At 37.5% G+C, this 72,089-nt stretch overlaps 4 protein-coding genes across 6 annotated transcripts; 2 read left to right on the top strand and 2 right to left on the bottom strand.

The window, feature by feature from the left end:
• Positions 1–14,420: 14,420 nt before the first annotated feature.
• LOC116258690 (SNF1-related protein kinase regulatory subunit beta-2) lies at positions 14,421–22,417 on the top strand. The gene is made up of 5 exons (XM_031636005.2): positions 14,421–14,576; positions 14,697–15,164; positions 16,288–16,463; positions 17,058–17,220; positions 21,943–22,417. The coding sequence occupies exons 2-5, from the start codon at positions 14,976–14,978 to the stop codon at positions 22,267–22,269; spliced, it is 855 nt and encodes a 284-aa protein (XP_031491865.1). The 5' UTR covers positions 14,421–14,576; positions 14,697–14,975; the 3' UTR covers positions 22,270–22,417.
• Positions 22,418–32,652: 10,235 nt separating this feature from the next.
• LOC116259280 (glucose-6-phosphate 1-dehydrogenase, chloroplastic-like) lies at positions 32,653–38,050 on the bottom strand. 3 transcript variants are annotated; one of them, XM_050079213.1, is made up of 11 exons: positions 37,714–38,050; positions 37,149–37,375; positions 36,948–37,042; positions 36,124–36,238; positions 35,144–35,233; positions 35,028–35,086; positions 34,712–34,861; positions 34,501–34,621; positions 34,019–34,248; positions 33,703–33,903; positions 32,653–33,092 (listed from the first exon to the last, which is right to left on the bottom strand). In XM_050079213.1, the coding sequence occupies exons 1-11, from the start codon at positions 37,919–37,921 to the stop codon at positions 32,846–32,848; spliced, it is 1,743 nt and encodes a 580-aa protein (XP_049935170.1). In that variant the 5' UTR covers positions 37,922–38,050; the 3' UTR covers positions 32,653–32,845. The 3 variants fall into 3 exon arrangements, with proteins under 3 accessions (XP_049935170.1, XP_031492871.1, XP_031492872.1); XM_031637011.2 differs by having other exon boundaries at positions 35,028–35,233; XM_031637012.2 differs by having other exon boundaries at positions 35,028–35,233; positions 37,149–37,372; positions 37,714–38,049.
• Positions 38,051–43,198: 5,148 nt separating this feature from the next.
• On the bottom strand, positions 43,199–58,894 carry LOC116258979 (dolichyl-diphosphooligosaccharide--protein glycosyltransferase subunit 4C-like). The gene is made up of 2 exons (XM_031636541.2): positions 58,734–58,894; positions 43,199–43,660 (listed from the first exon to the last, which is right to left on the bottom strand). Exon 2 carries the CDS (start codon positions 43,657–43,659, stop codon positions 43,546–43,548), a length of 114 nt encoding a protein of 37 aa, XP_031492401.1. The 5' UTR covers position 43,660; positions 58,734–58,894; the 3' UTR covers positions 43,199–43,545.
• Positions 53,301–57,364, top strand: LOC126410303 (uncharacterized). Its single transcript, XM_050079193.1, has 2 exons — positions 53,301–55,306; positions 55,393–57,364. Exons 1-2 carry the CDS (start codon positions 53,304–53,306, stop codon positions 55,565–55,567), a joined length of 2,178 nt encoding a protein of 725 aa, XP_049935150.1. The 5' UTR covers positions 53,301–53,303; the 3' UTR covers positions 55,568–57,364.
• Positions 58,895–72,089: the final 13,195 nt, after the last annotated feature.

Below are 72,089 nucleotides of genomic sequence, written 5' to 3'. Positions count from 1 at the left end.
GTAATTACTTGCATGAACTTAAAATTAAAGACTGATCAAGAAATAATTCATGTGTGACAGTTAAACAACAATATCATTGACGAACAATAAAGTTGTCAGCTCTAAAAAAAAAACATATAATGGCGAAATACCATTACATGCATAAAATGATCGAAAAAAATAAAATAGCAGTTGACTATATATATATATATAATGTGTGCGTGTGTGTGTGTGTGTGTATATATATATATATATATATATATATATATATATATATATATATATATATATATATATATATATATATATATATACACACACACACACACACATATACACACACACATATATATATATACATATGCACACACACACACACACACACACATATATATATATGCCAACCATCAATATGGTTGTTGACCCTTTAATTGAATAGTTCTCAGAAGACTTTTTCCCTAAACATTTTGTCCATAGCAAGCTAAGATATTTATAAGTCTAAGAAACCTATATGCCAAATTCTCTTAGTTGACCATGAACTAAAAGAATAAATGAATTATAATGGAAAAACCAAAGTATGGAAAACCTTGTAGTTGGACTATGAATTTATGAATGGGTTGTGAATGCAAAACCTAATTAAAATGGAAGACCATGCAAAATAGTAGTGGGAGCAAATTAGCAATGTCATTTCAAGTAGGGACATGTTGGAATATCATATTGATGAACCATAACCAAACTATCACATAATATATGAGATGGTCCAGTCACCCGTTATGAAAACAAAATTTGAAAATATTTAACAATGGTTTTTTAAAATAAATTTCCATATTAAACCTTTGTAACTCCTGCGTTGGCCCAAAAACTAGGGCAGTGGGGAAATCTAATTAAGGTGCCTACTTTATAATGCCAGGCCAGCACTTTCTATGTTTGAGAGGATATATAATAAAGTATATAAGATTCATTGAGTGGCCCTTCAAGCAAACCCTGCAAAACTTTTTACTTTTCCTTTTTTTTTTTGCCTACTTATTTTGTCTCCTTATCCATCTTGAGTTGCTGCAAACCCTGCAAACAAATTAAGCTTTTGTAAGTTTGGCGCCCTTGAAGCAAACCCAGCAAAACAAAGCTCGTTGTTTAGCATGGTGCCCACTTGTAAGTTGAAGATCATGAACCCTTTATAGTTTTTTTCTGAAAAAATACCGGTGAAGGCACATATGCCCTGGTGTGGGCAATTGCCCACACCAGCCCACATTGGTTTGACTATTTCCACATTCATAACTCATTGTCGTTTCATTATTTACATATGAATTTCCCCTTAAAAAATTCTTGGTACATTAGTAGCGCCCCTTAACCAGAAATTTGTAGCTGCATCACTGTTTGAAAGATCTTGTATTCTCTCGTTGCAGGAAAAATATGCTTAATTGGGAAAGATAACCTCAACGACTAATTGGGACCATTTATCAAAGAAAAAAGGGGGATGAAGTTTCCAATATATAATTAAGCAAAACGGATGTGTTAATTAAATAAGTCAGAATTAAGTGGACCCTTCAAAAGAAAACTAAAAGATAATTTCCAATCTACTGCTTGTTCCCTTTAATTTTATTGCAAATTAAGCTGGTCTTCAAGTCTATTGCGAATAAATAGTCAGTCTTACTTAGAATTCCAAAGTCTTACATGGACATTAATATCTCGTAAACTAAAACTAGCTCCCTCAGGTAATAGAAGAAGCTTGTGACTTGAACGGAAACGGTGGACTAGACATATAATATTTGCAATATTCTCTTCTTAAATCGATCTTACCGTGTTTACCACCCGTGTGGTGGTCGGTTCTACACAGACGGAAGTATTTGCTCTGTATAAAAAGCCAGCAGAGTGACTGCTTTGGAATCTAACTTTCTGGACATTACCATGTCGGTAGGTAGTGCCTGCTTGTCACCACCTGTTACATGTCTTTTCATGCGTTCATTCTTTTGTCATCATTAGATGATTGATCAGTAACCAACTATGTTAGGTCACAAGTCATGCGTTCAGTGCCAAACTTTCAGGCGGTTATAGCCTTTGGCGCACTTTTCGTTAGTGGGGGAAGACCCACCACTTGACAGCCGAAGTTTTTACCTTTTTTTCTTTTTTTTTCACCGTTAAGGTGCAAGACGTTTCTGTTTTTACTGTACTTCAACTTGCGCATCAGAAACAAAAAATTGACAATAACTGCCATTTGAAATAAAGGTTGGCTACCTAGCAATCTCATCCTAAATCGTTGCATCAACCCCTTGGAAAACTATAGCTTCACCACCCGGCACTGTAGCTTCAGAGCTACTACTGTTCACTTCACTAGTGCTTTTGACATGATGAAGCTGAACCAAATTGTGGTAGTGTGATCCGATGAATGAACTTTTGGAGAAAAAAATGTCAAATTGGCTTAATCAAGTGATTGTGTGTATTTATTATTAAAATTATTGAACTGAATATGCCACTTGATATAACTTAGAAGTGAAGAATTTCTGTTGTTTTAAATTAATTATTTTCTTTTTTATACTGGCTCTTTCATCTCATAAAATAACGGATTTAGTTGTCACGAGTAATTAACTCAATACATTCATGTGCTCCATGAAATAAATAAATAAATAATGATAAACGCATCCCGTATGGGAGACGGGAGATTCTTTCTGAAGCCAAACAACCCAGCTATTGATATGCTCCTATATGGTCTGCTCCCAGTAAACTCAATGAGAGAATGGAAACATTTCCCAACAAATTAATTAAATTAGGAGAGGGCAATGGTGGAGCTGGAAAATTTTTATGGAGAGAGAACCGTTTACACATTTTCATATAAAAAAAGGCGTTCAAATACATAACAGACTATATTAATTGCGAAAAAAAAAACAAAAACTTGTGCCGCTGGTGTAGGCCATCCCATATGTAGCTCCGCCTCTAGGAGTGAGTAGTATCATAGCTAGCCTGTATGGTCTTTGATCCTGTTTCTTGCTGTTTCTCTTTGTTCATTGTTTCTCCTTAAATTCTTAACTTTTTAATTAATAAAAGGACTAGATCTCCAGGGTTGCATCGGAAATGCATCTACCAATTAAAATTTAATATGTTACTCGATCTGTACTATAACTTCTTGATGAAGCGCCTATTGTAATTAATTAAAATGAAAAAACAATGATAATCTCTGCCTCTCTTTCTCGTGTCTCAAAGGGTTTAGCATAACTAATCAAAGGTAGACGTCTATCATTAGTTACAATCTATGGGTCTTAGGCAGGGCTGCACAAGAGCCGAGTCGAGCACAAGGTTGAACAGCTCAATGTCAAAAAAGTCGAATCGAGCTCCTTATAGCAAGCTCGACTCGACTACACAAAATCGAGCTCGAACTCGACTGGTTTATGCCATTTAACTTGTTTAGTCGTTAACTCGTTTAGTGTTAACTTGTTTAAGCATTAATTCGTTTGACTTGTGTAAACATTAACTTGTCTAACTCATGTACGCATTTAACTTGTGCAACTTGTGAAAACGGTTTTGACAATATTATATAGAGTACCAGTTTGTGAGTCGAGTCAAGTATAAATGAGTTGAGTTTCTAAAACTCGAATTCGACTCCTTTATCATTTCGAGTATCTTTATAAGCTCGAACTCACCTCGTTTATAAACGAATCGAGCACGAGCCGAGATTTTTCGAGCGAGTTTAAGTTGAGCCTCAGTTGGCTCGGCTCGTTGTGCAACCCTAGTCTTAGGCCTGTGCGAGCAAGTTTTCTCTCTCTCTCTCTCTCTCTCTCTCTCTCTCTCTATATATATATATATATATATATATATATATATATATATATATATATATATATAGAGAGAGAGAGAGAGAGAGAGAGAGAGATAGAAGAAAGGGAGGGTACTGTTTCAACAAAGAAATGGGTCTAAAATGTCCGTAATTAGTACAGTAGAGGTTAAAGATTATCATGACCTAATTAATGTTCCTAGATTGGATTTCATGAGCTAAGAAAAGCTAGGACCATTAACCTTAAAATTGCCATAAAGCCTTAGTTGCACGGTTTCCTATTACTTAATTTATTAGACATTTTGCATCTGTACTATTAAAAAGTGATCAATTAATAGATGCCGATCGCAGCATGCCCCATGTACGTTAAATACTAACTTGTGGATCCACCTCCTGCGCGCCCCCTGTTAAACATAACTCTCTTTCTCTTACTTTTCTTTCATATTATATATATATATATATATATATCCAGATTCTACTAAGTAGAACCTAAAATGAAGCATTTGATATAAAATGAATGTCACCATGAAATGACTAATTCCTTCTTCCTCTTGTTTGTTTCTTTTTAATTTATTATAGGGTCAGAAAGTCTACACACCAATGTGAATCCTCCTGTATTCGAATAGAGATTTTGTTAGTCAGGTCGGCAGCGACAGTTGTCTGATGAAGCCTATAGTATTAGAAATCTAGCTCATAAATTAATCTGATGTGACTTATTTTTAATTTGTTGATCTGTCAAAAGTTGTAAAAGGTCTACAGTACTCAAATGTTCTACAAGTCATAAGTTCACTAATCTCAAGTCTTGAAAAATCTAATCAAACACCCTCTATAGAAAAGCAGATTGTATAAATGGGCATTATGAAAATTCAATGTTTGAGCAGGATTTTTAGGAGTGGCAGAAGATAAGAATGTTGATTTTAAAACGCTCATAAAACATATTCTACGTGCAATGCTTTCCTCGCTTTTGTGACACTCCATATAGTTGGATTTGTGGATCACAAAAATGCTGAAACAACTTGTTAGCCTTTTGAAAGGAGGCACATTGCGTTTGATGGTTTGAAATTCTTATTCAGGAATGAAAATTTCAGAAGCATAATTCCTTCTCAACTGAAGTAGAATCAAAATTTCATGTTTTAGTTTTCTAATTCTGCCAATAAAATACCTCTCCTTTGTTTAAAAACTATAATTTCTTGAAAATATATCATTTTGATTATAAAATTTCATGATTTTAAAGAAAAAATACTTCATTAAAAGGAGAAACATCCAAGAGAATTGGATGCGAAAACAATAAAAAACAAGTAGTAAACTATAACAGAAAAAAAAAAAAGAGGTCATAAACTGAGGTTTACAACATGCTTTGGCCACACCCAAAACGTCTGACTGAATAGAATGAAACCCAATGTAAAAATCAAATGTCAGCGAAAGAAGACATCATTTAAAGTAGTCTAACTATTTTTTAGACATGCAAGCAATAGGGGGTCCAAATAGAAGGTTCTAGGCACTATCCTGGTTATATGTGTCATACTAGTACACCAATTTTTTGTGCATCAATATGATTAATGACTAAAATACCTTTAGTTCACACTTAAAAAAAAAACTTTTTGTGAATACAAAAATAAAAAATAAAAAAATTATGAACGACATTTTTTTACAAATTACCAAAATATCCTCTCATCCTTTAGAGCATAGCACCACACACGCAACTTTCTCTCTCTTAAGCAAAGGATGTGGAGGGGACAATGGGTGATGCCAAAGAGAAAGGTACAAATAATGTACTTATTTACAAGCCCAAAATGAAGAAAGAACCATGATGCATGTGAACTGTCATGCCGTTAATAACTAACCACGACCTGAGCTCTAGGCAACCATCTATCTCCAAAGCCATCGTAGCTAAGACATGAAACAAATACGACCAAGATAGTGAAATCAATGGCTTTGTGAATAGCAAACTTCAGTAAGAAAGCCGGTTGACGGCTAGAAGCCATGGAATGGAATGGATCATATAAGAGGCAATAGTGAACCTGAACTTGGAATGGTTGCTTGGGGGCCAAAATAATAAGCGAATGGTGGACACATGCAGGAAGATGAGCATTGCAGTGAGAAAGTTACCATGCATGCACAGTAAAAGAGGGAAGGGCATTGTGGTTATTTAATAAAAAGAAATGTCCTCCACCATCTTTTTACTCTTTTTTATTGTCAATTTTGTCTTTACCAAAAGTTGTCTTTTCTAGAAAAATGTGAACTAAGAGCATTTTAGTCATTAACCATACTAGCATACGAAAAATAGTAAACCAGTTTGGAACATATAACCAGGTTCCGTCTGAAGAAGGACGTGGAATCGGGAGATACCAATGGAAGGTGGAGTGAAAGAGTTCGGTGGAATACACAATTATTGGACATAAAAAGTTGCCGCATGCATAATCTCTTCCCCATGAAATGCCATGGCGTCAACAATCAAAGTCTTAAAGAAAATTGCACTGACAATTGTGAGAACCACTTTATAGTAGACTGTTGCTTCCAATATGCTTCATTCTACAGTCGGTGGGAAATTAATTATGCTGATACTAAGGCCTTGTTTGGTAGGAGGGAAAGGGTGGGAAAGGAAGGGAGGGAAAAGGAGGGAAAGGAAAGGAAAGGGAAGGGAAGAGAAAGGGAAGAGAAAGGAAAAGAAAGAGTTCATTTAAAAAACTTGTTTGGATAGAAAGGAAAGAAAAGGAAAGGAAAGATTAAAAATCATAAATTACGATAATACCCCTAATAGTTAAAATGTTTAAAAGAATGAGAGGTTTCAAAAAAGACACGATAATGCTCATCCTACCTTGCTCGTGTGTTTCCTAATGGAGGGCTGCAGCTTATGCAATGCGTCTCTCTCTCTCTCTCTCTCTCTCTCTCTCTCTCTCTCTCTCTCTCTCTCTCTCTCTCTAAATGTATGTATTTGTGAGAGAGTGAAAACAAGTTGATCGATGCATTCCTGACTCTCACATTGCAAAATCTTTGTTCGACTTCATTACCGTAGATTGACATGTGGTAGATCTCAATGGGAAAATTAAACTGAGTTTGTGTGAAGAATTTCATTTAGAATTTCTTGCACAAAGAAGCTACCAAATTTTTTTGTTTGAACTCCAACGTGGCCCCACCTGGGATGCTGCCTGGCAATCTGTAAGCAAACGCCCAGGCCCATTTTTACCTAATTACTGCAAACCCTAAGATATATAAAAGTTCCAAAAATGTATAGGATTCTTTCATATGTGCCAAATTTTCTCTAATCAACACAAATGATATTAATTGGATGCTGCGTTGTGATGACTACATTTTTCCAAGAAACATATAAGAAGGAAAAAATCAGGTTTCTTTGCAAAAAAGTATCCTATTCCTCATGCTAAACCATGTCAGACAAGCACCTCATAGATGGAAATTAACTATCAAGCCAAATGTACACATGAAAATCTTGGAACAAAAAGTAGTTAGCACATACACAAGAAGAAGAGGAAATGCAAAGAGAAGAGGAGTGGTGCCATATTCTCATACCAGTAGAGTTGGGACAGAGCCGAGCAAGGAGCTCAAAACGGATGTGTCTCTCTATAAATAGTCATAAAAAACTTACATAAAAAAGAGTGAAAATAGTTGTCTAAAGACAAAAAAAATGACATAGCAAAATAAAAAATAACATTCATGTCCTACATAATTCCAGCAATGCTAAGCAACTTAAGTAAAACATTCTTTCGCTTAGACAACGGATAAGCAAAAAATGTTTCCATCCTATCTTTATCACTAGTAAGATAAATATATGTATCAGTTTGTAACTCTTATTCAAGACCAATAACTTCAAATGCTGGAAATATGTCTTCTTTAGAATATTTACATCTCTGTCCCGGCTCTGGTACGACATCACTTTTTCCAATTGCATTAGCATCCATTATTTCAATCTCTTTTAAATCATCTTCATTTGCACTTCTTCTCCTTTTACGCTTTGACAAGCTGCAAAGCCAAAGACAACTTTTTTATAAAGATGATGATCATATGTGACAAACTGCAAGCTAAATATACAACTAGCGACATCAACAATCATGTCCAATCTGTCTCTTTATTCTTATTTTTTTATTAGCATTACTTGTTATTTCTAACTATAATGTCTGCATGTGATGGATAATAAAGTCTAATGTGTAAGATGCCGAATTGGGTTAACTAATCTGCTGAACTGCATCTAGGTTCAATTACTCAAATTGTGGTTGAACTCTTTTACGTCTCTGGAATTACTTAAAAATTGAGAGGAGAATGGTTGTTTTCCAATAATGTTCAAGATGAAGTGTTATGACTTGATTTGAGGAGCCTCTTCTTGGACTCTCCACATTTTTCATGTGATTAAAAAGCCTACCGCAAAGAGACATAAGTTGGTTCAAAACTGTGAATAAAGTACTGATTTTATTAAAAAATAATTTGAAGCATTAGTACAATCTCCCATAATTGAAAGTTGAAACAAAAACCCTGAACACTCATATATGCATATGCACACTAGTGCATATTTTGCATGCTAGCAATATATGGTTACATGATTTGTTAAAAGTTCATTTCAGAAGCTAGACACCAGTTAATGTGATCATCAAAAAAGCTGCTATGTGAATTCAAGACAGCTAAACTTACTGATTAGATTACAGAACCTAACCACACGTACGTCAAAATTGTTGAACAACATACTTTGAAGGGAGGGACCTACGTAGTTAAAAGTGCTAGGAGGCAAATACCCATTAAACCCCTACTTGGGGCCTAGGCAAGCCTACTCAAATGAGGAAAAAGGGTCTGCTTGCTGAAACTGCTCTGTGGCAAAATTGCCACACATCACCAAAGGTTAAAGCTGATGTACATGAAATGAGAGGCGTCGGATGTCAGGGGAGAGGGGAAGGGCGCACTCGTGGATGATGCCACCATAGGGAAGATTTGGGCGATGGATTTGGGGGAGGGAAAGGGCGTTTCTTCTTCAACAAGACGCACCTTCCTTGCAGCGGAGGCCTTCTTCTTCTTCTTCTTCCCTTTGCTCGTTAAACAGTCGCCCTGTTCCTTGCTTGCCTCTTCGGTTTCTTCTCAACGGTTTTGGGGGAGGGAAAGGGCGTTTTTTCTTTTCAACAAGACGTGGATCCTCATGAAGGGTATTATCGGTAAACTATAAATTTTCATCCTCATTCCTTTTCTTTTCTTCTCAATCCGTTCGATTTGGGAGGGAAAGGAATTACACTATACAATCCCTCCCCTTCCTTTCCTTTCCTTTCCCTCCCTCTCCTTGCCAAAAAGGTTTTGCCACTTTCCCTCCTTTTAGCTAACCAAACAAGGGAGGGATTGAACAATCCCTCCATTTCCCTCCTTTCTAATTAGCTAACCAAACAATGGAGTGAGGGATTGCTCAATCCCTCCCTTTCCCTCCCTTTCCATCCTACAAAACAAGGCCTAAGGTCAGATAAATGACGAGGTGCCACTTCCTGATGCAAGGGTGGAACTAGGAGCTTTTTTTTTTGTCACATTAACCAAACTATAGTTTCAAAATATTAAGGGGGGCAAAATAAAAAATTTTAAATTTATTATATATATATTAAACTATTTTTTTTAGATTTACATATAAATTTTTAAAGTTTTTAAAATATGACGGGGACGAAGACTCCTGCCAACCCCCCTTCCCCTCCGCCCCTATCCTAATACAAGTCGAGGAAGGAAGGAGGGCAATGACCCTATCCAAAATGCGAAGGCAAGGAGAGAGGGCAACGACCCTATCCAAAATGCGAAGGCAAGGAGAGAGTCGATTATTGGATCATGTGTAAGGTTGGTTAGTGAGAGTTAGAGAGAAGAGAGCTTCACAAAGAAAATTGCTAATTTTATGTTAAAAAACAGCTCAGTGTTTCCAAAATTACACCCAACTGCCTACACTTAACAGCTCCATGAGTGAAAAAATTAAGATAGTCCACATTTTCTTGTTCGGCTTCTTCATGATTTCTCTTTCTTTAGGTCTGACCGCAAACACAAAAGAGGACGAGAAAAGGATGTGTGAAACAAGTCTTATGAATGATTTTATAAGCTCAGTCGGTTATTCGTGATATACCAAGCATTAAGGCATCACGTATAAATGAATATCGACAACTTTCTGTAAATTTCTCAAAAGGCCCTTCATAAGAAGGCAGATATAACTGCAAATTGCAAACAAATAGGCAGAAAATAAAAAACAAAACGCAAACTAAGATTTTTCATACAAGCATTTGTTTTCTTCTCACCTTCTTTTTCGTTGCTTTCATGGACTGGTACTGGAAAACTACACACTTTCTAGCACGCTGTTTTTTCAAGACAACAGGCGGTGAAGCAAGTGGCCCTTGAATAATATTTAAAACTTAAGGCCATTAAGTGTTAAAGAGAATTGATCGACAGGAATGCAACCTCAACACATACACACACAAGCCAAGTCATATTTTTCATCCGAAAAATATAAGTGGTTGAATATGTTCAAGTTCCAAAACTGATCATGATTATCGGGATTTGGCCCCACTGGTTTGTAAGGGTTTGAATATGTTCTAAGATCCCAATGGTGTATAAAGTTAATCTGAACAAGAGTTGAAGTGAATTAATTTAAGAATATAAGAGTCACCACATACATATGATTAAAGTTCCAAAATGATATGTATACAATGTGTTTTTGGATGATATTCTTTTGGAGGTATAAAACTGGTATGACATCAAAATTGGGTTTGAGAAAAACTTGATTTCACAAAAAACTGTGTTTTGGGTATGTCGCCCAAACACAAAAGTAAGTTTTTAAAAATGATTAAAAAACAATTTTTTTCATAAAACCAGTTTTAACAAAACAACTCATTTTGAGAGTGTTATCCCGACACGCTCATAAAAAAATTACATTTTAATTGCACAAAAATTATGTGATTAAATTGCATATATGCCCAGTTCTCTGTCCCTACATTGCAATAAATCTGTAATTTAAACATATAAAAACCAGATCGCAACAAAGCTGACGATTCCCTTTAAATAAATAATGTATAAATGCAAGAATTTTTATATTCGCATGCCCACAGACATGTTCATATAAGATTTGGATTTGTTCTTCGAGACGTATAGAACGTCATGCCAACACAAGCAAACAATATTTTATCATTCCCTCACCATCGAGCGATTAATAAATTTGCCGATTGGAAAGAAGCCAAGTTCGCAGCGGCGAAAATTAAGCTGCATATTCTCATAACTCAGATTGACTCCTTGTTCTTTCGACAGCTCAATGATACCCGATGGACCACAAGGCGATGATGTGAACATGCTTCTCCATCGAGCTTATCTCTCTTTCTCATTGGAGCTTTCCTTCTTCTTTCCTCTTCTTCTTACATATTTCCCTTCCAATTTTATTTTCTTTGCAAGTTGAAGCACTACCAGACACAATGCCCAAGAAGAATCCACGGTTTTTCTTTTCCTTCTTTTCTTTCAAAGGAAGCCTGCTGGGAGACGGGTCTTTCTCTTTTTCTTGGTATGAAGCAAGTGCGGAGGGAAAAGTTGTGCCTGAATTCTCGTAGAACTAGCAGCTGGTTATGTTAAGTGCACTTCCTTGAGTTGTTTATTTGGGTGACTGGAGGAAATGTTAGAATCCTACCATTCGAGTAAGAGGCCAAAGTCTCATTTTCTTTTTTTATGTCTCTGGGATTCAGAGCTGTGTTGGCCTCTTGAGACATAAATAATCTTATGGTACATAGTGTATTTTCCACAATTTACAATGTAAAGGAGTAACACTAGGAGAAATCAAACTGATGACGTGTTATCAATACACCACTCAATCCAACCAGCTATGTTATGCCTCTTAGGTCCCTTTAATTGTTTATTCACAAATTCAGCTTTTACTAAGATTGATCATGATGCTCATTAGCAAGCCTTTTGATAGAGATTTAATGAGAGTTTTTTTTTTTTTTGGTCGATTCTTTTTTCCTTTTAATGGTAAGTTTGGAGTCACACCTTATCAATGTACTCGTATGAAAACCGTTGAAAATTTATCCAAAATTTTGAAAGGATGTCCTTGATATCTTATTAACGGTACAGTTGCAGAAAATGATATCAACGTAAACCCAGTGCGGATCTTATCATAAACATGATAGTGTTTTGTTTTCTTGTCAAATATGTTCTCAAGGCTGTAAAGTGCTCTAACATGTAAGAGAATTTGACGACAGTTGTGATTAAATGTGTTGAAGACCATGATACGTACAAATGACCATACATGATAGTATTAGATGCTTTGCATGAGAGGTCATATTTTGCCTCTTAGTCATGAAGCATGATTAAGGGAAGCCCAGTGCAGAAGCCTCTGATATACGTTCTAGCCATTGTAAGCTCTTATTTGGCTCCTTTCTTAATTCTTTTTTCTTTGTGAAAACAGAGAAAATCACTTTTGCAAAGGGAATCTACTTTTAGTGGTTTGATTTGACATAAACAAGCCACCTCTTGAATCACGTAAAAAAGTAAATTCTGAGACTAAAGGGCATTTGATTACTTCATATTTGAAATCAACAGATGTGACATCTATTTGATACAGAAAAAGATCCAAAGTAAAATTCATAGTTCACCAAACTAATCTTAAGATCTACATTTGAAATCCATTTGTTATTTTTTTTGTGTTGAGAAAAATCGGATCTAATATCGAAAGGGAGAGCGTTTCATCTTAAATCCACGTCTTTCACATTCCAAGAATTTTAGATCAAGGGCCATCAAGCGCCCTCTTAATCTCCTAGAACGTAAGTACTCTTGCAATGAAAAAACACCAAGACTAGTGGCTCTGCAGCACATGACTGTTCAATGCAATGAAAACTGCAATTCGTTGCTGCATTTGATTAGCTACAAGGGAAATACCCAATCACTGGCTCCATTTGTGACTTTCATCATAATATAGCATTTAAACTGCTTCTCCCTTCTTTTCTCTCCCTTCCATGATTCTTGATGTAGAAAGCCACAATCATGAAAGTCCCCACACAACAGCAATGCTTTCTTGCATGACTTGAAGATTAAGGCATCAACAAAGCAGCACCCATCTCGCATAACCGATGAATCTAATGAGAAAACCAGATGCTTCCTCTCTCCGCACCACAAAAAAAGAAAAAGGTTTTTAAAAAGATTCCTGGATTGGACTCTGGACCGACCGCTCCTAGTATAGCCAATTAAGTCTTTATCATGTTGGTAGATGCCACGTAATTTTAGCCCTTTTTAGCACCATAATGCAACCTAAGGTTCACCAAACACTGCCAATGATTTTTATGGTCACACTTTTTTAAAGGTTTTAATATCTTAGGAGGTTGTTTGACAGCAGAGAAACACTTATTGTGAGTATTTTATGAATCTCTTTAAAAATTTGAGTATTTTATGAATCTCTTTAAAAATTAAAGTAGATTTATGAAGCACCGGAACAAATATTCCATGAATGAAGTGAGATTTAAGGGCTGTCTAGTACCCACAATGAGGGCCAGAATTAGAAATTTTTTCGTTGTAGGGGCAGAGCTATAGTTTCTAAATTTTAACAAGGACAGAAATATAATTTTTCAAATTTTTTGTATAGGTTAAACTCAAACTTTTAAATTATATATACATAATTACAATTTTTTTAAAAATATGAGCGGGCCCATGGTCTCTGCCTCGTCCTACTTTTGCTGGGGGCCCACAACAGATTGTTACTGCCCGGTGATAGTGCGTCAAAATTTAGGATGATTCACCCCATACCTTTGTCAGGGCCCATAACAGATTGTTACATACATTCATGAAACATTATGTTATGACATTTTATGAACATTTTCTAATTTTTGGATAGTTTCATTCAACAACAACAATTTGTTATTAGTGCCAAACAACTTTTTATGAAACCCTTACAAATTGCTTTGTTTTTTTGCTGCCAAACACCCTTAACGGCCCACTTATACTCCAGCAGTGCTTGAGCACTCTTGATCTTAACGGCCCACTTATACTCCAGCAGTGCTTGAGCACTCTTGATCTGTCTAGTGGATCGACTGCCTTAAGCTCAACCAAGGACCAGGCTTTCCTAGTCTAGTGGGCTGATCCTCTAGCCAAACTAAAGAGAAGCAGACGTATGTAAACTGCAGTTTCCTCTTGGACAGACCAAATGTCTAGTCCAAGTCAAGTAGGGAATATGGTCCAGACCTTAGAAGAATATCACATTTTCATGGCAGAAGCATGAAGTCATTTGAAAAACATATGAGAAGGAGAACTGTTTTTCTGCGTCTTAACAACCCTTTTCCACGAATCACAAGATTTTTTTTCCTCGCAGAAACCTTCAGGAGAAAGAGACTTTACAACTGTGCTCCACACTCAGCATTATTGGTTAGTAAAGAGCAACTTCTAAACCAGACCGCAACTAAAATGGGAGACCCCTTGACATCACCAAGAACCCAGCATGGTGTCGATTTGGGTCCTTTCAAGCCATGGGACCACGATGGAAACCCTTTCCCCCTCCCATCGCCTCCATGTGGTTGTTGGGTGAGTGATTCTCACACATGGTACAAGAAACCACTCAAGACCATCATCTCTTTTATCTCCACAAAGAAAAAGGATGGTCCCTGTAGTCACTTTTCTCTTTCTCTATCTCTCTTCTGCTTTTTCGTTTTCTTCGTCCTGAATTTTCTTGTGAAAGCATAGGAACAGGAACAGCTATTTCACTTTTTATGCCCAACACAAGAGGTGACATTCCTCTTTAACTGCTCCAATTAAGGCCACAAAGAATCTTCCAAAAATATTGGAGCATAAACAGCCATCAAAGTCAAGCGTCTTAGCACCACTTTATCTCCAAAACCTCTCTCACTCTCTTGAGGTAACAAATCTGTGGGTGGTGGAAAGGACCAAAAGGGCTGTCATTTCATTTCACCAACTGTTCTTCAATTATTGCTGGGTTTAGTAGTGTTAATTTACCCCTCTCCTTCTTTTCCCGCAGTGAAACTCGACATGGTAGAACATTGGAGAAAATTGGCCTTTTCTTTACACTTTCTTTCAATAATGAAGCCAGTAATATAAATTCCAATATGGGATATGATATCATGATTGGCCTCTTGCTTATGCAGCCATACTGAACCAGGGTGCCCTCTGTTTTTGGTGTGTGTGGGATGGGAGGGTGGGTGCTCGACTTTACAACTATGGTGGTTTTTTGAAGGGTTCTCTGATGTTGGGTGTTGGTGGTATTGGTTGATAATTGAGGGTTTGTTGTCGTTGTCCAATGGGGAATGCGAGTGTGAGGGAGGATGGAGGGAGCTCGCATGGAGTTGGGCCGGCGGAAGGCGAGATGGATGACGGGCAGGAGCAGCAGGGGGAGGTCGCCAGCCCAGGCTCCTCTGAGTTGATGGGCCAGTCTCCTCCCCACAGCCCTGGAGCAGCGGCTAGGTCGCCTCTGATGTTTACTCCCCAGGTTTCTCTCTCCCTCTCTCTCTCTGTCTCTGTCTCTCTCTCTCTCTCTCTCTCTCTCTCTCTCTCTCTCTCTCTCTCTCTCTCTCTCTCTCTCTCTCTCTCTCTCTCTCTCTCTCTCTCTCTCTCTCTCTTTCTCGCGCGCTCGCTCGTTCGCTTGTGAGGCTGCTGTGGTATTACTTGTTTCCTTCTTCAGTTGGAAGCCTTGTTTCGTGTTATTGTATAATCAGTTAGTTATTTGTGTTTTAGGACATTGATGTGAATGTGTTGCTTTGATAACGCAGAAGTTGGTTTCCTGCAATTTATGTAGCTGGCATCGTCTATACCGCTTTTTGTTTATATTGCTTGCATCATTGAATCTCTCTTTGTTTTTAGTCTTTATAGCTTTGAACTTGTTGGTTTAGGCTCTGCTGCGCTGATAGTTCTTGGCCAGTATGTATCATCTTTCATTTAGCGGCTCTACGTGTGTCTCAAGACGGTCGACAACCAATTGGAAGGGGTCCTCATAATTCATTTGCTTTTCTGAACCATCTAGCAATTAGATTTTGATATTTGAGTAGGGTTCTTCTCAGGTGTGGTATGGAATATTTCACCATTGCCCTAAGCTTCTTCTTAACTTTTTCATTTTCTTGGTGGGCTATGGATGCTAGTCTCCTTAATCAAATAAGGTTTAATTTGTGTTGCTGCAGTTATAAAGGCTGTTCATTAGTAATGCCTTAATGGTTTATGATTTTGTAAGTTATTCAACATCATGATTTTTAGACAGATTTTGCTTTATGGATAGTATCCAATAAATACAGTCGTAACCATTTTTTTTTTCCACCCTGCAACTCGTTTGGAGCTTGTCAGTAGATCAAAATCGAAATTGTTTGTATGCCATTATGAAGCCTATGTGTTTCATGCCACCGGTCAAACATTGTTATTTTAAGATGTGTTCATGCATGTCTCGAAGTGAAACAAAGTCTAAAATTATAATAAGGTTGTGTACCTGTGAAAATTGGATTGGTAAGAAAAGTTTCATCAATATGCTAAAAGTTTAATTTGTAATCAACTACATTAATTTTCCTTAATCACAAATAATGAAATGGAACTGCATACACCCTTATCAAGAATGTTGTGCTTTCCAGGTGCCCTTAGTTCCATTACAGAGACCAGATGAGATGTACAGTCCGACTGCATGGGCTCATGGTTATTCAGCACATGAGGATTACTGTTACGATCAAGGCATCCCAACAATGTTCACATGGAGCTATGGTGGCAAAGAAGTTGCTGTGGAGGGATCATGGGACAACTGGAGATCCAAGTATGTGTTGATGGTTGTGAATATCTTCCTTCTAATCTAGAACCATCTGTTTGGCTAGAATAAAATCTCTTGTGATTTGGCCTACTTTTGCCACTAGGACTATAAATGGTTGTATCTAGTAGGAAAGAAATAGGTACCTTTGGCTGTACTGATTCAATTCTTATCCGACCACAGAAGTACCTAGGGGTGTTTATTTACCTTGGATTTTGAGATGAATGTGGATCTATGATCTGAGAATTTGACTCCGTCCCATCCGATCTCAAGTTTGAGGTTTTGGCCACATACCAAGGATCTCAAACACTCATTTCTCTATCAATCTGAAATCCAGTGTGTTGTTTACTCTATCAGCCCCAGATAAATGGGATTTAAGATCAGGCTCAGGTTTGAGATCCAAGGCTATCAAACACACCCTAGATGTTTCTGATCTTGCCTATCTGCAACCCTGTTTGTGACTAGATTTGGTCATTAATTGGTAACTTCCATTTATGGTAATTTTATTGTCCAAGTGAGTCGGTGACCCTAATTCTACATTCTTGCATATTCTTCCCAGAAATTGTTCAGCTGTAATGAATCACAGTGAATTTTTCATTGCAGGAAGTTGCTACAAAGATCTGGAAAAGATTTTACCTTAATGAAGGTTCTTCCGTCAGGGGTCTATCAATACAGATTCATTGTTGACGGTGAACGCAGATACAACCCAGATTTGCCTTGTGGACTTGATCATATGGGAAATGCTTGCAACGTTCTAGATGTTCTGGTATTATAATAAGTTGTGATATTTAAGGATTTTGATGTGATGAGTAGAAAACACATTTGACGAAACATAACATGTGGCAATTACACATGTCTACACTAATGCAGTTTAGTGGGAAACTATTGTGGCCTTTGATATGCTGCATTCTACACATGAGCAATCTCGAACACAGGAGTTTGAGTTGGTATTGGCCCATTTGATGAGGGTAGGTTGCAGATTTGATAAAAGTAGGCTTTCAGATCTTCTTTCACACAAACATGTGCAGAGTCATATATATATATATATATATAAGAATTAAGAAATTTAGAGTATACACTATAGTCTATACACTCTATACTACACACTTTATGGATAAATTATATATGAATATTGTATATTACATACTTATAAGTTATAATGTATTGTGTATATGAATGTAACATATTAAGCATTAACATGCTTACAAAGTACAAACATTAAACAAGTAAACAAAAAACACAAAACCAGGACAGAACACAGAAATGAAAAGAAAAATGCTAAACCCTCTTTTTAACGTTAAAAATTTTTAAAATAAAAAATATCGAAAATGGACGAAAATAGGCTTGACGCGTTTTGACTGCACCCGACTCGAGTCAAACGTGAGTATTTATTATACTCATTTTCTTGCAAATTCATTGATAAAGTTTCAAAATAATTTTCAAAATGTTGAAAGTAAAAAGTGTAAAAAAGGTTAAAATATATTAAGGAATTTCTGGAAAAGGAAAATATTGGGTTATTGTTGTGATTGTACCATTGGATCTTCAATTTGGGAATAATTTCAAAATACTACAATATTTTGCCCTTGCTTGTTTCTGTTTTGGCAACATAAACATGATATATGGAAAATATCAGTGATATTTGTTACACCGTTTGGAATAATTTGTGTCAAAAGTCGCTGTCTGTTAAAGCATGTTTGCGGGAGACTTTAGTTTGGGATGTACTTATTAAGAGGAACTTATCTCCCCTTACAAGATGCAATAAAAAACTGATTGTTCTTGGAAATATTTCACACTTTTACAATGTAAGCTCTTTTCTCCAACTTTTCAGTTCTTTCCAATTAGGTCTGACTATTTTTTCTGGATTTCTTTTATTTCACACTTTTACAATGTAAACTCTTTTCTCCAACATTTCAGTTTTCCAAGATAGGTTTGACTATTTTTCTGGATTTCTTTTATTTCACAGTTTTTCAATGTAAACTCTTTTCTCCAACTTCCCAGTTCGCCCCAATTAGGTCTGTCTACCTTTTCTGGATTTGTTTTCCATAAAATTGCCACTGCAGCAATAAAACCATCGCCTCCCTCCCTCCCTCTTCCTTTTAAGCATAGTCACAAAAAACATTTTTGTGTATTAAACGACGAGGTTTTTCTGAGGTATAATATGGGAAGCTCAAAAAAAGGAAAAATATGGTAATTTTTTTAAATCTTAAAAATCATAAAAATTAGGGAAAGTAAAATAAGAGGCAAACTAATAGCGTAAACATTAAAAAAATAAGTAAATAAGAAACGACTAAAAATCAGAAAATGAAAAAGAGCAGTTTGACATTAAAAAACGTGCAAAACACCTAAAATGAAAAAGGACAAAAAATGTAAAAAAGCTTTTTGGTGTTTTTTAACAAAAAAATGGCGTTTTTAAAAGTTTTAAACGGCTGATTTATTTCTTTCGTTTTATACGCATTTTTTCCACAAAAAAATGTGTTTTATACTATGTCACATGGGTACGGGTACGGGTGCCGGTACAGGTGCCGGTACGGGTACGGGTACGGGCCATTTTCAAAAAACTTGGGTACGGGGGTACGGCCGTACACACACACATATATATATGTCAAAAAATGCAGAAAAATATATTTGCACATATCTATATCAAAAATTACAAACAAACAGAATAACATATCATCATATTCATAAATCATAATTCAAAATACATTCAAAATAGATGAATCCTCTCATGAAACGATATATCACAGGCTCACAGCAATAACTAGGGAAGACGCAGTTAACAGGGATCATGTAGTGCAAAATCATATACAATAAAAATGTATTGTTGGCAAATTTGTATTGTATGATACAATACAAATTTGCCAACATTAATATCTACAATTCCATGCAGCACTCATGCAGTACAACGGCATGAGTGCAGCACTCAGTTTACATGCCCTGCCGGCAAATCCAATCCACATTCAACAATGTTCTAAGACAGTGAAGAATGAAAAGAAGGCCTCTATTATCTGAATCTCTGGCTTACCAGGAAGAAAAGAAGATCAAGTTTATTATGAAAAACACAAACAAGCTGCAAATCACATTGACACATACAAATAAACACACAAAACACATGAGGAAGCGGCTGGGCTATAGGTTTCACCAAAGGGGGGCGAGAAAACCCATCGCCCGGAAAACAGAGAGAGAGAGATTTGAAACCCTCTCGGGTAGAGAAAGGGCGAGCCAGAGGGAGGGGTGATGGGTTTTCACTTTCAGGCGGTGAGTTTTCTGCACACACAACCCGTCGCCGGTCGTCGCCGACGGCGAAGGCAGGGGTGGAGTAGATGAAAATGAAAACAAAAAATGAAAAAAACATCACAGTCACCTCCTGTCGTCGCCGCTGTCGTCGCCATTCCCCCCTGGGTTCGCCGCCCCTGCCGTCGCCTGTCGCCGCTGCTTCGTTGCCGGCGGTGAAGGCAGGGGTGGAGCCGATGAAAATGAAAAGAAAAATGAAAGAAAAAAAAAATACCGTGAGAAAGAGGAACGAATGCTGTCGCTGGCCGCCGCTGCCGTCGCCGGTCGCAGTTGCCGCGGCCACTGCACACTCGCCGGAAGTCGTCGCCAGTCGAAGGCTCGAAGCTGCGGTCGCTCGGTGAGAGTTAAGAAAGAGTAAAGTCGAATGTTTTAAGGGTTTCGTTTATTTTTTAACGTTAAAATGGGTTTAAAAGTTAAAATCAAATAATCGTTAAAAATAAAAAATGGACGGATTTGGACTCAGTCAAAGTTGACCGTATCCAAAAATGGACGGATACGACCTTCGGTATGTTGACCGTACCCGGTACGGTCAACGCCGCACCATCCCGTACCCAAGCTCGTACCCGTACCGGTGTCGTACCGGTACCGGACGGGTACTCCACCCTCCTAGCCGTACCCGTGTTACTTAGGTTTTATATGCATTTTTTCCAGAAAAATGTGTTTTTTGTGACTGCGCCTTTAAGAACATAACTCTTCTTGGTCTTCCTAGGGAAGTGGAAATGGGCTAGTTCAAACTGCTAAATAAGCTGCATCCTTAATTAGATTTCATTATTAGGCTCATATGAACCAATAACTTAGAAAACTATATTTATACAATTGTGGTTATGTTTTCTTCTTAGATGTAGGCTCTTCATTTGTACGAATTATGAAATGGCAGCTTAATAACTAGAAACAGACATGATGCAGCTGCATGCTTTTGAATTTCCTAACCCGTTTTGGGGAGAAAAGGTATTGGAGAAGGTATTGTAAATCACACCTAATCTAATTGTGTCATTGATGGCTTCAAGTCATGGAGCACTGAATTTGCTGCCCTTAATGATATCCACAGTTTCTCCTAAGAGCAGACAAGCAAAGGGTTAGTGAAATATATTGATAAACCTCGCCATGATTGTAGTGTTCAATCAACCATGGTTACAGCAAAAAATTTCTGGTGAGAGTGCTGTACAAGGCCTCGTCGAGGTGCTCCTTCAGCCAAGTGAGATGTTGGACCTCCTGGGTCCAACTTTTCCACCCTTTTATGTGGAGTATTCCTGTTTGTGTTGTCACTGGCAATACACCTCAAAGTCACCGACATTTGCACCTGAAGTGCAAAATGTCTTCACAATAAAACATACCCTAATGGTAATAATTTGGGTGGTGTAACTTGAGAAATGACAGGTTCTGCTGGTTATGATATCTGTATTTGCCTCATGGTCATTTATTTTTATTTTTTTTGGCAGCCTACATGCTTAATTATTGAAGCAATCATTGTGTTCTTGTTGAGGTTGTATGTTGGACTGGGCATAGGTTTTGTGGTGGCACTCAGCGCCATACGAAGTTGCTTTGATGGAATTGTTTTAGATCTCTTAGCATGTCTGGTTGTTTCTGTCCATTGAGGAGTCCTCGTTGATGCGTCTTCGTCAAGGTTGACATATGGCAGTTATGTTACTGTTTCTTGTTTACTTAGTTGTCAATTATTAGTGACATGGGCAATGGTATCTAGTTCTGTGGAAGCTTCTGGTCATTTAGTTTGTTTGGCTGCGCATTTCTATTGAGCTATCTGGGTGGAAACATCTAGTTCTGACCTCTTCTTTTTAATTACTTTCGTAGAGCAGAACAAATGAAAATTACTTTTTTTTTATAAAACTTCAGCTGCAATATTGGTACTTCGAAGGGTTACTGTGTATGCCTTCATGTTAGCTTTTAGGTGTTGCCTTAAGCATGTCTATCCAGAACAACTACAAAGTTTTGACTTAAGATGGTCTTGAAAAACTAGACTTGTGGACGTAGTTGTGTGTGTGTGTGTGTGTGTGTGTTCATGGGGTTTTATGTAAGTCTTATATGTATTGTGAGAGTGTCTGTCCAGCACAGGTACAAAGTGTCAGAGCATATTAAGTTGATCAAGGCTGATTACATCAACATTTTCCAATGGATTCCATAACGTGGGGTAACCAAACTGAGTTTCCTGGTTGATTTTCTGTTAATGATTATTGTGCAGGAGTATGTACCAGAGCAATTGGAAAGCCTTGCTGGTTTTGAACCTCCTCAGTCCCCAGAATCAAGCTATGGCAATCTGAACTTGAGTCCCGAAGATTTTTCAAAAGAGCCACATCTAGCCCCACCACACCTTCATCTTACACTTCTCAATGTTCCATCTTGTTCTGATGGCATCACATCCCCAACCTCGAGACCCCAACACGTGGTGCTAAATCATCTATATGTCCAGAAAGGTAAGGCTGGCCAGTCTGTAGTGGCCCTTGGTGTTACACACAGGTTTCTTGCCAAGTATGTAACCGTGGTGCTCTACAAGTCTCTTCAGAGGTAGAAGCTGATTAGATCTGTACTGCGAGTTTACATTTGGTGAGTCATTAGAAAAAATTTATACTGCGAGTTCCCATTGGTGAGAGGAGATCCATATGCTTGTGTAAGTTGTCTACTTTCCATTGGTGTTACAGGTGAAATATATTTTATTATGTGGGACAGGAAAACTCTCTCTCTCTCTCTCTCTCTCTCTCTCTCTTTCTCACACACACACCCACACATACTCTTTCCATATTATCTTCATTAATACAATATTTCTTTGGAAAACATGACAGACGTCAGCAAGAAAGCAGAGGCTTGTGCCATGTAACTCAATTCTCATCTCACTCCTTTTTCATATTAGCATGAACCGTACTGTCCAATTTGCAGAGGGGCCAAGAATGAAATTCAACTATATGACGGGTGTTTCATATCCCAGAAATTAAGGAGGACGTTCTCCCAATTCAAAGTTTTATAGAAGGTGGCCATGTCTTGCCTTTTCTCACCATGTCAAAGATTCACGAACTTAACTCAGAGCATAGTGAAGGACTTCCGTACCTGCTTGAATTTACTTAGACTCGAGAGTAATTTCAAAACAAAAAACAAAAGTTAGAGCAAGTGCAGGAATTGATTAGCGGCGTTGCAGGGATTCCCGTTTTGTATATAACATAAATGTTACCTGTAAAAACAAATTCAGGTCACGACATGATTAAAGCTGCAGGAAATTGTAAAAAGTTCTACTTCCATGATGCTCCACCTGTGGCCAAGCCTCAAGATTGAATTTCTTCTTGTTTATGGGGTTATGCTGCAATCTTAGCCGCATTGGTATCCATTCTGAAGTATCAACAGTAAATGCAGTCCTCTCAACGCCTCACCTCATTTTAAGGTTCTATCTCAACGTAATGTATGACATTCTGCTCTACCATATTTGAGAATCACCATTGGGGGTATGGGATAATCCTTTGTTCCATAGCTCTAGAGCTATTTATAACCGGCCAACTCAAAAATCCTCAGGTGATATATTTGCAGTCATCAAGTCTCTCTTTGCTATCATTATTGTGAGCAAATATAGCATCTTAATGTTGATAAGATGACAATTTTGCTATGCTAATGCTCGCTCTGCTAATCTGCCTAAGCCGGGAAGGAGCAAGATTTTGTGGTGACCTTTTAAGGGCTCATGGTAAAGCTAAATATCTTATGGCGGTAGAGTTCTTGCTTTTAGGAATGCTTCCAAAGGGAAAACAGGAACAACCTAGCCATGCCTTCTTTTTTTTTTTCCAAGAAAAGGAAAGACTACAATGTTTTAAGTTGTACTCTAAGCAATCTTTATATTGTTCCTCATTGATCCACACTTATGGGTGTCCATGACCAGAGTTTAGGTCGAGTTAGTCCAACTCGAACTCGGCTGAAGTCTTATAAATAGGGATGTCAACCGATTGGATTCGAACCTGATATACCTTTGACCATATCCAATTTTTTAGATATTCATATATTTGGATTCAGAATCAGATTTAAATGCAGATGAAAAAAGGCTATGCCATATGCTAATCCGACTTTTAAGTCTACATCTGATTCTGATTTGAATCCGACCTGAATCTCACTTTTAAGTTACATTCGGATTTGATCCGAATCTGACTTCTAAGTCATATCCTAGTCAGATCCGAATCCGATTGGAATATGACATTTTAGGCACCGATCCAAATCTGACTTTTAACTTGTCCAAATTTGATCTAAAACCTAATTTTATTAATTAACTAATTTTAAAATATATGCATCCACATTCAGAATTTGAATCTTAGTCAAATTTAATTAATTAAGCCAAATACATGTACCAATATTGAAGTAATGAGGTAAATAACGAAGGAATGTATTCAAGTTGCCTACATATTGTATTTTCAACATCATAGTTAAGGAACTAATATATCCAATGAAGGCAAGTGCAATTGCCTTATTGAAAATATATTTTTCTTACTAGGAAACAATGTGAAACTTTATTGAAACAAGGATTTCAAGGTCCAGATAAATTTGAACGAACAAGCTTCAATCTCTTGGAGGAAAAGTTTGAAGCGCCGTTGATGAAAGTGAAAACAAATATTTTTCTTGAATTGCTGAAATTATAAACCAAATTAGAAGCTACAGAGACAAAACTAAGATAATAATATTTTGTAAAAGAGTTGGTGCTTAGAATAATAAAAGATTTAGTTGTGCTATCATTTTGTGAACTAGTGAATTCTTTGGAAGTGCTTGAATTATGAATTTCGAAGTTTAGCCAAAAAAGTTTGAATCAAGTATTTTCAATCCAAGTAAACCTCGAAGAAGAACGAAGTATCCAAAATATGTTATTTGCAAGAGGAGACCAAAATTTAAGATCGATAAGAGCTAATTAGATTAAGGAAGAGACTACATCATTCCAAGGTACGTATAACAAATAAAATAATAAATCTGAATTATGTTACTACGTGTGCAAAAAAAAATGAGAACAAGTCAAATCATTGTCAGCTTAAAGTATGAGAAATAAATTAAAGTGTTGCTACAAGGGTTTTGCTAAAAAATTGTAATTGGTTCTAGAAAATGAAACAGATTTCTCAAGAAATGATGTATAATTAATGGTAATTTATTTTTTATTCACTAAATATTTTTATCTTGATTGTGCACTAAACAATCACACAAGTATTAGCTATCCCCAAGGAGGTTGGTGCAACAACCGGGGTAGGGGCTGGTAGGTGGGCAGTGTCTGTTTTTAACTCCTATGCTTGGCATCAACCCACTCTACGTTGCAAACAAGGGGTCACATACATGCAAGTTGAAGCATAACAAGAGTATCACCCTAAAGCACCACAAAGTAACTCTAGACCCTGGAGGCTTTGGCTTTCACTCGGCTGGTGGAAATAGCTTCCCACTTACCCAAAAAATCTCACGAATACTAGCTATCAATCGAGATTGTTTAGATTGAATGAAAGCAGTCAATTTAAAGTAAGGTTAGAAGAGACGACTCTAATAGTTGAAGAAATTGACTAATAGTTGTACAGACATGAAGTGACTTTTTTTAGGGTCATTTGATAAATGGAACATGAACTTACCTCAATCTTTGGGTATGTTCATGAAATACTGATTCTATTGTTCCGTGAAGAACCAATGTTTTATGAACCTGCCCCAATTTTTGAGGACGATCCATGTAATACTCGCATAACGTTCCACCTGCCGAACAACCCCTTCATATTCTGGACTGGCACAAAATCTTTTATGAATGGGATGTAATGACAGGCAAGCGGACAACTATGATTAAAGAGTAAAACCTGTTGCTAATAGTGAACTAATAAGCATTTGCCTCTATCCATGTATTTTTTAGAGCTAGCAAATAACAACTACCGCGATAATGGGGTCGCTCGGTCTACGGCTAAGGAATTTCATTCGTTTGATTCACATTAAGTAGGGATAAAGAAGAAAACTATTCACCATTTTAGCTTGTAGGGTGTTGGGAAATGAAACCCGTTCGGTACAAAGACTTACTGTTCCTGTTACATTTGTAGTCCACTGTCTCAAAGTACCTCATTTTGGCCCGTGACTGGATTATGCATTTTACTTGAGAAAAGAAAACAGCCACAAGAGGAGAATAATAAAATCATAAAGACGATTATATAAAATGTAACATATGGCTACTATGTGATCAACATGATTTTAAAGAGAATAGTGCATATAAGTTCCTTGAGATTATTCTTTTACTTTCAGGTTGCTGTCTCTAGAGGCGGAGCCAAGGTAGGGCCTCCATAGGCCTTGACCCCATCTCAATTTAAAAAAAAAAATTACATGTAAATTTTGAAAATTTTCACTTGTTCTATATAAAAAATAAAAAAAAAAGATATTTCGGTACTAGTCAAAATTTAAAAACTTTAATTTAGCTCCCATCAAGAGAGATTTCTGGCTCCACTCCTGACTGTCTCTACGTCGAATCACTCACCCATATTTGTTCTTACAATCTATCATAAAGTGTCATGAAAATATATAATGAAAGCAAAAGAAAAAAAGAAAAGTCCCATGTTGCTTTTGAAAGTTTTTGGTGGATGTGTGCATATTGATCAGAAGAATTACCTCAGAGAATGACTTCTCACAAAAGGATCCATCTCTCAAGGACCAAAAAATTACCTTGGGCCAGTAATAAGATAATTGTAACAACCCACTTCGTTCAAATTATTTTATGGAGAAGTCATAAAATAAAACCATTAGTTATTCATTTGCAAGCACTGGCGTCATAAATATGTATTGTCCCAGAAGTACAAGGTTTTGCTAGAATGCAATTCTCACTACAAGCATTCGAATTGAGGAGTGTCTCTGTAATGAAAGGCCATACAATATGCTGAGATCTCACTAGTTGCAAAAAAAATCAGTTTACACCCGTTTTTACACTGTGCTCTTCTCCTCTACGTAGCTCAAAGAACCAATAAAGGGTCTGGGTGTTTACATTTTGAAATAAGTTTACAGCTTAATTTTTTATCTAAAAATCCATTGTAACTTCGGTATTTAGTCGAATTTAAAAATAAGGTTATGTTTGGAGAATTTGTAACATCTAAACTGCAAAACAAATATAGAGAATAACAAATAACTGCTAGAGGTTTCGCTTTCCACACAAAAAGAATAGCTCAACATGCAAGTGGAAAAGCCTTTCAAGCAAAGGTACTCGAACAAGAACTGAAGAAAATTGAGAACATTGTCACAAATGTAGTTTTCTTGTAGAGATGTTTTTCTTTTTTTAGGTATAATACGGCAAAATTATTTCTATCAGGAATATCTCGGCATTAAAAAGGTTAAAAGTTCTAAAGATAAATTGTGAAAATTGTACAGAAAAAATCTGGTAACTAAAAAATTATAGAAAACGTGGAAAAATGGAAGAAAAATAAATACACGATTAAAAATCGAATAAAACATAATTTTTTTCCTGTTTCTTTAGTTTTGGCTTTTTGTTAAAAAAAAACGAGTTTTTTTTTTAATTTTTCAGCTGACTTGTTTTTAATGTTTTTTTACATTTTTTTTGAATAAAATGCATTTTCTAAAACAATGGTTGAGAATGAGGCAGATTCATTCCCATATAAGCTTCATTTCCTGATCCACCTCTCTCTCCCTCTCTCTCTCTCTCTCTCTCTCTCTATATATATATATATATATATATATATATATATATATATATATATATATATATATATATATATATATATATATATATCTATATATATATCTATATATATATATATATATATATCTATATATATATATATATCTTCTTGCAATACCTGATGCAAGAGAGCTACATCGGTTTTTTGGGAAAATTTAACTTGGCTTCAATTGGCTGAACACTCGATAGCCACTGCCCAAAATGTTCCTCTTATTCAGATATCTAAAATCTACACGCTCGAACCGTTCTGGAAAAATCGGATATCTAAAAAAATCCAACTGAACCATTATGAAAAATCGGATATGAAAAAAAAATAATATCTGATTGGATTCAGATCGGATTTAATATTAGATAAATATTCTACATCAAAGCTCTTACCTGAAAAATCACCCAAATTCGGTTCAGAATTAGGATTTAGATTCAGATTCAGATTGTGAAATAGGGTTTTGGATTTAGATTCATATATGACTTTGTTGGTATTTGAATCTGAATCAAGTCCATATATATGAATATTAAAAAAAAAAAACAGATAGAATTAAAGGTATTTCTGATTCAAATCCGCTCCATTATAATTCCTAATATCCATGGGTTAAATGGCCCCAACAAGAAATTATTCCCTGCTGGGGCATAAGTAAAATGTAGGACGAAATGGATGGAGGTGCACTTTTCTTTTAAAGCAACTAACAGGTTGGTGGTTAATTTGCAGGGGATCCAACGCACAAATTTCTCAAAAGCAATGAGAAGTTACGTTGGGAAAAAATTTTAAAAGGAAAACCCGCAAACGATATGATTACAGCCTCAGAATTTTTCAAATGTAGATACGACACTTGGGCACTTTTTTGCTAAGTTTTTGGCCTTTGTCAATGTTATGATATAGCATCGCTGCTATTCTCACCACTTCAGCCTACACAACAACAAGTTTTAAAAACTTTTAAAGAAAGATTTATATGTAAATCTAAAAAATTTTAGTTTAATATATAAAAGAATTTAAAAAAATTTTATTTCGACCCGTGTTAAAATTTTGAAACTATAGTTTGACCCCAACGACAAAAAATTCCTATCAACCTCAAACAATATAATCGTAATCGTAATACGAGACGCACAATGATAAAGGTACAATGGCTCGCTCAGGTCGTGGATTGGTGTTGTGCTCGACAAACAAACCAGGTTGAGTGACTGCAACGACTGGTAAGAATGGGGCCCGCGCGCTAGGGAAGTGGGCAGGTTATCCCTCAAATCGTCCACTTTGGGTGCTTGCTTTTCTCCCTGAGTTGATGAAGGCCGGCTCGGCGGCGCTACGTGGACGAGGCATGCAACTAGGTCGTGCTCAATGTGGCTGCGCAGGGTTGGGCCCTGCTCCACTTCAAATTTTTTTTTTTTTTTTAAAAAATGTACATATAAATTTTAAAAAATTTTACTCATTTTATATAAAAATTTTAAAAACTAATATTTTAACCCTAGTCAAAATGATAGATTTGAGTAAGCAGCGAGCATTCAAAATGCGGTTGCAGCCGAGGCCCGAGGCAGGGAAGGCTTGTGGTAATCTGATAGACGGTTGGGCTCGGCTGATGCCGGATTGCTCTTCTAAATATGACATCATTCCTACCCTGCCAAACAGCTCTCTACATTGTAAATAGACGACACTTCCACAAAGCTTCACATGATCGAACGAAGCCAAGTTATGTGTTGAACATCATCTTAAGCCAAGTTATGTGACAGAGAGGACACATTCTGTTCATCTGGAAACATATACATAATACACTTGATATTCATGTCCACCTAAATGCTGTCCTTCAACATCTTGAGCCATAGAAAAAGAACCACCAGCCAAAACATCCATTGAAATTTTGCATTATTGAGAAGAATAGAGGAAACCTTGCCTTTCGGCTGAGGATTTTCAATGAAAGACGAAGGAGAATAAACAAGGAGAAAAAGGGAACGAAACTAATCACTTATTCCATAGTTGCCTCCCGTCTTCCCTATTCGTCGTGATGCTCGATGACAACCTTCAAGATTTCCAAAATTAAGGAGAAGAGACCATTAGAAATAAGCGTCTTTGGCAGAACTAATATCTGGTGCAAGCGAAAGGCGTCATCGAAGAACTGAAGATCGCATTCACAGCATGTGGCCACGAAGTCTTCGTTGTTAAATATACAAGGGAGAGAATCAAGATCCACGAATTGTGGGATCTAACATTACACCATGGATATGTTGTTGCAATAAAAAAATAAACATAATTTACAAGATTTATTTATTGATATATGTTATCTCTTGGCAGCTCTATCTTTTCTTCTTGGCAATCTTATCTCCAAAGAGATGATACTCTCCCTCAAGTTAGAGAGTATAAGTCTGGAACACCCAATTTGTTGACAAAGTTTTGGAAAACATCTCCGCCTAGCGGTTTTGTGGAGATATCTGCCAACTGCAAATGTGTGGATACATGTTGAGGATGAATGGTTCTCTTTTGAATTTTTTCTCTCACAAATTGGCAACCAAGTTCAATATGTCTTGTAGGCTCGTCAAACATGGGATTTACACATATATATAAAGCAGGTTGGTTGTCACAATACGTATGCATCAGTTCAAGATGGTGATGGCCCAAGTCCACCCGTAATGCTTGAAACCATTAGTTTTCATTAGTCGTGGAAGCCATTGCTTTATATTCTGCTTTCTGCTTCAGTGTAAGAGAGTGAAACCATGGTTTAGTCAACAAATAGGTCTCCTAAAGCAGAAGTGTGTGCAACCGCAGTTGGTTCTTTGATTGCCAAGAAATTAGACTGCTTCCAAGATAGACAATGTAACCATCAATGGACCGTTTAAATCAGAATACACTTTGAGTTTTTGCTTTCAGGATGACTGTTTCAGCCAGTATAGATATTCACAAAGCCAGTGAACTTGATTACCTAGATGCTCCCCTTTAACTAGGAAGTCAAGTGGAAGAGTAATGTAAACCTCTTCATCAAGCTCTCCATGAATGGGGTGCATTACTTATGTCCATTTGAGATAAGGCCCAGCCACAGATGGAAGCAAGAGCAAGCAATGTGTGGTGAGTTTAGATACTAGGGCAAAGATTTCGTGGTAATCAGGCTGAACAAAATATGAAGAGGACTGGTTTGCTCATGCCTAGTAGATGTCACTTAAGCACAGGCCATTTGGGACTGCATGGTCACGAGAAGGAGCTTTACTAGTTTTGAGGACCTTTCTTTGACCCACTTTCCCGATGTTGGGTCATGGGCAGTAGTGTACATATATACTCTGCTTTTTCATGGTTTTTTTGTAATGTTTATTTAGGGAAAACTGTTTATAGCATAAAACCTCAAGGCTATACATTTATGCTAGCATAAAACCTCAAGGCTATACATTTATGCCTCTAAGATTATGGCATGCTTCGGGGCCTAGGTGGACCTATGATACATCCTTCAACTCAGGTTTGTGTTTGCCACTGTTTGTAACGCAGAGAGATATGACAACAACCATAAGATTCAAATCACAAACCCCTTGAATGTGAGCCACCTTGTCCCCCTGTTGTACTATGTCCCTTGAGGCTGTTACTATTGAGATCAACTCTTGGACATTATATTCCACTAGTTACTATTGAGAACTCTCACGATATCATGGTCCAATTTGCTTTGATTGCTCTCCGTGTACTGGAACATTCAGAGATTTTGGGTGAACAAACAAAATAAAATAAAATAAAATGTTGAGAACTTTGTGCTTGGTCAATTGATCTTTTCAATCCCTTGCTTCAGCAATTGACCCAATGAGTGTTTACGAACCACGGTTGACCTGTTATACTGCAATAACGACGTGACATTGTGAATCACAATTTTTGAGAAAAATCACACAATTTCTGGACTAAGGCACAATGGCACCAAAGAGGTAGTCTCATTATTCTATTGTCTTGTTTATTTCTCCAACATTGCTTCCTCCACTACTATGTGCTTCCTTTTCTCCACTAAGGCAATAACAGTTGACAAGGAGGAAATTGTTTGGCAAAAAATGCCATATAATAGGTTCTAAGGACAACTAGGTAAAAGTATGCGACATGTGATGCAGTATGTTCAAGAGAATTGAGGTAAAAAATATGGTATTTTTATTATGTTTATTCATGGTAATATGAAAATAGTCAATACATATTTAGTTCTAGGCAGAACATGCAACACCTTCTCGTCCTTCCTTTAATAGAAATTCTACACAATATGCTGCAAGGCAAAAGAAAGAAACATTCTCAAGGGTTCAAAAGTTGTCCTTGCCAAATTTGCTGTTTAAAATTCACTGTTGTCAGAATCGGTCTATTCAAACTGAATAGGAGACAAACTTATTCAATTCAGCATCTAATTCAAGAGTCCTCTCATCTTTTAAATATTTTTCTAATATTTTAAGATTTTTATTGTAATTAATTTTATATATTTTCTTTTTAAAAAATGGTCTTTTTAGTACTTTGGTTGATTCACAACTTATTCAGCTCATGCTGCTAAAATTTCCTTTTGCCCACAAAGAACAAATCACACAAAATTGTGAGAGTTTTCGTGAGAGAGAAAACACATTGATCCTTACCTTTACCATTCTTGAATGATAGCTGAAGGGTAACAGGAAAGAGCCATGGAGCAAGTATGTGGTTGCAAGGAAGAAGAGACAAAGGAAAAAGTTGTCCACACAAAGCTGAATGAAAGAGTCTAATTTGAATGTAGAAAAGATTGTAAAGATCTACATTATGGACATAGTGACGACCCATTAGTTCTAGGGACTAGGGCCATAGATCAGTCAATACTGTTTCAAAATTACTGAAAGCAGGACTGAAGATGCCTCTGTTTGGCTGCAAAATTATTGCCATCCAGAGTCCAGGACTGCACCTGGTACTTCTGGGTTAGTCAACTGCATTAATGGACTTTCATATCATTTCATGGATTGTTCTAACACTAATTTTATGAATGACCGTCAATTAGCCTTTCAACAGATTAAAGAATGCAGAAACACCCGAAATATGTCGGTCCAATTTGAAATGAAGAATAAACCATCCGGGTTTACAAGATGAATTGAATTAAACTAAGAGTCACATGCAGTAAGACCAAACTGCAAAGGTAGAACCAATTAATGACATGCTCCATCTGTTTTCTGTGCTTGAGCTACATAGCAGAGTCCTGTGTGAAGCAGGATAGATATGGAAGCTAGTTAGTTAAGGTCACAGTGCTCTAGACACAAACATGCTCATGTTGATTTTGATGGGCTGCTCAACACATATTGTCAATAAAAATAAATTATTCAACGTTCTATCATTAAGAATGAACGTCATCTTGGAGCTCTATACTTCATTCACCTTCATAAGAGCACCATGGTGGTGTTCACAGAAAATTACTGAACAGCGATCTGCAAGTAAGCTTGATATTGGAAGTACATGATGAAATGAATGACTATTTACACTGTCAATTACATTTCAATTTTCACATAGGTCACCCCATCTAACTTTGAACTTTGAGGCAAAGTAGTGTGCTCCAACCGGCCCTCTGCTGCCATATGGATAAAGCTCAGGAGTGATCCTTTTCTCTTCCAGATCCTTTAGCAATGGCGAGAAGATTGACCAGGCAGCATCCAGCTCATCACTTCTTATAAAAAGCCGCCGTTCTCCTTCGATTGCATCAAGAAGAAGTCTCTCATATGCATCTGGTATCTCCCCTTGGTACCTTTTAGGTAATACGAAATGATATTTTAGTACATAACAGGTAAATATTAATGGCAATACCTACAACTTGTGGACTGAAAAACATAAGTTTGAAGTAAAAAATATATATATATATATATCATTTGATGACATAACTCTGATATTACAGCAGATTACAACTGCATATATAACAGCTAACCTATCTTCTCATGTCAATACAATCTAAAGGTAACTACTAATGGCAACACCTACAACTTGTGGACCAACAAATATAAATTTGAAGTACAAAAATGGTATATCGTTCATTGACATGACGCTGATGTTACAACAGATTACAACTGCATATATAACAGCTAACCGATCTTCTCATGTCAATACGATTGCATCATAGCTTGAACAAGGTAATATGAAACATCATTATCAGATAAACAGATATGGATGAGGTTGCAGGGACCAAATGTGTCTGCAGGACTATGAACAAACAATTCCAAAATTCAAAGGGTTTTATGGAAAATTATTAAAATTGAACAAGAATTTGGACCAGGTCATCTTCCAATTCAAGATTTCCACCATACAAGTTCTCAAGGACAAATTGATCATTGATCAAACGTAATAGCATATAAGATCCTTACCTTGCTGCATAGTGAAGATTTAGATTGCTCCGATCCAGTCTCATGCTAAGACCAGGAACCTTGTTATTGATCTTCAAGTAGATTGCCTCATCTGGTTGAACTCGGATAACAAGTTCATTTGTTGTTCGGTCTATATCAGCTCCAAAGTTGCGTTTATATAGACTTCCTGGAACATGTCTGAACTGGACTCGGATCTCCGCTCTGTTTATCAAAATAAAAATAAAGAAATAAAAACACCTTACTAAGAGTTGTAATGAATCGTTTAAAAGGTTAAAATTAAATATAAAAGAAATTACAATGTTAAAGAAAAATGTACCTCCGACTATGTAGAGCCTTTCCAGCTTTCATGAGGAAAGGTACCCCATCCCAGCGTGCATTATCAATAAAAAGAGCTGCAGCAGCAAATGTGGCAGTAAGGCTGTTCTTCGGCACAGTTGGGTCATCAGTGTATGCTGGATACACTTTCCCACCTCTTTTGTGACTCTTGTACTGTCCTATAACCACATCATCTAGCTGCAATTGTCTAATTGAACGGAGTACCTTTACCTGAAAATGAAACAGTAAAATTGTTACACCTTAAGGCCAAACACTGAGCAGGGACTTCCAATTGGATGATAATGCTGCTTGCTGATGGTTCCCACAATGTTATGTACGACATATAACCCCTGGAGCTAAAATGGTGGTTAGACTTGCCAATATCTGCACGTGCAAAAACTCTAGCCCAAAGCTACTGCAGAACCTTGACAAACAAACTAGACCAAGTCTTTGTAGGTTAATTTGGATCACATGCCAACTAACCTTTTCGTTTCTGATGTCTTCTGCATCCAAACTGACAGGTGGTTCCATTGCAAATATGGCCAGTATCTGAAGGAGATGATTTTGCATTATGTCCCTAATTATACCATAGTTATCAAAGTACCTGCATGGACAGAAAGAATCACTTTGCTCACCATTCAACTAATTGGGAATGCATAATAAAATATCTAACAGGACAAATAACACTACACACCCTCCTCGGCCTTCAGTCCCAAAATCTTCAGAGAATATCAACTGTACATTCCTTATATAATTTCTAGACCATAGTGGTTCAAAAACCAGATTGGAAAAGCGAAGGACAGAAAGGTTCTCGACGAGCTCCTTGCCCAGGTAATGATCAATCCTGCATGTTAGCCATCCTCATTAAAGCTCCACCTTCATGAATCAAAACTATTCATGTCAAGAAAGTAAAAATGCAAAAAATTCCACTCAACACAAGAACTTGTTTGTTTCCTTGCAAAGATCTTACAACAGAAGGAATTCATCTAGAAAGAAATCTACAATTTTACCTGAAAATTTGGTCCTCTGTCAGGTGCTGCTTCAAACCACGGGTTAGCTCTCCAGAGGACTCGGAATCGCGGCCAAATGGCTTCTCAACAATGACCCGAGTCCATCCAACAGAGGAAGAAGCAGAGCGGCTAGCACATCTGACCGCATCCACAAATACATTTGGAGGAATTGATAGGTAGAATAACCTGTTAGAGAGCCTCCCACCCTAACATACGACATAAGAGATCAAAATACAGTACTTAAATAAAGAAGAAGGCAAGAATTAGCATGCCGAAACAAAGAATGGTATATGATAAAATTCAAGTATTCACCATGCTTTCCAGGAAAAAATGTTCATATAGTTGCTGAAAATTCCTTTAAACGGATTACCATTCAGTGGCTTTATCTGCTTTATCTTAAACAGGGGTACAGGAAAAGAAAAAGGTTTTCAAGAACAAACTCACATATGAACAGGACTACTTACAATGAATAAATCCTTATTTTTAAATAGGTTCGAGTGAGCTGCAAAGTAAAATACTCTTGAAAATAGATATTAATGCCAAATTTTATTATCATAAATATCACACACGCACACATATATATGTACATATATATTTGAAGCTAGGATACACATATCAGACAGGAATGTAGATTGGATGTGACAGAACAAATTGAGTAAACTGAAAAGGGGTTCTTCTTAGGTAATCTGTAAGAATATCAAATGTTGACATTCAAGTCTGGAAAGCACTATCAGAAACTCCATGCTAATGCAAATTCTAACTTATCACAATCTCCTTTTTTCTATATTGATCAGTAGCAAAATTTGGATGTGATTCAAACTACTGAATTAGAGATGTGTTCTCAAATGCAGGAAAAATAAGAACATTAGCCTATCCATAAACTAGTGACAGGAATTGGGAATATTTCTCCATGAAGTATGGACGAGAAAAAAAAAATAAAACAGGTTTATATTTCATATATGTCAGTGTGTATTAATGCAACTAAGGAGCATTGGATGACTGAATTGGTGGACGAGTACTACCATCAACCACATTTCAATAGATGAGCAAAATAAAATATCTAGTATTTTTTGCAGAGAGATGATAAGAATATTACCTCCTTCTCTTTCATTTTCTTGTCCAAAATTGCAAAATCATCCTCAGAATTGTACTGCCCCGAAAGGTAAAAGCATCTCTTCAAAAACTCTTGCATCTTATCATCACAATTTTCCCTGTAACCAGAGAGCACCCAATTAGGAAGGTTAATACTGCACGCCGTGTGTGATAGAGGATGCAAAATGGATGGGCAAAAGCCATCAAGAGAAATGTTTAGATGGACACACATGCCAATATTTTTGTCTAAGATAACCAGACAACATTCAATTACACATCTTGATTGGCAACTATGGTTCCCGATTCCTATTCAGTTTGTTCTACTGCTGTATCAAGTTTTCGACAGGGTTCTGTAGAACAGGTCAGATGGGTTTGCTTAAATCTTCCTAATTTGAGGAGGTCAAAAGTTCAGCACTGGATGTTCGCATCGTCTGTCATAAAAGCAGTGCAGAAACTTTCACAGTGGACAAAGGACGGAAACCATGGCCTTACACCTTTGGCAAACAGAACAGCTCAGGATGAACAAACACATCTTGGGTCTGCAATCCTCCTTAGTTTTCTTTGTCAATGAACACTAAACAATCAAATTCGCTGTCTGATAATTTATCATATACTTCACGAATTGATCAGAAATAGGATGATCATAAAAATACGTGTTCTAATCATATATTCTCCGTGTCAAAAATTGAATCATTTGCTAAAACGACCAGGCCAAGAACTGATAATGTTCAAAAGAATGGAGAAAAACAAAGGTCCAGTGTGGCACACGGTAAAGTTTCAGGATTAATTTGAATGTAAATTAATACAGGAGGTATCTTCACCAACTACCTCTTGTCAATTCTGCAAGTCAATGTTCTGCTAATTGTCACCCTAAGCTCTTCATCAGTCATCTTACTCCTCGCATAGCCAAAAATGGTAAAATGCTGCACAAACAGAAGCACACCAAGAAGTTCAGATATCCAACAGCTAATCATATCTGATTCTAAGCAACAAAACTTCGGAAGAAAGATCAGTGATTAAGTGATGAACCTCTGGAAAACAGCCCTCATAGTAAAGAGCAAAGAGTGCAGGAAATATCTTCTTCTTTGCAAGGTCCCCGGAGGCACCAACGACAGTGATGGTAAGGGTCGCCTGGGATTCTTTCTTCTCCAATACTGAATTATGAGAAAGATCTTCTGATGGATCGAACAGGAATCTTTCGTCTTTCCATTCATTGCCGAAAGATTTTGTTATGGGTAAGCTTGCAGAGACGCCTGCTACCAAAAATAAAAAGACATGTAGTCAAGTGAATCAGCCAACAATCTCCTCTATTCCGCTCGTTCGTTTCTTAATGAAAGGAATTCAATCTTCTTTTACCACCAACAAGATCTCATTTTCACTTACGAGTAGCTCCCGCTGTACATATATACCAACAAGAATTTCTTCTTTTACCATAAACAGGAGCTTACGTTCTGTTCAAAATAATTGTTTCAACTGAATTTCTTCATTTTATATAATTCTATGTACATGTAGGCTACCAAGAGCACCAAAGCAAGCAAAGGAAAAAGGAGAAGGAAAACCAAGAAAGAAGTTATGATCAGCAACAAAGGCTCACCATCTTGCATGAAAAGAGCATGGACTGGGTGGCCATTCACAGATTTTACTGAGAAGTTCCTCGCAGCAGAGGGTGATGGAGTGGAGAGAGTGTGGGAGAAGCTGTTCGAATCCTTCCTTTGTGACCACCAACATGGTAGTTTTGAGTTTTGGCTGTCGGTCCTCAAGCTAAGAGGAGGCGAGGTGGAGTTTGGCAGGCACCCAGCCATTTCTGCATATGAAGGTGGATTGTTTTCCTCTTTTTATCGTACAACAAGCCAAGAGATGTCTGGACAAGAAGGTGGTGATCAGGTCGGGAAGTGAGAAGAGATTGAAAGACTTGTGGCGATAAATGAAAGTGTCTCTATTTGTATCTCTTTGTAGATTGGCATTCGCTCTCAAGCAAATATCTCGATATTTTTTTTCGTTTTTTCCTTCGGTCTGTCCGCAAGAGATAATGATCTAACGGTCACCACAAGTCAAACTCACATTCTTTGGTTCGGTTTGGTAGCTTTGCTTTAGAGATGTAAACCTCATTTTCTGATCAATTGAATTTAGATCCAGAAGACGGAAATTTACATAAAGATCGAAATTTACTGAACTTAGTCTTGAGTTTGGATTTGAAACTGCATGCTAAATTCATCTTTAATTAGTAATCAAACGTAAATTTTAGTTACCAAATCTGAATGCATGAACTGAAAATAAAATAGATAATTAATGATATCTAATCCATTATACATCCCAAATTATAATCTTTGATGTGGAAGGGCGGTTGAGAGGTTAGTTTTGGAGAAGGAAGGAATGGTGAAGAAGATGAAAACTGAGTCTGTTGTGGACCCACCATTCCATTTATTGAAGGTAGGTTGGACCAAAAGGATCCGCAACCTGACCCATATGAAAGGTTGGTCGAATGTTAGATGAAGCGAACTGCCGCTTGCCCACATGAATCTCTCTCTCTCTCTCTCTCTCTCTCTCTCTCTCTCTCCGTCCTCAGTTTTAAAAAATCAAATTTTTAATGTGTATAAAAAATTTGAAAATTTTTATTTGGGCCCTTGTTAAAATTTTGAAACTACATTGTGGCCTTTGCGATGAAAACTTCCTAGCTTCACCTATACTCAAACCATTTAAACCTAAACCGCCTTGCCACCTGGTTGCAATATGCCCCTATAAACATCTTGATAAGGAAGTAAATTTTATTCATACAAGAGGAATTATTCCTATGCAGTAGACCTTACTTCTTGAGATAGTCAGCTTAATTCTTGGCAAGGCGGTTTATGTTTAAAATGTTTGAGTAAGGGCGGAGTTAGGAATTTTTCATCACAAAGGCCACAATATAGTTTCAAAATTTTAACAAGGGCCGTAGAAATTTTCAAATTTTTTATATATAGTAAACCAAATTTTGATTTTTAAAATCTGAGGAGGGCCCCTGAGGCTCCTCCCTACCTCTGCTCTTAGGTTTGACGTTCGAATCTCGCGATTGTTGTTACGTTTTAGTGTGGTATTCCTATTAGCTGATGAAAAACGATACTCAAGTTGAAAACGATACTCAAGTTGAAAGAGTCTATTATAGGTTTATAGAGACCTCGAGGCATAAGGGTATGAACTTAGACTTTATGCCAAAAGTATATTCCCCTCAATAAATATTAAAAAGAAAACTCTTATCAAACAAGACGAAGTATGAACTTCATTAGCCAAAATTAAAAGGAAAAAACGAAAGGATAAATTTTTAAGAATCTAAAAACTATACTTGAACATTAACATCACGCATCTCCAAATAGTAGTAAAAATAATAGTTTCTACAAATTGACAAAAAGGGGAAGAGGAAAGTCATTACAATGTCTCCACGCCAAATGGTAATTATAAGTTCGAAAATCGCACAACAGCGCCTGAAAAACCAAGTAATGTAGCAACTAAGACACAAGATCCATGTTCGGAAAAGCTTCCTAAATAAGCAGCACCGGTGAGTGCTGTGTTCCCTTTCCTTCATCAATTTCACTTAGTTTTGAGGGATTCAGAACAAGGGGTTCGAGTGGTATTTTTAAAATTTGTTCAAACAATATTTTTCAGAAATTTTACATGGGTCAAATTGTAAATTTTAAAAAATATAAGTTTTTAACCCAAAATGTGAGGAGGGGTCATGGTCCCTGCCAGCGCCCCCTTTCCGCCCCGCCCCCCAACCCCTTGTTCTCTTCCAATCTAATCCAATATATTGATGACCTGGTTTTATTTGGTGAGCCCACTTTACAACATATGATTCTTACGTTATTGATCATTTGCATCTTCTCCAGGGCTTTGGGTTTTGATATTAACGAAAAAAGGACGTTCATTTACTTAATGTGGCCTCGGTGGGTATAGCATAGTTGATTGGCCTGAGTATTACATTGGTGAGTGATTCCCTCGTGGGTGCTATTTTTTTGTATTGCAAATTGTGGCATGCTTGACACTCAAATTGAAAGATGTCCCATAAAACCAGCAAGGCCTCAAAGTAACCCTGGATTTTTGGTGACAAATTGTGGATCTTCCTATCCCATATTTGGGTCCCTCTGTCAAGCCCAGGCCATTAAAGCCTCTCATCAGGATCCAGTCATATATAATATAAGCAATATATAAATGTCTTCCTCGTGACTTCCACATCCCTTCGATGAAATCCATCGAAATGTCTTATTAGATCAGCTCAGGAATTGGCAGTGGCTGCAGCAAACCTGTAGGTCTCATTGTCTATGACTTGTTCCTTTGCCATACATCACAAGCTCTAACATACTCCCTGATCGCCCTTTTCATGTCTGGCAAGAAGAAGGTGGCTCTCAAGCGGCGATACTGCTCTCTGTCCCGCCATGACTTGAGGCTTTTTCATCATGCAAATGTTTCAAGAGAGAGAGAGAGCGAGTTTGATTAAGCAATGTTTTAGCTTTAAAATTTGTGATATACCCAGAATCTAATTTAACATTAATGCCATTTTGTTGCTTGAAAATTCCCCCAGTATTGACGTTGCCCTCTTAAGACAAGGTGGTCAATATGCCATTAAATTAAGTTCTTTTTACCGTTTGCATGCATTACGTGATACGTCAACCATCCAATAACATTTTTATACTTTTGCCCATTGTAGCTGAGCTGATATTCATGATTTCGTAGAGACCAGCTAACATTCTATGGCTCTGCTTATTATTGTTATGTAATAGAGGTTTTGAACGTTAGATGGCCTCACGAATTGTCTATGTACATATTATTCAATTTCACATTGTCGCATCTTCTTGGTAGCCGACAGGCCCCATACTTCCTCCCCTCATTTTTTAATACTTTGAAAAAAATCCAGACAGAAGAAGAAAGGCCACTAACACAACATACTGCAACTACTAAAAAACAAAAAACGTGTGCGGACCTTCAGGTCGACAAGATAAAGAATTAAATCTTCATATCGGTTGGTCTTGGGCAAGAGAGGCCAACGAAGAAGCTATGTTTTATCAATGCCTATAATCTCCCTTTCAATTGTTGAATTCAGGCAGAAGATCTAGAGCATAAATAATGTTCCTTTTTTTTTTTTTTTTTAGGGTGGGTGGATCTTTTTTCCACTAGCCCAATAGAGGCCGTTGCCCCCTTCCTTGTGCCTCTCTGGCCCCTAGGATCATAGAGCATGCTTCGAGACCTTTTATAATGTAGGGGGGAGTGCACCGGGAGGTAACAATGAACATGGGTATTGTAACATAGACTCCTTATGAGTGAACCATTTTGCCACCCAGTGCGCAACATAAATCCTTTTAAGAGTGTTCTAATAGCATAATAGCATGTGAATATACAAAAACTAATAGCTTAGTGTCATCAATTTATCCCCATTAGACCAAAGTTTTTTTTAACTAAGGTAAAAAGTGGAATTCCTGTAGTGAAAGTTAGGCTGTCCGAAGACTGACAATTAAAAACTGTTGTAGGTGAGAAAGGGCAAGAAGGATGGGCGATGACAGACCTAAAGGTGTCCATATCGATACCCATATTCCTGCACCAGGGGTGGCGCGAGAAGATTTTGGCTAAGGGGTAGTAGTTATAAAATTTTTAATTTTTAAAGGACACCAATATATAAATGAATAAAATTTCCCTGAAATATCAAATATGAAAATATAAATTTTGTGGTTCTATGTGGGCAATTGCCCACGGTGTGCCCACACCTGCCTCCATACCTGGCCTGCACCTCCAATTTTTTGTGTTGGTGTTCGAACTATTGTCCGAGGTGCTCACCGTTGCAATTGTTGATCAGGTAGATGAGCATTGTTTTGTGGAAGAAACCAGGTTGCTTGGAGACCATTGTGAACCAACATATGCAGTTTTTTTTTTCTGTAGTTTCACTATAGGACTTCCTATAAAAGAACGCCAATATGCATGTTGGTTGCTATTTGTTAAGGATCATAAGAGAAACAGAGTATAGCAGTATTCAGGAATGAACAGAGGCAGAGAGAGAATTGCTGAGCTGCAAAAATTGATGAGCTCCATATCAGTTGTTGTATACACTCATCGTTGCAAGAGGGCAGAAAGAAAGAAATAAGAATTACAGATAATTCTGTTACAAGAAATCGTCTATGATATGCTTACACCTGTCTAGATGAAAATCAGGAAATATGCATACTTAAAAGGAATTGTCGAACTTGAACTAAATTGGTCATTCTGACTGCTTTGTGTAGCTGACTAGAGGGTTCATTCTTCAACACCTCCTCTTCAAACGGGGCATGCCCAGTTCTGGATATCATTCGTCAATGTTTGGGTAAGCTTATTATTTGTTTGATGTTGAGAAGCTATATACTTCGTCTCAATGGTCTTGTTCGTGTCTCAAACAATAATATTGCTAGACCGGTATGGAATGATGAAGACCGTCCAATCTTGGTCTATCGGACGGTTGAGATAATGAGCGTTTCCTGGTGCTTCCAAATCCCCGTTTTGCCCTTTCCTAAAAGAAAAAGAAGGGGTCGACGAATGGCAGTTCGGGAAGAATGTAATTGCGGTTTTTTGCAATTTTTCTTTTTGAATTTGACAATAAAATGTAATTTCATCAAGTAGGAACTTGTAAATCTTTTCTTATGTTGGTTTATGCAGATGCCTTGTTATGCGGTTGTCCATTCGACCTCCCGGAACAAGTGTCGACGAAAGAAAAATGAAATCCAAACCTCATATGCACTTATGCGTTGTAATGATGGGACTCATTCTCTGTCTCTGAAACTGGCAAATAAACCAAAAAAGAAGGCATTAAATTGGCCACAGTTAACTGGAAATCATCTATATGGAAGAGGAAAAGAGAATAAAATCGTCCTTGGTTGCCATGTGTAACTTATTTTAAATGGCCATGAGAGACGACTAAGGCAGACAGCCCTCCTTCTTCTGCTAGTCTTCATGTTAAGAAGCTTAATTAACAAGGACAAGACTATCACACACGTGAACCTGTTCGATCCAGATGACCGAGGAGAGAAAGAGAAAGCGAAAAAGAAAGACGCCTCAGCTGTTGACGATGGTAATTCAAATACGAGGGATGGCTAAAAATTAAAAATTTATACTTGAATGCACTATAAGCCAAAAATTAAAAATTCATAGCTCAAAGCACACTGAACTGTTGCTAAGAACGCCATATGAAATCGTCGGACGCTTCTCTAGATGAAATTAATATGGGGGCTACGATGATGCCAAAAAACCTTCTCAAGTAAAGATAACTTCTTTACAATCTACCGTCAAACAATTGGAAGCAAAAGCACTACAGGATAAGGTATATCAGAATCATTGTCTTGAAGCCAGTGAACCCTACAGTGGTTGAGTAAGAATCTCAGTTCTAAACAACCATATTGATCCTTCCATAGGCAAAATCTTGAAATGCGATCGGGTATCAGCTCGTGTCGTACTTGGGATCCGCCATTACATAGTGGTAAGCAATTACCAGGACAACTATCATGATGCCAAGGAAATTGGCAAAGAAGCCCAAGTCATTATCATCCATCATCCTGCACCAAATAGAAATAACTGTTAACCATTTCCCAAATGTCAACAGAAATTAATGACGCCTATAATATAACAAAGAGTAGTCCATAGTCCAGCCAGAAAATTTACACAAAACCAAATGCTCGTTAGTATTAAAGCAATTAAGTAAGAACATTCAGAGAAGTTAAAGCAAATCTTTATTTAAAAACTGCACAAGATGATTCGAAAAGTTGGAAGAGGGGTGAGGACATTTAAGTACGAAAGTTTTCATATCTTTGTCTGGGAAAGGTCAAGGCACCCAGATATCCACAAATCCTTGCCAACTTAATGCAGTCAAAGAGCCAAATACAAGGCCTAAAATTAGCACATTTCAGTCAATGCACCCCTGAAACGAAGACTAATGCAGATTGCAGAGTAAGACCTAAAAATAGTGCACTTCAATCATACATGGGGTTCGTCATGTAGTCATACGGATCCATAATATCATGTAAATAACATAGACATTTTCCAATCAAGCAAGAACTGAGCATATCCATAACCTCAGGTCACATACACTGCTGTCACTATTGTAGTTCCTGTTCTGTTTAGAATCTTAGATCACCGGAAGTGAGAATATGAAGATAATCTATAGGCTAAAAACATTATAGGATTTAAATAGTGTTGTAAAATTGAGTAAAAACTGAAGAAACTACTTATATTGAATCACTAATTTAAAGGAGGAACCATCTCTTGGCACCTTGACCCCCAAAGGCCTATATAACTCCTGCTCCCACATAAAAGTTCATGGAGCATTGCCTTTTGAACCTGCTGCCGGAGTCTCTGGAGAGGGAGATAATGAAAAGGAGACATGTTCAAAAGGTTGAAGAGGCAGACACAGGCAGAAAGAAAGGGTTGAAACCTTTGACCCATTCCTGCGTTTGTATACATAGATAATAAACAGGGAAAAAAAAAACCTTAAAACCAGTCATTTTTGGACTCACTCAAAATTAGTCTAGAAAAAGACAGGTTCAGCCTTGGGTGTGTTGATGGCAACCAAGGGTGTTAAAGGCCATGGGGCAAAGCGAGGCACTGAGCATGTCATGCGGCATTGAAGCACAAGCTTTAGGACTAAAACAGTGAAGTATATAACATCCACAAAAATCATGATAAGATTGGAAAATCAGCTAAAGTAACAAGCATATAATTAAGCAACAGCAGGAAATAGGTAATTTCTGTTGTAATTAGTTCATGTTCATCATCATTCGTATACACACGCACATGCAAATTTTAACAAACTTATATTCACAATGCAAGATGAAAAAATTATATCCACAATCACAAAATTAAATAGAAAACAAGTCAAACATACATGGGTCATCCGATAAATTGGCATGCCCTAGCAAAACCTTCTAAAAGTAGCATTGAACAGTTGTAGGGTCATCCTCAATTTGACCTGCCCCAACAATACCTTCCACATTCAAAAAATTTTTTATCTTAATAAATTTCAATTGTACAATGACTAAAAAATAAGCCAATTCCTCCATTGTTGCACAAACTAACATTATACGGCCAAGTTTTTTTTCTCAGGAAAATCTTGACAAATTTTTAGAAAAAGTAAAAAGAAAAAGCCTAAAAATAGCATGCAAAAAAAATGTATGTACAAGTATGAAAATAAATCATGAAGAACATAAAAAGCCCAGAGAAGCCAATTTTCATCATCTAATCCTCATGTTTTGCTTGCTATTTTTGGCTCTTGAGAAGCTATAGTGAGCTCTTTGATGCACCTTAGGTTTCATCAGCTTGCAGCGACTATCTGAACATGCCTTGCATAGAATGATATCTTTGTTAAAATTAAGCACAGGAGAAGCTAAGAAGATGAACAGATGTGTGTACCCATAGTGAGTCCAAGAAAAATGGTGAAGGAAAGAAGACTCGGCTCATTAAGTCAAACTTCTTGAAATAAAGATATAGGGTGGGGGTTTACTTTGGTTTAGTAAGATATGAAATGCTGTAAATGACGAGAATCATATGCACGAATGTGATTGAAACCAAAGGAAAATGACATAGGCATGGATTGGTGATGGCTTAAGTACCCTTAGGAACCTAACTGATCCAGCTCGATAGTCTAAAACAATATTAAATTGTTCCTTCACGATGTTTTGACAAATGATTCCATATTATCAAATTGACATCAGCAGAAATCTGCTTGTTGATGAAAAAAATATTTGAGGCTTGATATGATTGGAATTTGGAACTTGCAGTGAAAACTCTTTTATAGTGACTCTGAAATCTTAATTTGAAATATGGTATTATTCATTGTCACACATATTGTGTACAGGTATTATACGGTGGGGAATTTCTCGGGCATAACACGGCAAAGTTGTATATCTAGAGAATATCTCGGGAAAATCTCGGCAAATTTTTAAAAAATTTAAAACATTTAATAAAACTTGAAAATTATAAAAAATAAAAATTAATAAAAAATAAAAAAAAAACAAAAAAAACGTGTGTTTCATGTTTTTTATTTTCTGGTGTTTTTTTAAAAAATATGCACCTATAGGGCGTTTTATATGGCTGACTTATTTCTCGCATATTATACACATTTTTTTCGAATAATATGCGTTTTCTATGACAATGGTATTATTTGTTTGGCTATACATGGTTTGCTACAAAGGATATCTTGTTAGCAGCGCGAGCCAAAATTAGCTGGCCTGAACTCTTTGTTTGTTTCTTTTTTTTTTTTTTTGGTACAATAATGTTCTCCCTTAGAATTTGGCACCATTGACTGATGTATGGATGGCTTGAGTTTCTCATGCAATTATTAAAGAATTTAACCTGCTTTCACTTATTTTTTGACTCATGCATTGGCTTGAAACAATGTGATCTGTAGGAGCTATTCTTGAGTGACAAAGGTCCTTCAAAGGAAAAAGGAGCTAATTGAACCTGCAACAACAACTGAATTGAGACACATAAAGTGATAAAACAAATTTGTTTTATGTGTCTCACTCTTTCTACAAATCAAGCCTAAACATGACAACTAAGTACAAAAAAGAATCAAACAAACAGAAATCAGAAGACAAAATCAACTTCTATTTTTTATTGGATGGGGGAAACAATATGTGAAAACCAGGCAATTCTAACACTAACAGTGGGCTTCCTGACCACTCCCCCAGCCATTGGAGAGAGAGGGAGGGAGGTCTTCAATTAAGGGTTGGGGAACCTTGATCAAGAGAGATAAACTGTTCACCAAAGAGAGTTGAAGTCTAGGTCTCAGGCAGAGAAATAGTATAATCATAAGAAAATAAAATAAAATAATAAAGAAAAAACAAAACTAGGTTTGGGTGGATCATACACAAACAAAATCATTATTTTTTTTTTTACTGTATTGCAACTAGTAGATGGAGATGAGTAAATGGGATCCTTATATGAGGCAACGGAATGACTGAGAGCAAAGAAGGAAACTGCAAGGAACTTTAAGAAGAATGAAGATATAAACATATTTGGAATACAATTGATGAACAATGTGATATGCAACTCAATCAACCTTCCCATGCAGTTGGTTATCTAAATTCTAAACCTGCATTTTCATTATGATGACAATTTTAATGTAGACAAAGAGATCATGCATGAGTTCTATGAATGTGTGGAGAAGTTACTTAAGGATATACACGTAAGAATGAAGAAAAAACATAGGTTGTTAAATGCCTGGGCAACCCATGGTCCCCTAAGCAATGGTCTAGGCTGCTAAATGCGTACGCAAGCCTAGGTGGCCTAAGCAATGATCTTGATGTTTTCAAACAGCAAGTAGCCTAAGAACAACCAGTTAACCTAGTGTCCCCAAGCAACGGTTTAAGAGTTTTCAAATCGTAAGTGCCTATAAACAACCAGCCAGCTTAAGAGCCTATCCAAGCATACACAGAAGCCTAGGCATGTTGTTAACAAAATAGTTCTCACAGAAATGAGAACAAAAAACAAGAGATAATTTTCTTCTAGTTATGGACAAATAAAAGTTTCAATTCCTACAGAAACACTTTATGCAGCTTCTTATAATTTGATGTTTATTTGTAGTAATAAGTATGTAACATGGACTTGTTAAGTTTGTGCGCCCAGGATTTCTTTTGTCTAGACCCGATCCAACTCTTTTATATCCACACGCCCAAATATACTAGGCGGTGGCATACTTGTAATTTTTTACATATTTTTGTACAAACTGTTGTAATCTGATTAGGTTATCTTAATAACAGTGATTAAGGATTGCAGGGCGGTTGTTCACGCTAACTGCACCTTCTCTTCCATCGGCTTCTACCTTCTCTACTCAATCACTCTTGTTTCAGGCCGGAGAGACACAGATTTCTGGAAAATCTTACATGGTATCAGAGCCAGGTTGCATCGTCCTCGGGTAAGTGGATTCAGTCCTGGCGTGATTTGCCCTAATTCCATTATTTGCCCTAAATCTTATTTCTGGCGTGATTTGCCCTAATTCCAGTACTTGCCCTAAATTCTACCTCTGTGTCATCTGCCCTAGTTATTTCTGTTCTACCCAAATTCTACATCTTTTACTCTAATTCTGCTCCATTTAATTTCTACATCACATAATCCGAATCCCCTTTGTCCTAATCCTGTCCAAACTCCAAACCAAACCATTACACAAAATACCTAACCCGTTCCATTATTCCTCTTTGATTTCTGCTCTCATTATTCAGCCATGGACCAGCGAAACTCCTCTCTCTTATCCTCCAGTTTTCTCTTCCAACTTATCTCCCAAAAACTGAATCACAACAACTATTTGACTTGGAAACGTCAAATAGTCCCATTTATTAAGAGCCATCGACTCTATGGACATATCGATGGCACCACCCCAGCGCCTCCAAAGTGCATCGACCGTGAAGTGAAGAAGACTGTAGTGGCAGATCAAGCTGTTGGGACTTCGGCTGGGACTGAGATCAGATTTGAGTATGAAACCCTTACTGAAAACAACCCCGAGTATGAAGTTTGGCTGGCTCACGACCAGTCTCTTGTTGCCTACATTACATCTACTCTGTCAGAGGAAGTATTGGGAGGCGTTGATGATGATTTAACAGCCCTAGAGTTGTGGTCTATGCTTGCCACGACGTACTCTCAAGTATCGAAAGCACGATTTCTACAATTAAAAAGGCAGTTTCAGGACATCAAGCACGGGACGCATACAGTTTTGGAATATTTGAATGAAATAAAAAATATAAGCGACCAGCTTGCTGTCATTGGACATCCGGTCAGCGACAAGGACAAGGTGCAGCAAGCTTTAAGTGGACTGGGAACAGATTTTGACATATTTTGCACAGCTTTGGAAGTTCTACCTGTCCTCCCATCCTTTGAAGATCTGAAGGCCAAGTTATTTCAGCACGAAGCTAGTCGTGTACAGCGACAGAACTTGATTCCTTCCAGCAGCCACAATGTACTGATTACAGGGACACACGCACTGCAAGGGAATCGCACCCGTCCTTGGACTCCTCAGGCAGGAATGGGAAGAGGTACTCTCCCAACACCACCAGGCATGAATACTACATCTACCACGCCTAGAAGGATTCCTACTTGCTTCTATTGCAACAAAAGGGGGCATGTAAAATCAGAATGTTGGCACAACCCTCATAACAAAAATAACCAGATCAGGCGTGAGAACAAGGCAGCAGCAGGGTCAACTTCATCATCATCCGGCTCAAATGCGACATCAAATATTTCAGCAGACGTGCAACAGCTTTTAATGACAGCCCTATCTAAATTCCACTTAAAACAAAATGAGCAAGGAGAATGGTATGTGGACTCTGGAGCAGCAGCCCATGTTACTGGTGACACAGGTAATCTCTGTAGTGTTTTCCCTTATTTAGATCAAGGCTCAGTTGTCACGGGAGATGGTTCCCATCACACAATATCGCACATTGGAAATGCAGAAATATCTATGGGTCGTTCTTCCATACCATTAAAAAATGTCCTTGTTGTTCCAAATGTGAAGAAAAATATTATCTCAGTGTCCAAACTTATTGATGATACTCATTCCTCTGTTGAATTCACACCATCTTCTGTTTATGTCAAGGATGCTCGAACCAAGAAGACATTCGCTGAGGGCACTCGCAAAGGAGATATGTAAGTCCTTGAAGAAGCTCCAACGATGTCAAAACCTTACCTTTCAGATTCATCTTTTCCAAGTCATAGTGAAGTCAATGTCGCGGAGTATAATAAGTTGTCCATTTGGCACGGTCGGTTAGCTCATTGTAGTCAGTCTTTTGTTCAAAGTCTTGTTGCAGACGGGCTCTTAGATAAGTCCAGTCTGAGTTCAATTAATGAGTCCAGCATGTGCTCGAGTTGTCACATCTATAAGAGTCATGTCATTCCCTTTCAATTAATCAATAAAAGAGCTTCAAAGGTTTTTGACACCATATATTCCGATGTTTGGGGGCCCACTCCAATTCCTTCTTCTTCCAGGAGTCGATACTATGTCATTTTTATTGATTCATATTCTCGATATACTTGGATCCATTTCATGAAACACAAATCAGAAGTTTTCCACTTGTTCACTCAATTTCATGCCTTGGTTCGAAATAAATGAATTTATTTCAAACGAATTTACTGAGTACTTACTAAATCATGGGATCACTAGACAAATCTCATGCCCGCATACACCTCAGCAAAACGGAATTGCTGAAAGGAAACATAGGCATATCGTTGAAAGTGCGCTCAGCATGATGCATGACACAGATTTACCTATGACATTGTGGACCGAGGCTTTTCATACGGCTGTCCATGTTATAAACCGGCTGCCATTGGCTTTGCTTGACAGAAAATCACCATTCTTTCTATTACATCAGGAACAGCCATAGGAACAGCCACATTATGAGGAATTGCGTGTTTTTTGATGTGTGTGCTACGTGCAAATTGATGTTTCCTTAAGAAACAAATTTCAAGATCGTGCTGTTTTGTGTAGATTTATGGGGTATGCAGAAAACTACAAGGGCTACAAATGTTACAATCATAAAACTGGGTGCGTGCATATTTCACAGCATGTTGTTTTTTATGAAAGTAGGTTACAGGATCCAAAGGCGCCTTCTGTGACACTCAATGATAAAAATGAGGTATATGATACTTGGTTACATGCTGAAATTTTAAGACAAGGGGCGGAAATGTTGCCTGAACAGAGAGAGCAAGCTGTTGATGAGCCCGAAAAATTTGTCAATAGTTCCTTGGACAGCACCACTTTCTTGGACAGCCTGCCTTCATCCTCTCAGCCCAATGATCCACCTATAGATAACTGCTTCTCAGGCCTGGTGTATTCTCGGCGGTCAATCCCTACCGCAGCTCCACGCAAATCACAACGCGTACGACATCCTATTGATAGATGGGTGAGTTATAACAATTTTTCCTTGAATTTTTAGCTTTTTATGACAGAAGTCAGCAAAAAGGTGGAACCAAAATGTTATCAACATGCGAGTAAGGAAAAATGTTGGGTTGAAACTATGAATGAGGAAATGGCAGCCTTGAATGAGTGTCAGACTTGGCAGATTGTTCCTCGTCCAGGTGGTAAGAATGTTGTGGGCTCCAAATGGGTTTACAAACTGAAATATAAGTCTGATGGTAGCATTGATCGATATAAAGCCCGCCTTGTGGCGTGAGGCTTCACTCAACAATACGAGGAAGATTATGATGAAACATTCAGTCCGGTCATCAAGATGGGAACGATCCGCGTAATTATTTCTCTTGCAGTCTCATATGGATGGACTCTTTATCAGTTGGATGTCAAAAATGCCTTTATTCATGGGATTCTAAAGGAAGAAGTATACATGGAGCAACCTCCCGGTTATGCTACACATGATCCTCAAAAACGGGTATGTAAGTTACACAAGTCTCTATATGGGTTGAAGCAGGCTTCTAGGCCATGGTTCGATCGGTTTTCTCATCATATACAAGTACAACAAGCTGGTTTTCTCTGAAGCTCTCTCGATCACTCTTTATTTATTTACCATACCGAGAAAGCTACCACTTGGTTACTTATCTATGTTGATGATATTGTTATCACTGGGAATTCTTCTTTATATATATCTTATGTTAAAGATATGTTGAAGCAAGAATTCAAGATGAAGGATCTCGGCGAATTACGGTACTTCTTGGGTGTTGAACTTGACAGGACAGATGATAGATTGACTCTTACGCAGCACAAGTATACTCTTGATATTTTGGACAGGGCATGCATGATTAATTGCAAACCCATAACTACTCCTAGTGTTCTCAACACTAAGTTGACTGCTTCTGATGGAACTGCTGCATATCTCAATCCTACATTCTATCGTAGCATTGTTGGTATGTTACAATACCTCACTTTTATACGCCCAGACATAGTATATGCTGTAAATCAGGTCTCTCAATTTATGCATGCACTCACAGAAGGACATATGGATGCCACTAAGCGAATCTTACGGTATCTCAAAGCTACTCTTGGAGATAGACTAGTCTACACAAGGTGCCCCAATGTTATGCTTGGACATCGCATTATACCTATACCGATGCAGACTGGGCAGACGATCCCGATGACCGAGGATCAGTTTCAGGTTTCTGTCTTTTTCTTGATTCTAATCTCATTTATTGGAGCAGTAAGAAGCAACGCGCGGTTGCTCGATCTAGCACTGAGGCAGAATATAGAGCTATGGCTGTTGGGACAGCTGAAGCGTCATGGTTACGCCATTTGCTTGGAGAACTCAGCCTTCCTATTGTTCAGTCATCGTTACTATGTGACAACCTATGTCACACGGATACGGCAGACTGGGTCGAGTACCGGTGTCGACACGCGGACACGGGGATCCCGACACGGCGATACGGCTGGATACGTTTTGGATCGGGTCTGGGTCAGACCCGATCCAAACCACTTGTATAACCGATTTTTTAACCCGCGTTTTGTTTTACGCACTAACATCTACCCTCGACGCTCGACCTTCGTTTACCCTCCACGGCTTCCGCAGCAGGCTGGCAGCACAGTAAGGCAATGGCGGGCGACGGCGAGCTCCGGCGATCGACGACGACTTCCGGTGGCGTCCGGCGGCAGCCAGCGACAGACAGGTAAGTGTTTTGTCGATTATTTTCGATAATAGAAGTTAGGGTTTCAACTTTTATTTGGGGATTTTTTACATTGGGTATTAAAATCTGATTTGGGGATGTTTTGGTTTGAAGATTGGACGGTTTAGAATCATATTCTTCAATGCTATGTGCGATGTTTTCTTTTTTTTTGTTTGATTTTGGGATTTGGGGATTTTGCCGTTTTGGGTGTATAACCGATTTGGGGATTTTGCCTTCGCTGTTGTTCATGATGCTAGACAATGATGAATACGTGATATCTAGATGGCATTAACATATAATTTACCATTCGTAAATGTTCCTGTTCACTGTTCACTATTCACTTCAGCCTTCGCTATTGTTCATGTTTCTTTTAGTTTTAGGCTTTAACGAACTGCTTCTGTTCCTGTTCACTATTCAGTCTGGCAGTACTATCATTTACAATTCCTGAATGTTCCTGTTCACTATTCAGCCTTCGTTCTGCTTCTGAATATCTGAAGTTTTGTGACTGCAGTGCATGTTTATACTTTGTCAGTTTGTTGTATTGTTTTATTTCATAAATTTTATGTTCATTATACGTTTTTTCCATTTTTTTATTATGTTTAATCCAGTATGGCGAGCAAAGGAAAAACAGTGTCTCAGTCTCAAGACTCTCAACCTACAAGTTGTGGTTCTGGATCAGCTACACCTCAGCCACCATTATGGTCATACGTGAATCTAATGGGGAAACCTCCTGGAGGCGGTGGAAATGCTTTTTTTAGGTGTAATTTTTGTGAGGGACAGTTCAATGGATCATATACAAGAGTGAAAGCACATCTATTAAAAATCAGTCAAAAAGGAATTCAACCATGTAAGAAAATCACTAACGAGACTTTGGCTCAGTTGAAGAAAGAACAAAAAGCCTTTGAGAATAAGAAAAGCACATCATCTGGATCTGGTTTCATTGACATTGCTTCAATTTTACATGATGATATTCAGAATCCTACCAAAAAAAGAAAAGTTGTTGATGTTCATCAGAAATCAATTAAGGATTCATTTAGTTTACAAGGACGGCGAGAATTAGATCTAAAAGTGGCGACATTTTTCTATGCTAATTGCATACCATTTAATGTAGCTAGAAGTCCATATTGGAGAGACTTAGTTACATCTATTGCAAATTCTAACTTGACTGGGTATGTTCCCCCTAGTTCTGAAAGGCTTCGCACTGTACTACTAGAACAACAAATGACTCGAGTGAACAAATTGTTAGAGTCTCAAAAGTTCACTTGGGATCAACACGGAGTTTCTATTGTTTCTGATGGCTGGACAGATTTGCAACGACGCCCTCTTATTAATTTCATTGCAACTTCAGCAAATGGACCAATTTTCTTGAAAGCAATAGATGCATCTGGTGAATACAAAAGTGCTGAGTATCTGAAAGGATTGTTTATGGAAATAATTGAAGAAGTGGGGAAAGAAAACGTTGTTCAGCTAATTACAGACAATGCACCTGTATGTAGAGCAGCTGGTATTGCGATAGAAAAGGAGTACCCTCATATCTTTTGGACTTCTTGTGCAGTTCATAGCTTAAATTTGGCTCTAAAGAGTATATGCAATCCACCAAGTAAAGAGCAAGATCCTCATGCTTATGAATTATGTTCGTGGATTGAAGACTTGGAAAAGGATGTGAGGAACATCAGAAATTTCATAGTAAATCATCAACATGCACTTTCCATTTATAACAAGCATTCTGATCTAAAATTATTAAGAGTTGCAGAGACACGTTTTGCATCTCTAATTGTTATGGTGAAAAGGATAAAAAGGGTGAAAAGTGCATTGATCAGTATGGTGACTGATGATGATTGGAGTTTCTACCGTGCTGATGATGATGACAAAGCTCAAGCAATCAAAGGAATGATTCTTGAAGACAAGTGGTGGGATCAAATCTTTTATTTTCTTGCATTCACAGAGCCGATCTGGGAGATGTTGAGAGTTCTTGATTGTGATAATTCAACGTTGCACTGTGTGTATGAGATGTGGGACACTATGATTGAAAAAATCCAAGAGGTTATTTTTAAGCATGAAAAAAAAAGTATTGCACTTGAAGATTCAGCATTTTTTGATCATGTGCATAGAATATTGATTGCAAGATGGGATAAAAGTAGCAATCCTCTTCAATGCATGGCACATACATTAAATCCTAAATATTATGGAAAAAAGTGGCTTACAGGGGGTGTTGGAAGAACCCCACCACATCTGGATCTAGAATTATCAACAAACAGAGTAGCATGTATTAATAGGATTTTCATTGATGTACATCAAAATCGCCGAGCTAATGATGAGTTTGAAAGGTTTTCTACTGGAATTGGAGAAGATGTAGGTGCAACTGTAGACAAAGATAATTATCCATCTTTATCTTGGTGGATTAAACATGGAACTGCTTATCCTACTCTTCAATACCTTGCTTTCAGATTGCTAGTTCAACCTGCTACATCTTCATGCAGTGAGAGAAATTGGAGTACATATTCACAAATCCACACTATAAAACGAAATAATCTCACAAGCAAACGTGCAGAAAATCTGGTTTATGTGCATTCTAACCTTCGGCTTCTATCACGGAACAAAGAAGAATATAGGTAAATTAAGTATATGATTTATTGATTTAGATGTTTCTCTTCTTATTCGCTAACATCATAATAATTACAATTTTTTTGTCTTGTAGGGAAGGAGAAACTAAATATTGGGACGTGAATGTTGACGACTTTAACTTAGAACAAGAGAATGAACTTGAAGTTGTTAATTCAAGATTCGAAGAACCTTGTATTCCCTCAACATCTTCTATTGTGGAAGAAGAGGAGATTGGGGAGAACAATGATTTGGGCATTGATGATGACTAGAATGATGATGAACAATGTTTTGTGATGATTGATGAACAATGTTTTGTAACTTTCTTTGAGACTTTCTTGCTTATGTCTTAGCAGTTATCACTTTTGAGATTGGTGATGAACAATGTTTTGTTTGAGACTTTCTTTATTATCATTTTTAATTTTTTTGAATATAATATTCGCCGTATCCGCGTATCCTAAAATTTTGAAAATGCCGTGTCCCCGTACCCGTATCCGTATCCATAGGATACCCGTACCCGTATCCGTGTGACATAGGTGACAACCAAAGTGCGATAAAAATTGTCTTCAACCCCGTTCTACATAATTGCACCAAACACATAGAGATTGATCAACACTTCATCCGTCAGAAGGTTGAAGAAGCCGAGATCTTGCCTACTTATGTACCCACCAGTGAACAAGTAGCTGACCTCTTCACCAAAGGACTCACAGGACAGCACTTCTGGGAATTGAAGAACAAGTTATGCATGATCAAATCTCATGCACAACTTGAGGGGGGCTGTTAAGTTTGTGCGCCCAGGATTTCTTCTGTCCAGACCCGATCCAATTCTTTTATATCCACACGCCCAAATATACTAGGCGGAGGCATACTTGTAATTTTTTACATATTTTTGTACAAACTGTTGTAATCTGATTAGGTTATCTTAATAACAATGATTAAGGATTGCAGGGCGGTTGTTCACGCTAACTGCACCTTCCCTTCCATCGGCTTCTACCTTCTCTACTCAATCACTCTTGTTTCAGGCCGGAGAGACACAGATTTCTGGAAAATCTTACAGGACTCACCAAAATAGGCACCACCCAAGTCAATGCAGCTCAGGCTAAGGTGCATTCCTAGACTTTATCAACATGAGGCTCGTGTGGTCACTGGTCAGTGACACCATACACTTTCGGTACAAAATTTCATGAACATTTGACTCAAGTGAGTGATGGGCTGGGTGCTTTCAAAATTCAAAGTTAGTGGAATATAATTTTGTCCTTTCTTTGACTTGACAAACAGAACCTTCCAATTACTTAGGATTTGAGAATGTCTTTCCATTCTCTCTCTCTCAAGTGTCAATTTTCTCTTCCATCTCTTCTGCCCAGTCATCTCATTTCTCCCAATTCGAGCATTCTACAACAATTTTCAAGTGTCACTCCTTTTTGCTTTCTCTCTCTCCCCCCACCCCACCCCACAAAAAACACCACGACGACAACCTCACAGTTGCTTTAAGTTTATGCCTTTAATATGCTTGTCATAGCACATAGATAATACTAATATACATCCTAACTAATGACTTTAACTAATCTGTTCCATTTTTAACTTTTATATTTGTATTATTTTGCATTGTTTTATGTCATATTTAAGACTTGTAACTTTTGCATACATTGTTTTATATCATGTAATCCAATAATATATCCTATTTGTATTTTGTTAGTATATAGAAAAGAAAATATTACAAACTTCCTAAAATGGAGAACCAAATGCAGAGGGGGTAATATCCAACCATCCATAATAAACCATGATATTTTTTCAGTGTCGTAAAAGCAAAGCCCACCAAAATACCTGGAGATCTATGAACGTCAAGTAGAGCATAATGAAATGGATATGAGTCTTTCTTGATAAACTTACTCTTCCATGAGGAAGAGTCAATAATGGAGAATGGCCACACAACCTCGATGAAGTACAACAACAGATATGATAGACTGAAGTCCTTACCATTTTCAGGTCGAATTAAATAACCTTTTATGCAAGAAAAACAAAGTATGAAAAGATTTCGCTTGAAGAAGGTAAAATCACACAAACTATTCTTAATCACGATGGCAATATTTTCCAAAAGAAAAAAAAAAGTCAATACAAATAAAAGGTACTAATTGCCAGATTTATCTTCTTAAGTCGATCTGAGGCTAAGATCACCCTGTAAACTAAGTCTAAAAGCAGGGAGATAGTTAATATCTCTAAAGGCTTTCAGCTCTAAGAAAACAGAAGAAATCAACATATGTTCGTTGGCCCAAATAATCCTGAGACGATAGCCAAGAGAAGAAACAGAACAAAAATTTTCACGTCGAACAAGCACTAGCAGATCAAGGAAACAGAACAGCTTTATATGACCATTATGAACATACATGGACGAAAAGAGCGGAAACAATAAACCGACTTAAGACTTAGAAAGCAGCCCAACATTTTCCCACCATGTTATGGGAGATTACAAGCAACTTCAACTCATAAAGCAGAACCAAGAGAAGAAATATGCCTCAAGTCGATAATCAAATACAGCGACAAGAACTACAGTTCTTCACGCCTTTACTACCATCTGCGAAAACTGATATAAATAGCCAAACTAAAGAATTCGAAATCACCATCACATTCTCCTTGGAAGACAAAAGATTTTCAAACTAACCATTTTGCCCGTATGAATCAAACAAGCAGAGAGTAGATGCAATGAGAGATACAAGAACACGAACCACGACCAGCAAATACGGTGAGAATAACATACATTAACGGTTTAAATTCACGAAATCCAAGAAATCCATCCAACGGCCAAAAAAAGAGGGCTGCAAGCCCTCTTTTCAGTCGGCTGCTTGAGAGAGAGAGAGAAAGACTCTCCGGGGTCTGTCAGGCAGTGGCGCCAGCGAGAGAGGCCAATCCCTCAAACGGGGCTTGGCATGACAGCCGATCCGAGATCAGGTTTTCAGATTCCCTAGGATCTATCAGGCTCACCCTAAAATGGGTGAAATTCGGCCAGATTTCCTTCATGAGACTGAAACTCAAAATTGTCGCCTTTCACGCTCTCTCGCCTCTGTCCCTCTGTTCTGTATCGCCTTTCATCGCCCTCTTTCTGTGCTCAACATCCGCTGGCCACCTGGACCGCCGACGGCCACCCGCAGCGTTGTGACAGGTGAAATCTCCCCTTCTCATTTCTCTCTTTCCTCTTGCTGACTCTCTCAATCTTCATCTATTTTTTCTCTAGTACTTATCGCTGACTCTCACCCTCGATCTCACGTTCTCTCGTTCTATCGATGTGTCCCGGAGAAACAATGAAGCGTAAAAAAAGGAAACCAAAATTTCTATGAGATGAAGCTAACCAGGGTCTCCAATTTCCCCCACGATGCTCAGTAGAAGCAAGATAATCAATAATTCTTTTTAGCAGAAAGTTAGGAAGGAACAAGAGGATCCGACCTTATCTCAAAGACAGTGTCGAAGATAAGGACCGCCGGTGGAGGTAGAAGATGGAGAGAGAGCAGCAGACGCCGGACGGAGAGGATGCCGCCGGTGGGGGTAGAAGACGGAGAGAGAGCAGCGGACGGAAAGAGAGCAGCGGGAAGGGGCGAAGGGCATCGTGCCTAAATCGATTTTTACATAAATAAAACAAAAAAAAAAAACTAAAAAATGGACAAAAATGTTCACGGTGCTGTTTGACCGCACCTGGAGAAAGGGGCGAAGGGCATCGTGCATCTACTTTTTGATAAATAAAAATTAAAAAAAAAATAGACAAAAATGTCCATGATGCGATGCGGTTTGACCACACCTTACCCGCATTTGACCGAGTCAGTTGCGCATCAGAACAGCTACTGATGCTTTTACCAATTCAAACACAGAATTTTCCTTAATCCCATGCGCCTTCATTATCAGTCACTCTTACTTCTGAATACATTATTCTTTTACGGAAGCGATCGACCCAGAAAGCGAGATAAATTATCTCCCCACTTTCTGTTCCCTACTTAACTTTTTATACAACCCACAGTATCCCCAAACATTCATCTCTCTTAATTCTCTGCAGTTTTCTTCTTCTGCCACCAACCAGCTGGGAGGTCACCTGCAGGACGATTTTAGAGAGCCAAGAATGGAGGCGCCAAGCATGCAGAGGGAAGGCAAGTCTGCTACAAAGCTTGGCTTCGCCCAGCCCATCAGAGCAGTCCTTAAATTCTTCCTCCCAGTCACAGTCTTCATCATCATTCTTTCCCACCCGTATTGGCCTCCATGCCCACTTGTAAAGAATCTTCTAAGCCATCCATTGTTCAATTCTCTTCCACCTCTCCTGGACAGGAACTTCATGTTCCTTCTCTGCAATGTGATTCTCATTTTCCTCTCAGGCGCCTTCCTCAGTCCTGGGGATCAAAAGTCGCCATGGAAGAAGATGCTGGATGTTTACGATGAGTACGTAATCAAGAAGCATTGGTTCAGTATGACCCAGGAGAGAAATATAGTGGATAGACCCAAATCATCTGCTATAGAGGTAGGTTTCCAGAGAACCAGTGCAGATGTGAAGGAAAAGAAAGAGGAGGATTCAGGAAGGGAAAGCGAAGCAAGAGTAGCTGCAGGAGGAGGAGAAGGACAATCGGTCCTAGAAGAGGAGGAAGAGCAATTCATAGAAGAGGACAGAAGATTCGATGAATTCATTGCGAGAGGATACGAGAACTGGAAGCGTGAGCACCAGCTACAGAATTCCGAGGAGTAAAGAAAGTTAAAAAAAGAAAGAAAAAAAAAAAACCATGAGACAGGCGTCAATGTTTTCTTGAGAACCAGGGGGAGTGAAGAATAAACGTCAGCGAGATGTTTTTCTCGGTTAAGACGTTGGGCCCTTTCTTCGTTTTCTTTTTCTTCCTCTTCCTTATGGAACTTCAATTTCCTCATAGTTTTTCAGCAGCGCGCTGCAGATCGGGTGTAGAATATCAGGATCTATATAAACTCTGTTCTTCCCTGTTACAGGAAATCAATACAAATTACAAATACAATACAACCTGGTTTTTCTACATAATCTTCCGACTCATTCCCATAGTTAACTTATGATGTTGTCGAGAATTTCATTTCATGTACGTTCCTGTAATTGTTTGATAAAATCTTCATTTTCTGTGAGTTTGAAGAAAAATTTTCAGTCTTCTTCTCGACTTGACCCTAAGAGCCAATAGCAAAACCCTTCGAGAGGGAGATAAGGTCTTCAATTGATGAACATAGCAGGGGCAGAGATACGTGGGGTGGTTTCGGCCCCCACGTAACCCACTTTTATTGGTTTTTGTTGGATTTGGGTCCAATTATATAGGCCAGCCCCATGGGACCGGACCGGAGTTACTGCCCCCATGAACATTGGTATTAACTATATATTTAATGTAAAACATTTTTCTGCTCCGCCCCTGGAACTTAGCAAAATAAACATGCAAATCATCTGGCTCAAAGTCCTAACAGTTCAGGATTTGGGTAAGGACCAAATATGGAGCAGGAAGTACTATATCCGAATTATAAGCTCATTCTTGAATCAAAATTCTGGACCGTAAGGGATGGAATTATGATTCCAAAATTTTATGATTTTTTTAATCTCTCTTTAAGACACATGTGATGATGGCTTTAATTCATCAATTTAGGAATTTAATTCTTGTTTTATCAAAGACTCATTTTTCAACTTTGAAATCAAAATTCTACATTATCAAACACAAAGGGAAACTAGAACTGCAACTTTCATTCCAATTCCAGTCGGAGGAATTTTGCTGGTAGAATTTAATTCTAAAATCAAAATTCAAGACCGTCAAATGCCTCCTTAATCTGTTTCTAGCTCCCATATTTCTGGAGAAAATGGAAGACGTTTGGCCTATTTAGTTAAGGCTAATTACTCCGATTCTACATTTATTAAGAATCCATCTGTCTTGAGGACGTTTCCCCCGTTTACCATATCTTTTTGAAGTGCTCAAAAATTTTTTTTTTAAGTTTTAAAATTTAGTTACTATTTTATTAGGGGCGTTTGGATAACAACCCAAAGTTAAGTTTTGGAAGCAAGACTTGGTTTTGCCTCCAAAATCAGGTTTTTGGTGTGTTTAGAGTCACCAAATCAGGATTTGAGAAAATTGCAATTGTTACAAAACCTGATTTTCTAAAAGGGAGTGAAAAATCAAGTTTTTGATATACCATCCAAACAAATAAACCAAGTTTCAAAGACTTATTAAAGAACTTGGTTTTCATAAAGCCAAGTTTTCCTAAAACTGGGTTAGATAAAGTGTCATATTCCAAACACCCCCTTAGTGCCTTTGAGTCACAAGCTTCTAGCTCTAGCTCTATCACTGGGGGCAGAAGAGTTGGTCTTCTATATATATATGTGTATATGTTAAGATCATCTTCAACTAGACACAAGCGGTGAAGCCACATGTAGGCAGGTGTCGTCAGTTGCCTACATCAGGGGAGGGGCGAACATGGGCGAGCTGAATTACAGTTTTTAAATTTTAACTAGGGCCAAAATATCATTTTTCATAATTTTTATATAAAAAGTGAAATTTTTAAAAATTTACATGTAAATTTTAAAAAAAAAATTGAGGTAGAACCAGGGCCCATGTGGGCCCTAACCTGTCCCTGGCCTACATGAGCCTCCTAAAACTTATTTATTTTCACATTAGTGCGTTTAATTTTTTCCTCACTTATATATAGTAGTAGTATCCCTAAAGATACCAGTGTTCTTAGATTAGTGCTCTTCATCCTAAATTTTCTAGCTTGGCTGCTAGGCAAAATCAGGTATCTTTATGTACTGCTTATTTATTGTTAAAGAAGGAATTAGTCATTGTCTGCGGTTGCATTTACAAATGCAGGCATGGCCTCAAGGGCGGAGGAAGGTGTGGGCTACGTGTGGACAATTGCCCACACTGAATCCAAAAAATTTCTTAATTTTATACCGATATTTTTAGAGTAATTTTTTTCATTTGCATGTTGGTGCCCCTTATTTACAATTTTTATACTTGCTGCTCTTCAATTAGCCAGAATTTTTTGACTCCACTCCCGCTTGGCCTCAAGTCTCGTATTTTTGGCTCTCTATTGATTCACTGTCGTGTCGAGAATGAGAAACGAGGGCATGAATAATACAAGCTCTGGAAAGTAAAAAAGCAGGAATTCTGAACTGAATGGCTTTTGGCTCTTAAACTCTCAAGGGTGATGAAATTGACATATGAAATCTTGACTAGTTGGTGGTTGTGATCGAAAATGATCCAAACTACTAAAATTTACTTTTAGTTTATTTTTTTTTTCCAACTTGGTTTTCATTCTGTTTTTAGAGTTAATGTTAAAAATATAATGTTGTTCTTCATGTCACTTGTTTATTTAAATGCTGCTTTCATTTTGATTTTCTTGTGTTATTTCTCATATATACACATATATTCTGCCACACCCCATATCCACATTTTCTAAATTTGTCATATCCATACCTGTATATTTTTGTACCTGTACCCAAGCTGTAACCATACCCGTATAACATATGTTAGTGGGGAATAAAAACAGATCCCTATATTTATGTGAATCTGTAGCAGGTTTATATAATATTATATGCATGATAACCATACTTGAGTTGAGAGAGACTTTGTCGTCAGCATAAAACTTAGAGACTACTCGGCCAAAGGAGCACTAGTTCATGCTAAAAGACAGACTCCATCAATTGAACTGATCTTTGGCGGACGCATACTGTGGTTGATACGAATCTTAATGTCCCATAATTAGAGGGCAGATATGGCCGGCCTTTTGAAAAATGTCAGCCAATTATATGAGGGCTGAAGTTGCCTGATAAGGCCTCTTATAACCCAATGTATTAATAATTTAACAGCAATTAATATATATATATATATACAAATAAGCCAATCAGCCAATTGAGCAGTTCAGCTGAATCTATTGGAAATCGGCAACAAAAAAAAAAAAAAAAAAAAAGGATCATCACATTCAGTTGTTGAAAAAACAAGTGAAGCATATATAAGAAATAATTTTTAAAAAATATCAAATGACATGTGCCGTCGAGTATTCAAGCAAACGGTACTGCCGTTAATCATCTTAGAAGAAGACGTTGATTTCGTGAAAGCTCGATCGTTTCAGAAATTGGAAGCATGATTTGTCTTTTTTCTCCCCTTTCAATTAATTTTAATTAATTATACTTTGATTTTACGAAAATATTGGTTTCTCGCTTTTAAGTTTTTACCTTTTCCCAAATGCATGCAGTTCATGTCTCTCGCAGCAATATTGAAATCATATTAACTTTAATCCCAAAAGTTTATACTTATTTTCTTATATTTATTTAATTTTTTAATGCTATACCCTCACTAATAATTTTTTTTCCTTTCCACATTTATTATGTGAATATAACTCCCCCCTCACTAATATTCATGGTCCCCCTATCGCATGACGAGGCCAAGGGAGGAGGATGGCTATTTTATTAGTCGAATTATAATAGGAAGAAGAAAAACCCAGTCAACGCCCAGTCGACCGACTGTGAGTTTTAGGTAGAACCAAAGAACAAGTAGAATGGGACCAATTTCTTATGCTTTTACCCATTCAAACCCATTATTTTCTTTAATATAATAATCAACATCCACTTGACTATCAGTCACTCTTACTTCTGAATACATTGTTCTACATAGTCGAATTCAACAATGAAAGCGAGATAAATTATCTCCCCACTTTTTATTCTGTTCCCAGATTTTATGTATTTATACTCCTGGAGATCTCACACTATCCCCAACATTCATCTCTCTCTCTCTTCTCTTCTCTTCTCTTCTCCTGTGCCACCAAGCAGCTGGGAGGTCACTGCAGGACACTTGCAGAGAGCCAAGAATGGAGACACCAATCATGCTGAGAGAAGGCAAGTCTTCTACAAGGGAAGGCTTCGCCCAGCCCATCAGAGCAGTCCTTCAGCTTTTGCTCCCAATCACAGTATTCACCATCATTCTTTCCTACCCATATTGGCCTCCATGTCCCTCTGCAAAGAATCTAAGCCACCCATTGCTCAATTCTCTTCCAGCTCTCCTGGACAGGAAATTCATGTTCCTTCTCTGCAATGTGATTCTCGTTTTCATCTCAGGCAACTCTTTCCTGGTGATCCAAGAGTTGCCGTCGAAGAAAAAGCCGGACGTTTACGATGTGTATGTAAGCAAGAAGAACGAGTTCACTGTGACCCAGATGAGCAATATGGTTGTTGGACCCAAATCAACTGCTGCAAAGATGGGTTCGCAGAGAACCTGTGTGAAGGAAAAGAAAGAGGAGGATGCAGAACGGGAAAGCGAAGCAAGAGCAGCTGCAGAAGGAGGAGAAGAACAGTTGATTTTGGATGTGCTTGAGAGAGAAGAGGAGGAAGAACATTTCGTAGAGCAGGACAGAAGATTCGACGAATTCATTGCTAGAAAATACGAGAACTGGAGGCGTGAGCAACAGCAGCTAGCTACTGAATTCCAACGCAAAAAGAAAGTAGAAAACCATGAAAATGACCTCGTTTTTTCAGGAAATTAGAGAGAGAGAGAGAGAGAGAAGAATAAGCATGAGCAGACAGTTTTTCCGAGGTTGACGCAGAGCCCCTTTTTGTTCTTCTTTTGTTGATCCTCTTCTTTTTGGAACTTTTCTCAGGTTTGCCAGGTGCACTTTAGGACATAATGTATAAACTCTCTGTCCTTAACCGGTTAACCTGTTCCAAGAATTCAATATAATTGTTGGTTTTCTGCACAATCTTCTGCCTCATTCCCACAATTAACTTGTGGTTGGTTGAGAATTTCATGTGCATTCCTATTCTTGTTTGATGAAGGTTATCGTTTTTTGGGGTCTGAACGGAATCCCAGTCTTGGACAGTGTATGCATCTGGAGATGAAGTCCTTGATTAAGTGAATCTCAGTGAAAGTAACCCACTAGACAAAATCAATACAAAAGTATTCCGTTCAATGGACTTAACATAACTACTGGTCCGTCCGGCAAGTGGTTCCGTAAACGACACATCGTCGGTTCAATTCCCGTGGATGCTACTTCCCTAATCCATAAAAAGTAGGAATGCGACAATCTAAGTGATGGGCGAACCATATCCCACCTATATTCTATCGGAGGAGAATTAGGGCCTTGTATGGGTTGTTAATCTCTTTGCTTACCTGAAAGGACAAAATATTTGATGGATTCCTATTCAGTTACGGTGGGTGCCAACTGATAGAGTTGGATCAGATCCAAACCACACCACACTAGTCTGGATCTAGATTTAGCGATGAAGAAGGAATTCCAGTTGAAGGATCAGTTGTGTAATCATGCAAGGTACCAAACGCCCAAATTTCATCTCAATTATACATGGCGACATTGGCGCGGATTCCATTTAAGATCTAATAGTTTTCAGTGCTTAAAGAAACATCAGTTAACTAAGTCTAAATCGGGTTTGGCTTATGCAAATAATTCTTACTTGACCTCGTATGGCGGTCCATATTGGGAGCTTTGATTGGATCTCATATGGGATCCGACTTGAATGCTTATTAAGAATAATCCATCTGACTTGAATCCATAAGTTACTTGCCAAGTTCCTCAAAAAGTGGGGGAATGGACCTGATCCGTATTCAACTGAGATCCGGACCCGACTTGCAATTGACGGAGAATAGATTCTTGTCAACTATTTCGATTGCATCAACGTAGAGTGTACGCGGTGGAAGGAGCCCCTTTGGCACATGCTAGCTAGGTGGTCCCTTGCCGGACCCTGTCAAACCTCGCTGCGGTCAGGTCGGTCTGAACGCGCTTCTTTTGACTTGACTTTTCCTGCCTTCCTTCCATGGTCAGCAAAAGGGCCGTGCAGATACTGATAAGTCTTGCCCAGAAGTCAGGCCGACCTTAGGCTCACCTTGGCTCGAGTAGTACTGACCGCCTTGACTTTGGGTCCTCGCTCAGCCTGAGTGGGTTTAGAGTTATTATTTCCCGTTTAAAAATCCAGTAGGAGTACTTTAAATTATATGGACGCTGTTTTTTGACTTTTTGAAAAGGATCTTTTTCCCCTTGCGTTCGGGCTAGTCCGAACAGGCTATGCTCCCGTGTTCGGGGGCATGCATTTGCATATAGCCTGTTTTTTTTTTTTCTGCAATAAAATCATATAGACTTTTTGGGTTGCCTTATATATATGAACAACTGGTAGATACCACAGCACTTGGATGAGGGATTAAAACGAGATTTCTTAAATTTGAAGGTCTTTTAAACAAAATGTGAACTTTCTAATGTATTCACAAACACTAATTTAATGAAAATCACGATTGATCTTTCTATTATAAAAAAAATTTGATGTTGTAAGAGCTGGTCATTTCTTTATTATTGAAAAATATTATTTAAGTAAGAAAACGACAAACTTAATATATGTTTCTCACCAAATCACCGTTAAGCAGCGGCAGAGCCAAGACTTCTTAAGGGTAGGGTACTTGTGTTTGGTGACACAATAATTTTGCAGTCATAGCATTGTGATGTTGAGACATTATAATGGGATTTTTTGTAGGCTGGAATGAGCATTGGCCCACCCCCGCCAACAAGTATCTTCGCTACTGCTGTTAAGAATTAAAATTATGATTATAAGGATAGATTGTAAAAGATATTTAACAATGACTTTTAATGGGTCTGGTTTTTATCTCTTACTCAAGTAGTCTGGTTTTTTATCAACTTAATATATATATATATATATATATATATATACTCAAAGAGTCAAGTATTCATATTTATTATTATCGCTGAATATTCGAAAGTTGAAAAACAAGACACCCAGCATGTGACTGATTGTATGGCATCTTATTTAGGTTGCAGGCTTGCAGTTCCTTGCCCAAAGAAATAATTGAACCAGCACTGCTCATTTTAACAGCTACCCTTGACCCCAAGTCTGCTCATTTCTTCCCTTTCAGGCTCGCCAAGCTTGCATTTACATATGTGCTACCCTTAGAACCTGACTTTGCTTCTTATATTTCACTCAATGGGTGGTGGACGAGAAGGGCTTTAATTGATTCCACAAAATTTCCACATTGCATTGACTTCTGGGCCTTTTGACTGTGACTCATTGCTATATTTCTGTCCTTTGTTATATTTCTATCGATCATGGCCAAATGTGGGTCTGCGGGCAAATTATTATTCAACAATGGATTTGTCCTCTTGTGCCACACCAATAAAGCTAGCAGCCCTAACCGGAACTGACCTCATACCTCCGTTGTTGTTTTATGACGTGGGTTAGGACTTCAAGTGCAAACAGACCTCTTGTCAATGCAATCTTGGTCGGGTCTAAGATTGCAAAGACTCGAACTATAGTTTCAAAATTTTAATAGAATACTATGTAGCCCGAAACTTCATCTGGCCAATTGTATTCACAGTTTTGTGTTACTGGCACATGTGCATGCACACACACACATAATTAAATATAACTAAATTTTTGAGAGTTGAATGGGCTACATTTGCAGCATCCGAACAAGGAGTAATGCTTTTTATGTTAGCTCGGATCACCATTTACTGATCAAGCAATTTACTGTGTCCCATTGGGTTAGTCTTCTTCTCAAATAAGTGGGATGAATGGCAGCACATATGTGCCTCACGGTGGGGGATGATATGTAGCTACAGTTGGAACTTGGGAGGCAGACCAACTGTCCAGAACTCTAAAAGTTGGAATTAAACTAAAGTTTATTTACTTGGGCACCTGATTTTTCAAGTTCTGGAAGATCCCGTGAATCTATAAATTTTCAGTTCACATTGTTTCTGTTTTCCTTTTCAACTTATGTAAATTTATGATTTTTCTTATATGTACATATATATTACCCTAATTAATCGTTGTTGGAGCAATTCTGGTTTTCTTTTTATATATCTATTGATGGAATATTTTATATTAATGGTATTATATCAAAATAATTAAGCTCACCTTGATTAGGCCACATGTATGCCTATTTACCAGCTGAAGTCCAAACAACAAAAATGCAGAGATAAGTAACCATGCATAGACAGCCAAAACCTATTTGCTTAAATTTAAGACAGACCACTAAATGAGGAGCATCCAAAAAAAAAAAAAGGTTTTAATTCTGTCATGGACTGTTTTGTGCGATTGCTGCTACCCACTATTTATCAGGTATTTCTTTTCCATCAATTTTCTTGCGTGAGATGGTTAGTTTGTTGATGATCCACATCTAAGTTGTTTTATGCAATTTGGTTCTTCTTGTTGAGGGGATAATGCAAATATGTCTGTCATTTTCCTTTTGCCATTTTAATTGCATTGGAGACAGTTTGTTGATGACAACTATCCGATGCTTACAATGAATTTGGGTTTTGATGTGCAATGCCTGAACTGGGTTATTAGGGTAGACAGATACAAGAAGATCAAATTCTGTGTTGTTCAGTCAAGAGCTGTCGAACCATACTTGAAGTTCTGTGGAGTTGGTCATGATGCTGTTTTAAGGCAGTTTCTGTTTATATAAGGCCCTGATTTGTCATAAAAAATCCACATATTCACATTTATATTTGGTTTATGCAAGTCTACTTTGTCTGTTGTTCCTACGATCTTAGGGGCGTCCCATGGAGCTGATTTGATAGCATTTTTTCTCTTTTTCAGTTACTAACCACAACAAGGTAACAAAGAGATAGTTGGAGTTATCTCATATTCATAGGAAAAAGAATTTTGAGTGTGACTTTTGTCCCATTGTAATTCAATACTAAACATTGAGCAGATAGAGATCTTACTTGGCAAATTTGAGAAACTTCATGTGTCTGCAAGGCTGTACCCAAAAAGCATTCAATGTGACATGACCTTAAAGCTTTGGGGTCTGTCTGCTCCTAAAGGATCACTTGTTCAAGTCTGTTTTATCTCATGATTTATTTCCTTTCTGTGTTGCTATTTGCTATATCAGTATTTATATGCAAGCTAACTCGCTTTATCTAATTAAGAGTGTCAGCAATAAGAAAAAGTTGAATGCTTTGGTGGCAAGTTTTGTCTACTCATGACCTTCACTAAAGGATACGTATTGGTGGCTTACGTAAAATATTGTTCCATGTCATTTCACGATAGCTAGAGGACTCATTACCTATGTATTTATTTAGAGCGACAACTAGCTATACCTTGATTGTGCTATATTTGTTCTTGTGAGCTTTCATTATATATTCTCTACAGATTTGGAAGTTGTATCTTCTTTGCCTTCTAATACTTCTATGAGATTGTGGGCATACTCATATGTTCAATCTTTGTATGGGCATGCCAAATATCATTTGTAAGAGCGTCTTATGCCATGACATAACAAAATAAATGAAATTTGTTCACTAATTTTATGATGTTCATCTTATGCCCGGATTAGAAAGTTCTCTTGCACTTCCTCTTTTCTAGTAACATGTGTGGATGTGTGTATCTAGCATATGTGTTTATGTGCATCTATTTCTCTCCTTCCCCTCTCTAACAACTTGTTTGGATGGAGAGAAATGAAGGGAAAGAAATGGAAGGTATTGAACAAATTGTCTTTGGACATGTAGCATTGTTTTGTGACTACATAAATGTTTGATACACGACATTTCTTGTCAGTTAAGGTTCTAATTTGAAACTTACATTTCTTTAAGGCATACATGTTCATTTTCGTATATACTTGTAGATATTTGCATGCTTTGACTGATACTTTTGTGTAGGTAACAGGTTGGATCATTGCGTATAGTTATGAAGGTTTACAAGTGGATGCAAGCCAAGAGCAAAAAACATCTTAGAGCTACCTTCAATAGATACAGGGATGAACCAACATCAAGTGAAGCTGAGAATCTGCCTTAAACAAATGTGACATTTTGTATTCTATTTTATGTAAAATTATTTGTAATTGATCGGATGAGTGTTTTGTGTATTTCAACTATTGTGTTACATGTACAGATTATTATTATTATTATTGTTGTCATTAAAAAAATTAAAACTATCATATGCATTAATTAAAACATGTCAAAATCGTTCATCTCTAGTGTCGAAATTGTTCGTCTCTAGTGCTATTTCAAGAGATGTCAGATTCAGAAAAATGGCACACAGTTAGCTGCCTGTAATCATATGAATACTAGTGTTTAATGGCATGCCAGTTAAAATTTTTTTAACGCAATTTTATATGGCCGCTATTGATATTTCTTTGATGCTAAAAAGGGTTTCTTAACCCATTTAGGCACTAAAATAGCACCAATGTTGTCATCAGCTCTATCGCTAGCATTTCCTGCAATTGCAAATGGTAGTGGCAATTGGAGCTCTGGTGGTCATATTGGCACTAAAATAGCACCAATCTTCATTCTCACTAGCATTAAAATTGCACTAGAGCTGACCCCTATTGTTGTAGTGTAATGACCAACAAGGATATTTATTATTTAAGTTTAAGAAAAATGGAAAGTAGCTAATGAGATCCATAGAGGAGTGGTGAAAAAATAATCTCCCACTCAACTATTTTTGAGAGATACGAGAGTAGCTTTTATTTCATCTACATGGCATATCTCTAGTTTTCAAAAGCTGAATCTATAGGATTCATTAATTACATTAAAGTTGCCTTTATAACCACACTTGTTCTCTTCTTATCTTGACACATCGAGACTTGGATGAGTTATAACTTATTTCCATTTGAAACAAGATAATTCTGATCCTAATCCTTCTAACGATTTGATTGCACATTGCATTCTGTTCTAATAACCCCCTCATGCTCCAGCTGAGGAATCAAAGGTTAGAGATAATTAATATTAGAAGTTTCCAAGTGTTCTATGAAGACTTGTCAAAAGGATGGAGATGGATGTTGTATTCATAGATGCCATTGATTCATCGAACCTCACTCTTCCATAAGCACATTCATGGTCTTTTAATTTATGCTTCCTATCTTCCTCCAAAAAAATGGTTCCCATCTTGCTATGCTGCACAAACACTTGTTAGATTGAACTTCAAATATAGCACTACTGTCCTTGATAAAATTATGAACAGAAAGGAGGTTCCTTTTAATCTTAGGCACATGAGAGACATAGAAATAAGTATTTTAAATAGAAGATATAACAAGACCTTTTGCTTTACCTAGTTTAACTTGATCATTTCTAGAATATTGAAAGCTCATAGAAAGATTGTTAAAATCAAAAGAAATGTGGTGAGTCGCTCATGAATCTGGACACCACCCATTATTGTTAGTATGAGAGATGGCAACAACATTAAGTACTCAATCAAACCACTTTGGTCATTTTCAAACTACCTTCATTTCTATGCATGTGGCCTTGTTTTCCACAAAGTTGGCATGTTTTGTAACATTGCTGATTTGTATAACTCACATTGTTGCATGCATAATAAGAAATAGCACTCCTTGGATCAGATTACCTTTTTAATTTCCTTGAGTTGTCCCATGTATTTGTTGTTTCATTTGCTATTGTCGGTACTTCCTTTGGTTACAAAAGATTTAAATGTTGTACGTTGCTCTCCTAGAGTTGTACTTATATGTGAAAAGAATACCAAGTAGATTCTCAATTTAGTACTATAGTATTTAAAGATGTACAAAATCCACCATACTCACTAATAGGAAGCCCCACAAGTGCATCGATAATCAAATCGTCATCATCAATGGGTTAAGATGCCAAATTAAGCATTGATGAGCTATATGCCAAGCCTTATAGAAATATTCAAAAATTGATTCTTCTGCTTTCTTTTTAGTTGGTAAATTCAACCTTGGTTTTTTTTAACATGATCCTAAAAATGTATGCATAGATTAGCTGAAAGGCATTTCATACAAGTCTAGAAGCAAATAGACCTATGATCTAATTATGAACAACATCAGTTGATGTCAACAATATGCAATTGTGAAGAAG

Source organism: Nymphaea colorata, chromosome 8 (genome assembly GCF_008831285.2).
Source record: "Nymphaea colorata isolate Beijing-Zhang1983 chromosome 8, ASM883128v2, whole genome shotgun sequence".
NCBI lineage: Eukaryota > Viridiplantae > Streptophyta > Magnoliopsida > Nymphaeales > Nymphaeaceae > Nymphaea > Nymphaea colorata.
Note: the sequence above shows the minus strand (reverse complement) of the source record. Positions and strands in the feature narration are given on the sequence as shown.

Coding starts and splice junctions, on each gene's coding strand:
- LOC116258690 (XM_031636005.2), top strand. CDS start 14,976: ATGGGGAATGCGAGTGTGAGGGAGGATGGAGGGAGCTCGCATGGAGTT. Junction 15,165..16,287: donor CTCTGATGTTTACTCCCCAG/GTTTCTCTCTCC, acceptor TGTGCTTTCCAG/GTGCCCTTAGTTCCATTACA. Junction 16,464..17,057: donor TGGGACAACTGGAGATCCAA/GTATGTGTTGAT, acceptor TTTTCATTGCAG/GAAGTTGCTACAAAGATCTG.
- LOC116259280 (XM_031637011.2), bottom strand. CDS start 37,921: ATGGCTGGGTGCCTGCCAAACTCCACCTCGCCTCCTCTTAGCTTGAGG. Junction 37,043..37,148: donor ATGAGGGCTGTTTTCCAGAG/GTTCATCACTTA, acceptor CTGTTTGTGCAG/CATTTTACCATTTTTGGCTA. Junction 33,093..33,702: donor AATCTTCACTATGCAGCAAG/GTAAGGATCTTA, acceptor ATTACCTAAAAG/GTACCAAGGGGAGATACCAG.
- LOC116258979 (XM_031636541.2), bottom strand. CDS start 43,659: ATGATGGATGATAATGACTTGGGCTTCTTTGCCAATTTCCTTGGCATC.
- LOC126410303 (XM_050079193.1), top strand. CDS start 53,304: ATGGCGAGCAAAGGAAAAACAGTGTCTCAGTCTCAAGACTCTCAACCT. Junction 55,307..55,392: donor CGGAACAAAGAAGAATATAG/GTAAATTAAGTA, acceptor TTTGTCTTGTAG/GGAAGGAGAAACTAAATATT.